The sequence below is a fragment of the Hippopotamus amphibius genome, chromosome 2 (genome assembly GCF_030028045.1).
Source record: "Hippopotamus amphibius kiboko isolate mHipAmp2 chromosome 2, mHipAmp2.hap2, whole genome shotgun sequence".
NCBI lineage: Eukaryota > Metazoa > Chordata > Mammalia > Artiodactyla > Hippopotamidae > Hippopotamus > Hippopotamus amphibius.
In genome coordinates this window covers 129809148-129881236 of record NC_080187.1, presented here as the reverse complement: position 1 = coordinate 129881236, position 72089 = coordinate 129809148, and the positions used below count along the sequence as shown (strand labels likewise).

Below are 72089 nucleotides of genomic sequence, written 5' to 3'. Positions count from 1 at the left end.
GTCTGTTAAAGAGTAGGGCACTTGTACTTTGATTGTCCCTTCACCATTTGCCACTTCCCTAAGAGGGCATAATTATTCTGGGAGATAAGAAGCCCCACTGCAGGTCACCCCTGCAGGACTAGTTGCTCTAATCTGGGGTGTCAGAGGGTGTAGAGGGACATAGGGAGGCAGAGTTTGGAGTTGGTCAGAGGGATCGGGACAAGTGAGTGTCTATGCAGAAGTGGGGATACTGCTGGGAGTCAGAAGAGCTGGGTTTCCCTCCTGAGAGATGAAAATACTGAGAAGAGGATCATCTAAAATTTCAGAAGAGTTTTCTGATTCCCCAGGCTTTAAATCATGAGGGCCACACAGGGAGGGATTTTGGTAAAGAAATATGAAAGCTTGAATATAGGGAACCTCAGCCCTTCTTCCTATTTTGCAACAGTAAAGATCCAATTGTGAAATAGTATCATAATTTAGAGACCCATTTTCAGGACATTTTTCACCCTTTCCCAACTCATATAAAGGTCAGGCACTGCTACAGCAAAACTTAAGTTTTTTTCTTTCTTAGCACTTCTGTCTTAAAATATTTCCAGTTCTTAAGTATACACTCCAGAGGTGTTTCTTCTGGCTTGGAAGGGGATTCTCCCATGTCGAGTAACCTGTAACTATGAACAAGAGACTCCCAGAAGGGAATCCAGGGTCCCAAAAACACTTACTAGGAGGCTCAAATCCCTCAAAAGGATTTGGGGCATCCCCCTACTACCCTTCAAACCTGGTGGGACTTTCTAGCTGTGTCCCCACCAAATCCTGACCAAACGTCTGTGGTCCCCATGGAAGCCTTGAGCAAGACACCCAACCCAGCACAGCCAGAGAAGGGCTTTTGAGGCAGTGTAGACCAGTCACCAGGATTCTTCTTAGGACTTTTCTTAGGAGGGAGGGATCTATAGAGTCTATACCCTATGATAAGTTTTCCCATGCTGGGGTGTATTCCTCGAGACTGAGCATCTATACAATTTGTAATCTGGGCCTGTGGGTAATGGCCAGCCTGATAGGCTGTCCGTAGCAGTGTGTAGGCTGCCAAGGCCTGGCATGAAGGCGTTGTGATAGATGTAAAGACGAACCCTTGGAGACATTGGAGTTGGGTACTATGGGAGATGGCACGGTGTTCAGGGCTCGAGGGCCAGGAGGTGGAGAAAACCTCATAGTAAATGTCTTGGCATTGAGTAATGTGACAGACTAGACAGCAGAAACATCCAAAATCCTTGGCCCTATTGGTGTCACAGCTAAGATAGAATTGGGAATCGTCTGATGATTTTGTCTGAAACAGGCAGCACTGGGTTTGGCAGGGGTGGGGACGTAGTTTAAGAATGATATCTAGGAAGCCCTTTCCTAAAAGGGCTTGGAGATATGAAGTGAAAAAGAGCCTTGTTGTGCAAGCAAAGTGGAAGAAAAAGGCATACTGGAGGGTTTGATATGGGACAGAGAGTGCAAGAGAGCCAGCAAGCAAAAGAGCCAGTGCAAGAGAGGGAGAGTGAGTGAGGGAGAGAGGGAGTGCACTCAAGAGAGGGAGAGCGAATGCAAGAAAGACCCCTTGGGCTCCTGTGAGGTTAGAAATCATATTTCCACCATGTCCCAAAGGATAGCATCAGCTGTCACCCAAGCATTCTTTGAATCTGTATGGCCTGGGAATTTCCCCTGCCACCCTCAATTTTTCTTGGGGGGAGCCATAATGCTGTGAACCAACAGAGTTTATGCCTTTCTGGTCTTGAAAAGGAAAGTCAGGCAGAGAGGGAAAATGAGAGAGAGAACAAAGCAAATGAGAATTAGTGCTTTTTGCAAGTGTGAGAAATGGAGAGAGAGAGAGAGAGAGAGCATGAGAGAATTTCGAGGACTTCTAGCTGGCTTGGCTAGAAATGGAGGGTAGAGCAAAAGATGCCATGGGATCTGCAGCCAACAGTTTGGGCAAGACTTGCAGTTTACCTTCACTTCCTGGGTTTCAGCACCAAGCTGATTTCTGATGCAGCAGCAGTAAGCTGCAGCTTGTAGAAGGCAGCAGCAAGAAGTAGCTAACTGTGGGCCAGTGGTTAGGGCCTGGGTCCCTAGTTCTTGCCTGCCTTATCAAGAATGAATTCAGGCAAGGAGGCAGAAAGTAAAGAGAAAAGGAAAAATGTTTATTGGAAAAGCAAAGTACATGCGGAATGATGCAAGGGCGAGCTCAGGGAGAGTTCCCAGAATCATGCTTTTGGGGAGTTTAAATTCTTTATAAAGGGGTGGTCTTCCGGGTCTTTGTCTCTTTCTTGGCCAATCATACTGTTTTGCCCCCAGGGTTCATTTGCCTTTGGAACCTCCATTGGGTGCACAGCCACCCCTCAATTAAGATGGACCTTAGCAAGACTTATTATAGTCTGGCATCCCCTGCCTTTTTGACCCCATGTAGGCTTTTACCCATGCATAGTGTCTCCCTTGTCCCAAAGGTGGAGAGTATATGGCCTCTAGATCTCTTAACAGGGCTAGCCCCTCTCTGTCCCTGCCAAGAAAAGGGTCCAAATGTCCAGATATTTACCCTATTTCTGTTGCTATTTCTTATATCAAGGTGCAAACCTCAAAACACAGACAGGAGTCTGGCCATAAATATGTAATCCGGAGCCCCGTTGTCTCTTGCCTTAGGAAATGTAAACAGGGAACTGGTAATGGATGTCTGGGCTGTAGCTCATTTTCTTCTCACCCCAGAGGTGTGAAAAGTCCAGTTGTGAATGCCTAGCCAGGGGCCCATCTATCTCCTACCTCAAACACACTTGAGATCGGCTGTGTAGTCAGAGTGAAGGCCTAAGCAGGACTCTCTAGCCTGCATACCCAGAGTTCCATCTCCTTTGAAACTTACTCAGCACCCAGTTCTAGCAAGGCTTTTCTATCCATGCTTGTCAGTCCTACTGAGGGACACAGAGCTATAGGGAAAACACTTTGAGATATCCTTCCCCTGTGGATCTCCAGCCTGACCTCTCTCCATGTCAAGCAGAAACTCAAAATTGCATCCAGCCTGAAGGAAAAGGACAGCTTTTCCCTGAGCACTACTAGATCACAGCAAGTCTCTAGGTTCCCTCTGCCTACTAGAGCCTTCTCTCGCATAGGCCATGTGTGGCATTCAGATCTTCCGGGGAGCAAAATTCATTCATGGGAGGGTACAGTGTGAGCATGTGTGTGTTTTCACACATTAGAAGCTGCAAAAACAGATGTTGGCTGTCCACTTTGAAAGCAGGGCCTGATGAAGAAAGCCTTCATTTCCACCTTGGGAAGTAGGAGTTGTGGTCTCCAAGCTGCATGCAAATCACATTAGCTGCCTGTCTTTCCTTGTCTGCCAGCAAGTGACACTGAGAACATGTGAGTCTAATCAAAAGAAACAGGGTGCTTGCCATTTCTTGCTAGGACCTCATCCCACAACAACCTTGAACTTGAAGTTGAATGGAAATTGACCGAGAGCCTCCAAATGAGCTGCACTGTCTCCATCCAGAAAGGCCTGCATCAGGTTCTATGAAACCTTGGTTCATGTAGCGGTTCAGGGACGGGAGAGTGCCATCCATAGCAAATGGGGGCTCAGTTTGGCACCGATTAGAGTTTGGAATACTGTGTGTGGAAAGTTTCCCCTGTATGCGGAAACTCTCTCTAGAGCTCATGGCCCAAGTAATCACCTTTGTATGCAAAGCCATGTTAAAGGCACACCTCCAATGCTTGCAGAGCTAGAATTCCCCAACTTTCATACTGCCTCAGCAACACAGTCCTAGAGAGTCTCTAACTGCTAGGCTGGGTGGCCCAAGTGAGGAAAATGAAGCTGCAATGAGAAAAACAGTGTGCTGAACATACCCCCTGGGATTCCTACATGACGTCTCTCGGGCTCAGGCAGAACCTTCAATGGGCCTCCAGAGTTAAATACACTGACAGGATTTCTCTGACCACTGCTAGTCCCTGGGAAATCCCAGTGTCACCTAGGCCTCCCTAGGGCATGCTCTGCTTAGGCCATACACAGCATGCAGAGCCCCTACAGAGAAAAGTTCATTACAGAAGGTCTCAGTGGGTGGCATGTATGTCTTTCACTGCTCAGAAGCTGAGGTACAGAGACTGTGTGACCACATTCACATTGGGGCCTGATGACAAAAGAGTCATGCCCCCGTTTACAAGTGGGATTCTGGCGGACTGTAAGCTGCAGGCCAAACACCCCTGCTGCTTGACATTTCTTCACTGCCAGCAAGGCACTTTGTGGAAAGGGGAGTCTATTCCAAGGAAACAAGGTGCTTTCCATCCCTTGCAAGGAGCTCACCCTACAACATTCTTGATTTAAAGACAAGGGAAATTTGACCAATGGCCTCCAAAGAATTTTCAGCTTTCCCACCCACAAAGAAGAGCAGTACATTCCCTGACACATGTGATCATGTACAGATTCATGCTCAAAAGCCTTGCAGGAAGAATGGATACTAGGGTCCACAACACTTTCCATGGGGGAACACAGTGTGCCAAAAGTCTCTCCTGCAGTTTCAGTGAACCCTGCAATAAACAGGCATATTGGATCAACTGTGTTATGAGACCAATGGCATAAGCAGGACTCTCTATTTTGCTAGAAGTAGAGCCAAAATTCACCAGCTTTGAAACTACCTCAGGAAGTGAGTTCTAGCCAGGCTCCTCATTCCATGCTTGTAAACCCAGTTTCAGGAGGTGGAGCTACACAGAAAGCACTATGTGCTTTGGCTTCCCCCATGGATCGCTTTCCTGACCTCACTCTACCTCATGTTGATACTCAAATTTGCATCCAGAATGAAGAGAAAGGACAGAATTGTCTTGAGCAATGCTCCCCTATGGCAGACCCAAGATCTTCTAGGCCTATGAGGGTGTTCTCTCACTAAGGCCATATATGGCATTCAGACACTCTGGGGAGAAAAAATCATTCATGGAAGTGCCCAGTGTGTGGCAAGTGTTTCTGTTGGTAGCTGAGAAGCTGCATAAACAAAGGTTGGCTGTCCACTTTGAAAGTGGGCCCTGATAGGATAAGAAGTCACTTCCTCATTGGGAAGTGAGATAGCTGTGGCCTCCAAGCTTCATGGAAGTCACACTTGCTACCCGTCTTATCTTCACTGCTGACAAGAGAACATGTGAGTCTACTCAAAAGAAACAGGGTGCTTGCCCTTCCTGGCCTGGATGGCATCCCACAGCACTGTTTAATTTGAGGTGAAAGAAAAATGACTCATAGTCTCTAGGTGAGCTGCAGGTTCTCCATGGAGAAAGGGCTGCCGCCCAAATGGTCTCTTAAGGCTCATGATGCAGGGAGATTGCACGTAGAGAAAGCATAACAAAGTTAAGGACCTTGGGAGGCCTGGGGATCCTGGTACTTGCCAAGGCCTAGCAGTGAAAAGGGAAAGTGTGTTGCTGTTCTCCAGGTAGATGATCAAATCCAGCTTCTCTTAGAGAAAGGGAACTCTCCAGTGGGAGCTCCCAGGCAGAGGGCTCAGCACAGTGCTTACACATCACTGCTCAGGTGTTCTCACTGAGAGCAGAAGGCCTCACTGAAATAGAAAGAAGTGCCTAGGTTTGTGTTCCTGAGACTGCTGGAAAGCTGGGGACATCAACCTCTCTAACAAGGAGAGCAGGGGGAAGCCATTCCCTCAGCACAGAAACAAGCTGATCCAGAGAACCCCGTGGCTGTAGGCTTGTTTCTCAAATGCCCCACACGAAGCTTTTGGCAGACATCTGTCTTCTGTGAAGAAAGGTGCACACAGGAGCTTGCATTGCCTCCTGAAGGTACAGAAGTGAGAAAGCCCACCATTCTATCAGTTATCAGGCAAGTGCTGCCTGTTTTGTGGGAAGGGAAAAGGGCATATTCCCTGGAGGCTGGGGGTCAGGCTTCATGTCCCCTCCAAGGAAAGAGGCTTGAGGGATGAGTACCTTCCAAGGAATTGCAAGCCCCCTGTTTCATTTGGGAAAACCCTCTGCTCCTCCCAGGGGCTTTAAACCTGGAATGTCAAATCAGGGAGCACAGGTGATTGGAGGGCACCTGTGAGACTGGATGCCTTGTGCCCACCAAAGGGAATTTGACTGCCTTCCCTGGCAGGCACCAATGTCTGGGTTAACACACAGCATCTGTCACTGCAGATTCTGAGCTGTGACAAGACACAAAGCCCAAAACCAAAGTCTGTGCATGAAGACACTTTCCTCAGCACAGAGACTTCAGGCTGAGAGGTCATAGAAAGTTAAGGTCTTGGGAGGGCTGAGGGATCCTCTGTTTTGCTGAGGCCTAGCATTGCAAAGGAAACATCTGTTGCACTTCCACAGGTAGCTGATCACATGCAGCTTCAGTTAGAGTTAGGCAGCCTTTGCATAGGTGATCCCAAGCTGAGGGCTCAGCAGAGTTCTTATGCAGAGCAGCTCAGGTGTTCTCACTTTGAGCAGGAGGCATGCTTGAAGTGGAAAGTAGGGCCTCAGTCTGTGTTCCTGAGGCTGTTGGAAAGCCAGGAACATCAACCTCTCTAACAAGGAGAGCAGGGCAGAGGCTTTCCCTCAGCACACAAACAAAATGATCCAGAGGCCCGTGGCTGGAGCTCTGTGCCTCAGCATTCCAAAAAAACTCATTTGGCACACAGCAGTCCTGCATGGAATATGGTGCACACAAGAGCTGACACAACCTTGGAGGGAGCACAGAATCATGAAAGCAATCCATGGAGAATAATGACCAGGCACCTGAGGCATGCCTCGATGGAGGCAGAAATGGAACCTTACCTGGTCAGGTTTCATTTCCCACTTAGTGAAGGGGCTTGGGGGTTGAGTTCCCAGCAATAATGCCAAGCCCCATGTTTCTTGGGGGAAACATCTCTTTTCCTGCCAGGAGCTTGTCAGCAGTGAAGAGAAGGCAGGGAGCAACAGTGTTTAGAGAGCCTCTTGGAGGTGGCAAGGATCAAGCTGTCCAAAGCGGACATTGCCCTTCCCTTCTCACACCAAATACCAAAGGAAGCCACAGCACTTGTCCCTGCAGTATCTCAACTGGGACAGAATACACAGTCCCAAGCCTCAGCTTTTACAGCAAGAAAATATACTAGGCAGGGAGATGGCAGGCCTTGCGGGGCATAACTGTGTTAAGGCCCTAGGTAGGCCTAGGTTTCTCTGGGTTTGTGGAAGCCTAGCTGTGCAGAGGGAAAGTGTGGTCTGCTTTTCCAGGCAGTTTATACAAGTTAGCTTCTGCTGGAGGTAAATGGACCTCTGGAAGAAGCACCCAGGGTGAATGTGAAGCACAGGGATTTCTCTGTGCAGCTCAGCGCTTCCCACATAGGGCAGGCCTGACTGGCCCAGAAAGGAGGGCCTAGAGCTGTGTTACCAAGGATGTTTATAATGCAGACAAATAAGCACTCTAGCCAGGAAGCAGGGCAGAGCCCTGAACTTTGCACACACGCCAGCTGTGGCCAAAGGACACTGTGGCTGAAAGTAGCTAAGATCCCCCAGCAGAAGCTCTTGTCAAACAGTGGTTCTCCATAGGTCACTACCTGAGAGATACAGGGTGCTTGCCATTCCTTGCTAGGACCTCATCTCACAACACACTTGAACTTGACAGAGAATGGTAGTTGATCCATAGCCTCCAGATGAGCTGCAGTCTCTCCATTTAGAAAGGCCTGCAGCAGGGTCTATGAAACCTTGGTCCAAGCAATGCTTCCACGGGAGAGTTTCATCCATAGGAAATGTGTGTCAGGGGTCACTCTGCATTTCATGGGGGAACACTGTTTGTGGAAAATCTTCCCTGTGTGAGAAAAGTCTCTTTAGTGCCTGGGGTCCATGGAATCCCCTTTGTATACAAAGCCATGTTAAAGACATGCTTGCCATGCTTGCAGATCTACAATTCCCAACTTTCATAATGCCTCAGGAACACCATTCTAGGGAGTCCCAGACTGCCAGGCTGGAGGACCTGAGTGAGGAATGTGGAGCTGCAAGGAGAAAAACACTGTGCTCACTATCCTGGGAAGTCCTACCTGGTGTGTCTCTGCCTCAGGTAGAAACTTGAATGTGCCTCCAGCCTGAACTAAATGGAAAGGATTTCCATGACCACTGCTAGTCCCTGGGAAGTCCCTGTGTCACCTAGGATTCTCTAAAGCCTGCCTCACTTAGACCATACACAGCATGCAGACCATCTACTGAGCAAAGTTCATTCAAGAATGTCCCAGTGTGTGGCATGTGTGTCTCTTTTCCTGCCCAGAAGCTGCAGGGACACAGGCTGTGTGTCCCCACTCACATTGAAGCCAGATGACCAAAGAATCATGACCCCATTTTAAAGGAGAATTGCTGCGGCTTTTAAGCTGCATGCCAAACTCCCTTGTACTTGACTTTTGTTCCCTGCTGGCAAGCCACTTTTGGAAAAGTGAGCCTATTTCATGGAAACAAGGTGTTTGCCATGCTTTGCAAGGAGCTCATTGGAAAACACTCTTGATCTGGGGGAAACATGAAACGTGAGCACTGGCCTCCAAGGAAGCGGCAGCTATTCCATCCAGAAAGGCCTGCAGCACGTTCCTTGAAACTGTAATCCATGTACTGCTTAAGTGCTTAAGCCTTGCAGGAAGAAATGCATGCTGGGGTCTGGACCATTTTGCATGGGAGAACACTGTGTGCCAAAAGTCTCTCCTGCAGCTTCAGAGCACCCTCCAACCTAAAGGCACTTCGCATCGACTGTGTTGCCAAACTGAAGGCCACAGCAGGACACTCTATCTTGCTAGCTTGTGTAGCAAGAATTCCCCCTGCTTTGAAACTTCCTCAGGAAGCCAGTTCAAGACAGGCATTTCCTTCTATGCTTGTAAACCTGTCTTAGGGGCCTAGAGCTATATGGAAACCACTCTGTGCTTTGCCTTCCCCCATGGATCTCCTTCCTGACCTCACTCTACCTCAAGCTGAAATTCAAATAGGCATCCAAAATGAAGAGAATGCACAGCATTTACCTGAGCCCTGCTAGTCCCTGGCAAGGTCTTCTAGGCCTACTGGGGCCTTCTCTTGCTAAGGCCATACATGGCATTCAGACACTCTGGGGATAAAAATTCTTTCATGAAAGTGCCCAGTGTGTGTATCTGTTGGTGGCTCGGAAGCTGCAGAAACAGAGGCTGGCTGTCCACTTTGAAAGTGGGCCTTGATATGATAAAAAGTCATTCCCTCATTGAGAAGCAAGATAGCTGTGACCTTCCAGCTTCATGGAAATCACACTTGCTACCAGTCTTCTCTTCACTGCTGACAACTGTTCCAGAGAACATGTGACTCTACTCCATAGAAACCAGGTGCTTGCCCTTCCTGGCCTGGATGGCATCCAACAGCACTCTGTAATTTGAGGTGACAAAAAATGACTCAGTCTCTAGGTGAGCGGCAGGTTCTCCATCCAGAAAGGGCTGCAGACCAAATGGGATCTTATGACTCCCTATGCAGAGAGATTGCAGGCCGAGAAGGCATAACAAAGTTAAGGACCTTGGAAAGCCTAGGGGATCCTGATACTTGCTGAGGCCTAACAGTGAAAAGGGAAAGTGTGTTGCAGTTCTCTAGGTAGGTGGTCAAATCCAGCTTCTCTTAGAGGAAGGGAGCTCTCCAGTAGGAGCTCCCAGGCAGAGGGCTCAGCACAGAGCTTACACATCACTGTTCAGGTGTTCTCACTGAGAGCAGGAGTCCTCACTGAAATGGAAAGATGGGCCTAGGTCAGTGTTCTTGAGGCTGCTGGAAAGTTGGGGACATCAACCTCTCTAACAAGGAGAGCAGGGGGAAGGCTTTTCCTCGGTACACAGCACAGAGGACCCTGTGGCTGAAGCCTTGTTTCTCAAAAGCCCCACACAAGAAGCTTTTGGCAGGCAGCTGTCCTCTGTGAAGAAAGGAGCACACAGGAGCTCACATAGCCTCCTGAAGGCACAGAAGGGAGAAAGTCCACCATTCCGTCAGTTATCAGGCAAGTGCTGCCTGTCTTGCTGGAAGGGAAAAGGACATATCCCCTGGAGGCTAGTGGTAGGTTTCATGTCCCCTCCAAGGAAAGAGGCTTGAAAGATGAGTACCTTCCAAGGAATTGCAAGCCCCCTGTTTCATTTGGGAAAACCCTCTGCTCCTCCCAGGGGCTTTCCAGCTGGGAAGTCAAATCAGGAAGCAAAAGTACTCAGAGGGCACCTGTGACTGGAAGCCTTGTGCCCACCAAAGGGAATTTGACTGCCTTCCCTGGCAGGCACCAATGTCTGGGTTAACACACAGCATCTGTCCCTGCAGTTTCTGAGCTGTGACAAGACATGAAGGCCACACCCACAATCTGTGCATGAAGACACCTTCCTCAGCACAGAGACTTCAGGCTGAGAGGTCATAGAAAGTTAAGGCCCTTGGAAGGGCTGAGGGATCCTCTGTCTTGCCGAGGCCCAGCAGTGCAAAGGGAGCATCTGTTGCACTTCCACAGGGAGGTGATTAGAAGCGACTTCAATAAGAGGTAGGTAGCCCTCTCATAGGAGTTACCAGGCTGAGGGCTCAGCAGAGTGCTTATGCAGAGCAGCTCAGGTGTTCTCACTTTGAGCAGGAGGCTTGCTGGAAGTGGAAAGTAGGGCCTAGGTGTGTGTTCCTGAGTCTGTTGGAAAGCTGGGGACATCAACCTCTCTAACAAGGAAAGCAGGACAGAGGCTTTCCCTCAGCACACAAACAAGCTGTCCAGAGGCCCCAGTGGCTAGCCCTTGTGGCTTAGCATTCCCAGAAAACGCCTTTGGCACACAGTGGTCCTGCATGGAATATGGTGCACACAGGAGCTGACACAGCCTCAGAAGGAGCACAGAATCATGAAAGCAATCCATGGAGAGTAATGACCAGGCACTTGAGGCATGCCTTGATGGAGGCAGAAATGGAACCTTACCTGGAGGCTTGTGGTCAGATTTCATTTCCCATTTATTGAAGTGGCTTGAGGGATGAGTTCCTACCGAGAATGCCAAGCCCAATTTTTTGGGGAGAAACATCTCTTTTCTGCCAGAAGCTTGTCAGCAGTGAAGAAAAGGTGGGGAGCAACAGTGTTTGGAGGGCCACTTGGAGGCAACAAGCCTCACACTGTCCAAAGGGGACATTGTCTTTTCTTTCTTGCACCAAATGCCAAGGTAAGCCACAGCACCTGTCTCAACTATGACAGGATACACAGTCCAAAGCCTCAGCCTTCACAGCAAGAAAATATCCTCAGCAGGGAAATGGCAGGCCTTGCAGTGCATAACTTAGCTAAGGCCCTAGGTAGGCCTAGGTTACTCTGGGCCTTGCAGAGGCCTAGCTGTGCAGAGGGAAAGTGTGGCCTGCTTTTCCAGGCAGTTTTTACAAGTTGGCTTCTGCTGGAGGTACATGGACTTCTGGCAGAGGCTCCCAGGGTGAATGTGAAGCACAGGGATTTCTCCTTGCAGCTTAGCACTTCCCACATAGGGCAGGCCTGAGTGGCCCAGAAAGAAGGACCTAGAGCTGTGTTGCTGAGGCTGTTTGTACAGCAGACAACTCAGCACTTTAGCCTGGAGAGCATGGCAGAGCCCTGAATTCTGCACACAGCAGCTGTGGCCAAAGGTCACTGTGGTTGAAGGTTGCGAAGAACCCACAGAAGAAGCTTTGGTCACACAGTGGTCCTTCATAAATCACTACCTGAGAGATGCAGGGTGCTTGTCATTCCTTGTTAGGACCTCCTCCCACAACACTCTGGAACTGGAGGGTGAATGAAAATTGACTCATGGCCTCCAGATGAGCTGCAGTCTCTCCTTCCAGAAAGGCCTGCAGCAGTTTCCATGAAACCTTGGTCCAAGTAGTGCTTCCATCAGAGCATGCCATCCATTGCAGAAGTGTGCTAGGTGTCACACCACTTTCCATGACCTATCATTGAGTGCGACATGTCTCCCCTGTGTGTAGAATGTCTCCCTCTAGTGCCCAGGGCCATGGATCAAGTGTGTATGCTGAGCAATTTTATAGGCTGGCCTCCTTTATTGGAAAGCTAGTACTTCCTGACTTTCAAACTCCCTCAGAAACACCTTTTTAGGGAATCTCTGACTGCCAGGTTTAACAGCCCAAAGGAGGAACACGGAGCTGCACTGAGAAAAACACTGTGCTTATGTTTCACCTTGGGAACCCTAACTCAACACCGTAATCTTCACCTGACACCCTAGCCCTAAGCCTACACCATAACACCTACCCCAATACCCTACCCTGACACCCTACCACAGCACCCTGACCCTAACCTGACACCCTAACTCTAACTCCCTAACCCTAACCTGACACCACAATCTTATCCCTAATCATAACACCCAAACCCTGAACCTAACCCTACCCAGACACCCTAAAATGACACCCTACTCCAACACCCTATACTGACTCCCTAACCCTAAACTGACACCCTAAAACCCTAACCCGACACCATAACCCTAACCTGTCTCTGCAACCCAACATCTTAATACTAGACCTAACCCTTACCCAACACTATAACCCTAACCCTAACCTGACACCCTATCCAGACACCCTAAGCCAACACCCTAACTCCCCATCCTAACACGACACCCTCACCCTAACCAGACACCCTATCCTGACACTGCAACCCAACACCCTAACCCCTTATCCCTATTCAGGCCCTGAAACAGGCCCTGACACTGGTCCTAGCACAAGCCCTCTGTCTGGACTGAATGCAGGCTCTCCTGCTGTGCCTAACGCAGGCCCTGATGCTGAACCTAAGTTAGGCCCTAATCATCTCCCTAACTCAGGCCCTAACACACTCCCTAACACAGCCCCGACACTGAACCTAATTCAGACCATAAACTGATCCTAACACAGATCCTGAAGTTGTCCTGATCTCAGGCCCTGACACTGTCCCTAACTCCGGCCCTGATGCTGACGCTAACTCACACCCTGTCACTGGTCCTAACTCAGGCCTTGACATGATTCCTACCTCAGGCCCTGAAGTTGTCCCTATATCAGGCCCTGATGCTCTGCCTAACTCAGGCCCTGACACTGTCTCTAATTCAGGCCATGACACTGCCCCTAACTCAGGATCTGACCCTGACCCTAAACCCTCATCTTAACCATAACCCCTAACCACTAACCCAAACCCCTACCCCCGACCATAAATTCTGACCCTGACCTTAGACACTGACCCTGATCCTCACCCTAAACCCTAAACCCTAAGCCTTAGCTCTATAGCCCTAAGCCCAAAGTCCAAACCTTGCCCCAACACCAAACCTTGCCCCAACCCCAGCCATATGCCCTGTGCCCTATCCCTTAAGGAGAAATAACACAGTGCCTTTCTGAGGGACACAGTCAGGGCTAAAAGAGGGACACTCTCAGGGCCTTAGTGAAGGATACCATAGTGCCTTAGGTAGGAGCAGCGTCAGGGCCTTAGTGTGGTCCAGTATCATGACTTAAGCTAAAGAAAGCATCAGAGCCTTAGAGAGGACCAGCATAAGGGCCTACGTGAAGTGACAGCCTCAGGGCCTGTGTTACAGCATCAGGTCCGCAGTGAGGGACAGTGTAAGGGCCTAAGTAAGTGACACCACCAGGATTTGAGTGAGTGACAGCATCACAGCCTAACTAACTGAGTTACAACGTCAGGGCCTCAGTGAGGATAAGTGTCAGGGCCTTAGTGAGGGCCTTAGACTCAACGTCAAGGTCTTAGGTAGGACCAGCCTTAGGCCTTAGTGACAAGAAGTATCAAAGTAGCATCAGGGCCTCAGGGTGGAGCAGCAACAGGGCCTTAGTTAGGAGCAGCCATAGTTAGCATCAGTGACAGGCTAGGGCTAGGACCAGGACCATCATAGGGCCTTATGTAGGAGCAGCATCAGGGCCTTAGTGAGGAGAGGCATCAGGGCCTTAGATATGACCCGACTTCTTTAGGCCTAGCATCAGGACTAGAGTCAGGACCAGGGCATTGGTAGAGGCAGTGTCAGAGCCCTAGTGAGGGGAGGCTCAGGGTCTTAGTGAGGGAGAGCTTCAGAGCCTTAGGACCAGGGTCAGTGCCTAAGGGAGGGACAGCATCAGGGCCTGAGGGATGACCAATGTCAGGGCCTCAGGGAGGGATGGCTTAAGGGCCTCAAGGCCAGCATCAAGGTCATAGTTAGGGACAGTATCAGGGCCTTAGTCAGCCACAGCATCAGGGCCTTTGCCAGACACAGTAACCGAGGCTCAGGGAACCACTGTGACGGGGTCTTACTTAGCCACAGACTTGGGGCCATTGTTAACCACAGGGTGAAGTCCATGTACCACAATGACTGAGCCTGTGCTCTACAGCCCATGATCCACAACTACTGAGCCCAGGCACCTAGAGCCTATGCTCCACAACAGGAGAACTCACTGCAATGAGAAGCCCATGCACCACAACAAAGAATAGCTCCCCTGCTGAACACAACTAGAGAAAAAAGCCCACATGTAGCAACCAAGACCCAAAAAGGCAGCCTAATTAAATAATTAAAGAGAAAAAGAAAAAGAAAAACCACATTGCAATATGCAGTCACATTCACTACATGATTATAATGGAAAACCGATAGAAATATTAGCAAAAATGTAGAGAAATTGGAACATTTAGGCTTTGCTTGTGGAAATAGAAAATGGTGCAGACTATATGTCCCATAGTTTGTCATTTTCTCAAAAAGAGGAAGATATAATTACTGTTGACTTCAAAAACTCCATTCCTAGATATACACCTCAATGCGCAAAAAACAGGTGCTTGAAGAACAGGTACACAAATCCTGATAGCAACAGGATTCACCATAGCCCCAAAAGGTAGAAACCATTCAAATGCCCATCAGTGGATGAATGGATATGCAAAATAGGAGAGATTTACAAACTGCAAAGCATTCTGCTATCTAAAAAATAAAGTGAAGTGGTGCAGCCCCTGTGCAAAACACTATAGCAGGTTCTCAAAAACTTTAACATGGACGGAAGATAGGAGATGGAGATTCCACTTCAAGGCATATACCCAAAAGGTTTGAAAATAGGGACTGAAGCACATATATGTACACTCCTATTCACACAAGCACTATTCATACTGCTCAAATGAAAGGAATCCAAGTGTCCATGGATGGATGATTCCATAAACACATGGTAGTATGTACACAATGGAATAGGATTCCACCTTGAAAACGAAGGTAGTTCTGACACATGCTAAAATGTGCATGATCCTTCACATCGTTATGCTAACAGTAACAAACAAGACACAAAGGGAGAAACCCTCCCAGTACCATCGAGCAACATGGACTCGGGCAGCCTCAGCAGACTTGAAATGGGGATGCCCCTGGTCGGGATCAACCTACCATGGGCACAGGCCTCCTGGCTGGCTTGCTATAATTGGTAACAAAATGCCAGACTGTGTGCCCAATGCACAGTGAGGCCAAGCAAAACCAAAACATTGGACTTTGGAGCAGAGAAATCTTTGCTTAAAAGACATGCAGGGAAATGGGTGGCTTAAGCCAGAAAACCCCCAACCTTGAAAGCTTTCAGCAAAGCCCTCTTAGAGGTAAGGTGAAGGAGCGGTGTGGCTTTTTGTTGCAAATTTCTCTGTGTCAGATCCTTTGTTCTTGAGGAGAGGATGTAGTCAGGTCTCGATGTTCCTATCAATCTCCAGCAAACAAATGTCACTCTCTGTGTGACAAGGAAGGGCAAGGTCCCAAGGCTCAAGTCTCATCCTCTGAGGTCCAGACCCATCTAAGAGAAAGGGGTCCCTGTGAGGGGTGGTGCTTCTCTTGCCATGGAGGGTTTGTCCAGGACCTGTTCTGGGACCCCTGCCAGTGCCCAGGACTCACCAAGGAGGCAGCTCTCAGTTGGTGGTTCCCTCAGGGCCTTGTGCCAGACTATGCCAAGCTGTCATCACTGAGGAAGCTGGGCGCCCATGATACAACAGGTCTTCATGCTCCTCAGGCCCCCGAAACAGTGGTGATCAGGTCCCAAAGACTGTGAGCCATCCCCTAAAGTCACAATGGCAGGGGAGGGGTAGAGGTTCAACACTACCTCAGGGCCTGGTATGGGAGAGTGTGCAGTTTGGTCCGAGGCCCTGGAGCCCTGCAGGACACAACCCCAGCCTGTTCTCTGGGCCCCACATCACAACAGCTGCCCCAAGGCCGTGTGAGCAGAAGAACCCTGGGGAGAAGGCTGGCATCTGCCTCATACCTCACACTCCAGGTCTGATGGTCAAACTAAACTGACTGCTGACTAGAAAAATGGCCCCCACTAACGGTTGCTGAGAGATAGTTGCTTGCTTGGGGGACGGGCCCACTGCAATGCCCACCAATGGCTGAGCAGGATGGTCTCAGTGGCATTAGTAGTCTCCCGGTAACCATTGCCTGGTCACAGGGCACTGGGTACCAGTGCACAGCAAGGGCTGCCTGCAAAGGGCTGTACTCAGCTGGCTCTGGTACAATTCCCCCCTTTTCTTTGTTACTCTTCAATCCTGAGGAGAACATATGGGTATGATTTGGATAGAGTGGTTAATCATAAACTCAGCAGAGGAACTCAGTTTTAGGGGACTTGCTTTCAACCTCCATTCCTGGTTCATCTTTTCCCAAGTCTTTCAGGGTATGGGGTGATGACCACTCTAGCTACGTCCTGCTGGAGAAAAGCATAGTCCTACAATGCATTCTGAGTAAGACACAATGACAAGTTCCAAGTCCTTGATCCAAGTCTCAGATAAACTTGTGTAAGGAATTCAGGAGAATAAGCCTGAAAAGCAGTGTGAGGGTGGCACTCTGGGGGAGACATTTTGGCAGGTAAAGCAGGCATGCAGAAGTAGAATTTAACAAATGTTGTAAGTTGTTAGGAAGTTGATGGGAAGGGCTTCCCTTATCTGGAGAACACAGATCAAAATCAGTATTATTCTAAATCAAATCCATAAACTTTATCACCATATGCACCTGTTTACTCAATGTGTCAAAAAATCATTGGTATGAATCTTCTTGAAGATGAAGCACTTTTGCAAAGCCTCAGCTTAACTATCTGTTAGAAACTTAAACAGGGAAGGTTAAAGATAAAGTCACAAGGTGGTGAGAAGGAAGCTTAATCAAGTTGCTCTCATGTAACCATCATTATGGCTGATAGATTATCCCAAGACATACCTGCATTTCAAAAACTTTGTATCCTTTCTAGAATATCTATCCGTGTAACATGTATCCATAGTGTGTAATTTGAGAAGCTTATCCCCCATTTCAGAATGTTTTCTCTGTAATTCAACATACCACATATAAGACTTAAATATTCCTCCTTGAGTTGCCTTAAGGGCCCCCTAACAAATCCCAAAGTTAACAAAAAGTTTCAAAACACCTGGTCCAATAAGATCATCAGTCACTGTAAGAGAATTCTTGTTTCTTATCCAAAGTGAGAAGAGATCTTAAAAGCAAATAGACATCCCTTAAAGACAAGACAGTTCACATACAATGTTATTGAAAGCAGCATTCTAAGTAAACATGTTCACTTAGCAGAGAGGAACCAAATCCAGCCTTGAAAAAACTTATTTTTAATAACAGTATCCATTTCCCTAAGTTTACTTTCCTTTCAGCCCAACCATGCATAAAATTTTTTTTCTACACTTATCCCACCTTCCTTCTATATACTGAAATGTTTTACTTTTAATTATGTTTTTATTTTTAATTACATATTTCAATTACAATCCTCAACACTTTAACACCTTCATTTTAATGAAAACCAAAAGCAAGCAATTGTGAGCTGGATGTCATACCAGCATTTCTGATTGAAAACGTATGCTTTCGTTACCTTCTCCTAAGTAGGCAAAGGTAGGGAATCTCAGATTTGCCCAGCATCCAATGTTCCAATACTCTATCACCTTTGAAATGACCCAGATAGTCAACAAATTCTTGCCATTTAACTTGGTTAAGTTTCAAGGTACCAAAATCTAAAGAGGTAATTTAGATAGACTTAAAGTTTCATCATTTCAGCTTATTGTCTTTGCTGTCAAATTTGCAACAGATGTAATGTCTTTTTTGATCTCCAATAAACCTAGGTAAAGCAGAAAGGTTATAGTTCAGAAACCAACAAGCTTAAGGCAGCTTCAATACCAGATATCAATTCAGTACTAGCTATTTGCCAGATCATGAGGACCTGAAATACATTTAGGCCAATTTTCTCAAGAGTAGGAAGTATTTAATTGATAAGTGCTTCTGTTTCAGTTAAATGGAGCTCATTTACAGTCAACTCATCACTTTATATCAATTTCCTTATACCTGAAAAAGGTCCAGATCTTGAGAATGCACCTGAAAGGGGTGCATTTGGGAAACACATTTGCGTTTCCCATAGCCGGAACACTTTCACACAAAACAAATGGCCTCTTTTGAGGCCAATACTGGCCAGCAAAATACCAATGACAAGGACTGAGTGGGGACTAAATTTAAAAAGCTAAAATGGCAAAAGGAATTAAAATTTGGGAACGCCTCCCTAGAAAAACAGCGAGTGTCGGGATTTGTGCTTCATTTATACCAAAGTTGGAAAAGTAAGATTTAAGCCCAGGCCAGTTTTTACTTTATGGATATTAGGTAAACATGCACATAGGTTCCATAGTGGATTTAAGCACTTTGCTGGTGGAAAGAAGCCTGGTGTTACAGTTTTCATGGACTTTCAAAAGCTGTTCACATTTGTAAAAATGCACTGCTCTTACACACTCATCCTCTGAGTCAAAATTAAAATTTCAGTATATTTGACAAAACCTAGTACACAGAGCTACAGAATTTTTTGCACATCTAATTCCTCTACTTATTCAGAAGCTTCTTAGAACCTTGAAATAGATCCCCTGCCTGAGGGCCAGTCCTCTCCTGTTTTTCAAATGAGGACCTTTTCTGACCACCTTGACCTCTTCCCTCATTTAACATGTCTTCCCAGAAAGTACATACATTATTCTGCTTTGGTCATTGTGCCTAATTTGGGTTGTTTCTGTTCCTTCTTTTTTTGTTGTTTTTTCATGTTAAAATGATGCAGAATGTATCAAAGTTGTGGGATGATGTGGTCGAAGTGATTTAATTCTTCCTTTTAAAACAATTGTTTTTCATTTTGGCAACATACCAAACCAAAAGAGAATAACCAATTTACTTAAAAAAAAAATAGACAGTTAAGACAAAGGATACTAAGCCAAGGAAAGGTGATACAAGTAATGCATTTAGAGGTCTACGTCCAGACCAACGCTCAGAGCTGCCTCTATTTTCAGTCTCTGTTCTCACCCCTGCTCTCCCTCTCCCTTCCCTCAAAGATTAAGCCCACCTGCTTCCCTGAAGTCTTACATCAACCACTCCTCCCCCTACCCAGGGCAGAGAAACCCATCTACTTTACGGTCACCCTCTGTTTCCATCCCATATGCTATTTTCTCCTGATTTTTATTTTTATGAGGCAAACAATCCATACTCATGAAAATAATTATAAAATGAAAAGTTGCGAGTGGTTTAGCAACTTCTTCACAGCCAGCTCTGTGATTTTCATGAGGATTTAAGGCCCAGTTTAGTTTCACATGTACAGTTTTTGGGCTGTCCCTTTCATGGTTCAATTTTAAGCAGTGTCTCCCGTCATAGATTAGGGGGTAAAGATTTAGAAGGAACTAACATGTGACCTCTCAGTGAATCAGTTGACAAGACTTAGGAAGTCTTTTTAATTTACATTATTAACCTCACATTTTGAAGTTGTCTAAATTGGCTGAAAATAAGTTTTCTTGGTACCTTTTTGGTTTATCCTTGCAAACGTTTGTCGTATTTTCTCGTGGTCATTTCCAGTGATGGGCCTGTGTGTGTGTTGTGTGTAATTGTGCACATGTACAAGCTTAAATAATGTGCCGACAGCACTGTTTCCAAGTTGGTTTTCATTAGGCCGTTTCCTCCTGGGCTAGGGCTGTGCTAATCCTGACACGCTGCCAGGAGAAAACCTCGTGGATTCCACACGGAACCGTGATAACAGCATCCGTGACCTGCCGTCTCAAGCACAGAATGGGAACCCCAGAGCTAGGAAATGTAGTGGTATATTTTAATGAACTGCTACCCCTGCTAAAGAGGCTTCTTTCACTTTTGTGCTCTACAGAAAGACCAAGCAGGGTAGGAGGGACAAAGCTTTGACTAACTGCTTCCTAACACCGAAGGTGGCCAACAGGACAGAGACCGTCACAGATCTAGGCAGGTGTGAGGGACAGTGGCGGAGAAGTGCCCGCTCCCCCTGTGTGCCCTTTCTTGCCTCCAAAGGCCAATCAAGTGATCCTGGGAAAGAAATACGCCCGGGTTGAGGAGGGTGTTTCTGAAAGAAAAAGCTATTAAGACATTAAAGCAGGGTGAAGCGTTGGCAGGATGAAAGTAACTAAGTAACCTGACTCAGACCCCTCAAAAGCTTCTAGCAGCTTGATGACAATTATAGGATTTATTTCAGCCAGGATAATGTCTGCGGTACATCATTTGAAGACAATATTACTTCATGTTGCTACAAATTGTATGTATAGTGTGTATGTGTTGTGGGTGTGTATATAAATAATATATGATATATATGAGAGATTTAGTGACTTTTGATACGGGTTTGGTGCAGGTGAATGTATTGCTGAGCCAAATGAGGCACACATCGAGTGAGTAGTTTGAGTCCAGGGCATTCAATACTTTTGCTGATTTCTGTATACGTATAGTGCCTGTCCCACATGGTATTGTTGGTGTCATGTCAAATCCAGAACTCACAAAGCAGAGCCAGCAATGTTTTATTTGTAGACAATCAACTTAAACCTATAAATTATTACTGGCAGACGATTATAATTCTGAATCCCTAACACTAACAAAAGGAAACCCAGAGCATCTTGATAAGAAGTTTTTTGTTTTTGTTTTGTTCCTGGAAGTCAATAGAACAAGTTGTATGGTTATATTAGTTTCAAGATACTTAATTTGGTGACCTTATTATTTCAGAAAAAAATTTGTATGTATTCTATTTGTGGGAAGCTAAAATAATGGTTTGAGATTTTTACCAAATATGGAGAGTAGTTATTTATGAAAAACAAAGAAATGTCTATTTTTGTTTCTTTGTTCCAAATTAATGTAGATAAATGTTAATGTACATTAAAGCAATGGTAAAGCAAATAAAAAGATGCTGTACAAGTATTTTTCTCCTCATGCTTTTATGGAGAGACGCACTGCTTTCTCAAGAGTATCTAAAGGAGATACGTGGATTCTAACTTCATGATCAGACTCCTCAGATTTACTTAAAATATAAGCAGCAATGTTTTTATTGATAATAAAGTCAAGCAAGTTCCAATCACCAGAAGCAGAACTAATGAAAACATGTTTTACTTGAATATACTTCATAGGTCCTCCTGCTGATCCTGTGATTGATTCACTTGAAGAAATGAAGGGAAATACACATAAGAACAGACGTTGCCTGAGATGGTGTTCTATTTTATCAACCCTCCATCTATACTCTATACTGAAGCAATTTGGGTAAAATTAGTGCTGTTCTGTGTGTCTGGTTGGCAGTCAGGAACTCCCCAGACTTTATCATTCAGCAGTTAGATCCACAACATGGTATTATATACAAATCAAGGAGCCTAGATAAGAGGATATATAGCTCTCCCTCTATATTTGTGGGGAATTGGTTCCAGGAGTCTCCCTCTCCCCACCCCCCACCCAATACCAAAATCCATGGATGCTCAAGTCCCTTATATAAAATGGTATATAAGTGCACTATGTGCGTATAACCTATGCACAATCCTCCCATCTTCCCCCGCATCCTCCCGTATACTTTAAATCATGTCTAGATCACTTATAACACCTAATACAAATCCTAAGTAAGTACTTGTAAATATAATGCAAACGGTTGGTGGTGTGTAGCAAATTCAAGTTTTGCTTTTTGGAACTTTCAAAAATTTTTTTCCCTAAATAATTTCAATCCACGTTTGGTCGAATCCGCTGATGCAGAACCTGAGAATACACAGGGCCTAATCAACAGTAAGTTAATTTAGAGTTGGCACTTCCCTGACAAACTGGACAGATGCTTAGTAAACCAGAAATAATTACTTTAGTGTCAAAGTGAGTACTGTGAGCATTATTAGATTGGTACCTATTAGGACATTTGAGAGAATGGAAAATACAGCAGTTGAGCTGGATCCTGGTGGAAGATCCACTGGGCCTTATCCATACAGGTCTCTGTAGTTGGCACATCTTCCCAATGCTTTCTCATTGCTCGTTTCCCCCCAGTGGAAAAGGGGGGGCACTGTTGGACTTAGGAGGTTGGAGAAATAGATAATGCTTCTTTTAGTGATTTAGGTACAGAGCTCTTTCATTTGTCATGCCCAACAGAATGAGAGGTGGCAGAATGGTTCTGTGCATAGAATCGAGAGCTATACTGACTAGGGATTCAAATCCCAGCCCCATCGTTTATGGGCTGTGTGATCCTTGACAAATTACTTAACTTCTTAGTACTTCATTTGTGTACTTCATCTTAATACTTTCTCATCTGTGAAAGGGGGATAATGATAGGACTTATATTTTAGGGTTGAGAGGACCTAAAGATTAAATCAGGCTAAGGTAAGTAAAACAAGGAGGAAGCACCCATTCAGGAATAGAATGGAAAGAGAACTGAAAGACTAGTTTTCAAATTTATATCTGCATAAGAATCATCTGGGGTTCCTATTAGAAAGGTAGATTCCCAGCCTTCGGCTCCAGAAATTAATTCCAAGAAGTGGGCCTTTTTGTTTTGTTTGCTTGTTTCAGTAAACTTTGAGAATTATTTTAGGTTTACAGAAACGTTGCAAAGATAGATCCATTTTATCCTAATATTAACATGTTATCATAGCACATTTGTTAAACTAAGAAGTCAACATTAATACCTTACTGTTAACTCCGGGCTTCATTTGGATTTCACCAGATTTCCACTAATGTTCTTTATCTGTTCCAGGATTCCACATTGCATTTAGAGAAGCTTCATTTCTTACAGGCACTTTCAGCCCATGAGAGGCAGGTGGTCTGGGGGCCACATCTTGCGAAACACTAGGACACGTAAAGGACTGAGGAAGGTCAAATTGCCCCATCCTCATGTTGGGAAGATGAATGCAGTTTTGAAGCAGAAGGGAATAAACTGGGGGTGGGGGGGTGGATATAGAAGTTTGATTTTAAGAGTTGGGATGGAATCTCCTCCATTAGATGAGAGGGGTTACCTTAAGAAGTGAGGCATTGGACTTCCCTGGTGGTCCACTGGTTTCCACGCTTCCACTGCAGGGGACACGGGTTCAATCTCTGCTCAGGGAACTAAGATCCCACATGCTGCATGGCACAGCCAAAAGAAAAAAGAAAGAAAGGTGTCTGTTCCTAATGCTTGGAAGGGGGGGTTGCTGCCTAGCCTGAGACACATCTAGGGTTGTGGGCAGGTCAGGGGAGTGCAGCAAATTGGGAACAACTATTGATACTTCGGGGGAACACAGGAGGGCCCAAGTCATTGATTAAAGGGGATTCTTATTATTATATTTCCTGGAACCTGGTGATGTTTTGGAAATGGGTCATGGTCGTAACCGACATCAAGCATTGCCACATTGGACACTAGCAGAAAGGCAAAAGGTGAAGCTGATGTGACCTTGTTGGGAGAGGGCAGTGGGAGGTGGACAAAACACGGAAGCTCTGCCTTTGAACGAGTCAGTTCCCACAGTGAGGAGATACAGGGCCCACCATCTGGGGAGCTAGAAGTAAAGGTTAGTAGAATTGAGAATGGTAAGATGAAGGAATAGTTGTTTTAAGAAAAAGCTAGCAGAATAATTTGAGGTCTTGAAGTAGATAATCAACACATTCTTGAGGACCTTAGGTTCTGAGGCTGTCATTGAATTTGTCTAAACACATTCAACTTACTTAGCTCCCTTCACAGCAGTTACAACAATCACCTAACTTGTTCCTGTTTTTAAAGAACAGGAACTGCTTTTCATTTAACTCTGGATTCCTCTTAATTTCTATAGTTTCACTTTTCCTAGTTCTTTCTGCACCCTAGAGATCCTAAACCGTAAACTGGTATACTTAAAATCTGTTTCACATTAAATAGACTAGTGGAAATTGCCTCAGAAACCAAACAGACTGCACCTGCGTACAAGGGACCAGGCTTCGCTGAAGCACTTCTAGATCTTTTGTATTCTTGCTGGCACAGAGTCAGGCTGGACAGGTTGGTAAGTGGCAAACAGTTAAGATTTTAGGTGATCTACTCTAACTTGAGAGTTGCTGGGTATAATCTACAGATTCTGCATAGAAACCGGCACTTACCTGGGAGAGCCTCTGCCAGCTGTCGAGTGCTTTACCAAGTAGCTCTCTACTCAGGAATGTGGCTTCTGGGTGAGGGAACAGTGTAGTCATTTTACATGTGCTTAGAGAGAAGGCTTGGATGATGAAAGATTTTAGCTAACCTACATGCTGTAGGGAAACATTTCCCAAAACACCACATAACCTGAATACAGAGCGAATTGTTTTCCAGTAAATACTGGCTTCAGCATTTTTTCCCCAAAATCAAGGAATGGTATATTTTATAGAACGGGAAAACTAAACTGAGAAATGAAACAAACTGTTCTAAAACTAGGAATTAGAGCTGTTGGATTTCAATAATGAGCATACAGGGTACACGAGGAGTAAATGTGAAAGAACTGTGTCATGATGGAATCTGATACAGGATGGAAAAATTCCTTAGCCATAAACACTGGGCCCTAATAAGCAGTTGTCTTAGGGTGAACCATGTGAATTTAACGTACAAAAATGGCAATTTCATTTGGTTCAAACATACATTTCAAACCTTTGTCTTTTCCTTGTAAAGAATAAAGTTCAGCTCACAGTATACCAGAGTTAAAGTTGCACTGATGTCAGTATTCCAACAGAAAAACAAAAACAAAACAAAATTTGAGTTGAGGGAGTCAGATATTCTTTTATTATAGTCTTACTACTTTAGGGAACAAACCCTCCCTAGGTATAAAATCATGAAAAAACTGCCGTAGTTGCCACCCAACTAGTAACTAGTTTCCATGCCCCACCATATTTGTCAGAGAACCTACTTTCAGTGATGTTTAAATTTTTACCTTAAGTTGACTCAATTTCCCATTTATCAAAATGGCTGTATTGCCTCAGAATTAAAGCTGAAAGAGAAGAGCAATATTCTAGCAACTTATTCTTGAAGCTACAGTTGTGTCCAATGTTCCTACCCACTTTTTTTTAACCTTCGACCACTCAAGATATGTCAGCATTTCTGTTTAGCAACTGGCATATTACGTGATGCGAACTATCAGTGATTTGTGATAGATTTTTTTTCCCTTCTGTACTGAATCAGACCATTTCTCCCAATCAACAACTGATCCACAGGGCAAGAATAAGGATGCAGATGCAGAGAATGGACTGGAAGACATGGGGTTGGGGGGGTGGGGGGGCGAAAGGGAAGCTGGGACAAAGTGAGAGAGTAGCATAGACATATATACACTACCAACTGTAAAACAGGTAAATAGTGGGAAGCTGCTGTGTAACAAAGGGAGATCAGATCAACTCGATGATGGGTGATGCCTTAGAGGACCAGGACAGGGAGAGCAGGAGGGAGTTGCCGGAGGGACGAGATATATGTATAAATACAGCTTATTCACTTTGGTGTACCTCAAAAGCTGGTACAAGATTGTAAAGCAATTATATTCCAATAAAGGGCTTAAAGAAAACAACTTATCAAGAACAAAGTTAAAGAATTGACCTTAGGAGTGAATTCAGGTGGATGAAAACACAGCAATACTATCATGACTAATGGAATATTGCTCAAGCGCAGTGGCTAGAGCCTTAAAGAACCTTACAGAGAGCTGGTATATTTCTAACGGAAAGGTAAGTGGAAATAGCATTTTAAAGTAATATTATGTGGCTTATTTAAAAGTCACCCTCTTTACAGCAACCACAATTCTACTACTTCCTGTTCTTCCATCTTCTTTTCTGTTCCATTGCTTGAAATCCTCAAATAACTCACGTTCTGATTCTACAGTATTCCTGTAATTCTTTTCTCTCTGTATTCTACCTACTTTTACTTCTACCTGCTTCTCCCTCTTGGCACAAAAACAATTGAAAATGCCATCTAATGCACTCTGCCACTGAGCACTGTAGCCAGTGATTTTCAGTGTTCTACATTACCTTCAGGTTGAAAACAGCATAAGCCAAAGAAATAAATGACTACATCTGAACTAAAGGCAAGGATCAAAACAACTTACGAATGGTTAGTTTGAAAGTGCTTTAGAGCCAACTATCAGAGCTGACTGAAAACATCTGAGTTAGGCAGAGTCGTAATGTTATGTGAATAGTGAGAAGTGTTACAAGCACAGTAGCCAATATATTTTAATTAAAATAGAGTTTATTAGCTTTTCTTTTAATATAAACACGAGGAAGAAAAACCACATAAGTTGTAGTATTGTTTTCAAAATAAAACTGCAATCAATACTTGAGTTTCCAAGCTCCAAACTCCATAAACAATATTTTTTGAGGTGGTAGATTGTAATATTTTATATACCATTATTTATCATTTAGGTCTCTGTCCTTTAAAAATGATGGAACCTGAAGCACTCAATATAATGCGAAGCCTTGCTATAAACAAAGAAAGTATTCCTGGCCCAGAAATGCTTTGTTTACAGGCAAAATTCCTAGGGCTGTATTTGAGAAGATAGGCAGAAAAAGATTTCACATAGTTGAGAACACTAATCTTTTTCTTTCTTTTTTTTTTTTTTTTTTTAATATTTCAAGTTTAGGTGACATCACTACCAATCTCCTAAAAGATTGATTACTGGACCTCCCTGCCTTTTAAAGCCTGAGGTAAGGGTTCCTAAGGTTTGTATGTTTCCTCTTAAAAATAGTAGAACTTGAAGTGAGACACCTACAGCCAGGTTATTAACACACAGGATAGAAAAGCTGTTTCACAGCACTTACTTTCCTATCACTACTATTAGGGTCCAATTCCTTTCAATTTATTACATGTGTATTAACACTGTTGTTCATAATTCCTTTACCAAATCTAGAAGAAGAAAAAAAAATTTTAGGTGATCAAGCAGGTTAACAGCCTAGCCTTGCAAAGGATTATTTTAAAAAGAGGAGGGGCAGGTCTGTGAAGATATAAAGTATCCCCTGAAGTCTTAGTGCAATTTTAAGCTTTGATACTTGTAGAGGTATAAATGCTACAGACTTACAAAACATCATTTGAAAGTTTAATTGAATTTCTTCTAAACTCATTTAAGTTTTGTAAATTTTAAATACTAAGCTCTTAATTTTAATTTTTTGTTTCAGCCCATTGTTTGCTATCTTCAAGAGGGGCTGAAACAAAAAATTAAAATTAAAAGCTTAATGTTTAAAATTTACAAAACTAAATGAGTTCAGAAGAAATCCAAGTAAACTTTTAAATGATGTGTTGCCAGTCTGTAGCATTTATACTTCTGCAACAGTGTTCTGCAGTGTCAAGCACACTTATATTAAAGCTTAAAATTGCACTAAGACTTTTGGGACACCTTCTATCTTATTACCTGCTTGCTAATTACTGGACCGCCATGCTGGCTGGAATTAGGAAAATATCCTTTAATACAAGTATTTAACAAAGAGGAAAATCATCAGAAAATGAGAAGCACCATTACAGTCAAAAAGAAATGCAGCATAGACTCAACAGAAGTAGATGATAACATACTTTCTCTGCTTATGATCCCAAACACACTGATAACGCTAATAAGTGGTGCTTGCAAAGAATTTGAATGACAAGTGTTATTCAGCAGCTTTTTGGTTTAAATCGATTGCCAATAATGACTAGCAGCTTCAATGATGTAGTAGGGAGGAAGAATCCTTCAAACCCAACAATGCTACAACAGTCTGTTCCTAAGTGGCTTTATGAGTTGTTAGGAGGCCCATGTTTTAATGGTAATACTGCATTGATTCTAAAGGAATATGCAGCAACATGGGGGAGTGGGGCAAGAAAAGCAGGGAAAACGTAAATGTTATATAGTTAGTGTCTTTAAAGTTTAAAAATTTAAACTGCTAATTAAAAAACCTCACATCGTTCAGAGCTATTGGCCTACAGAGTAAGCAAACAACTGTGTGTGGGTTGGGAGCTTTTAGCTTTGGAGTGGTTTTTGTAACTCTGTTTACATTGAAAAGGACAGAAGAGTGTGTTGCATTGACAAGGTCCCGTTCTTTCCTATGAGCATATATAATCCTCGCTGTCCATGAGTCTCTTGAATTCAATGTCTTTCTTTTAGGTGAAAATAGTAACTTTGCTGGTTTCTGAAAAGGAGAGGTGATATTTCTCCAGTCCTTGTTGCAAGGGGTTTCTGACGTTAAAACCCCTCACTTCTTCCTTAAGAGAGGATGGCGTTGGAGTGCTGAACACCGATGAAATGATCAGCACCGAAAGACCTTCTAACAGCAGTTCTGCACAAGTCTTTGTATTTGTCGTCACACAATCTGGAAATGGCCTAGGAAAGTCACACAGAACACAGGTACGATTAGGGGAAAAAAAAGTTCCAACCTTTAAAAAAAAAAGGCATCACTGATAAGCCACACATGGACATTCTTTTAGATAGTTCATAGTTACTGCTACTTCGGAGAGATGATATCTACACTAACGGCCAATTCCCTAAGGTTATATCCTTTAAGGGCTATGATTAGATTGCTGGGGTAAAGGGGAACTGAAGAGTTATTGAAAAATTGGGTTCCCAAAGATAGGCTCCTAATAGCAGTATCATCTGTTACCTACACACCTGATCCTTAAACATAATGAACATACACTTGGGCTGAATCAGTGTTTACTCAGTTATTCAACTTCTATTCAATCTTCATCAGTAATTACATACTCTGAGAAAATTTTAATGAGGTAGGTGTGTGCTGAAGGCAGGAGAGGTCTCATGATTGAAGCACTGATAGGTGCTATTTCACTTGCATGTAAATGATGGTAGAAAAACATCTTACTCTAAAGTAGCACCGAGGTACCACAGAGAGTTTCAATTTTAAATGTGTTCATTTCAGTTGTGAATTTTGCTGTATGCCCACCAAAAATCATAAGCCATAAATTACTTTGTCCCATGTACATTACCATTTCTATTAAAAACTTAAGTACTTTCTACATCCAGTATCTGAACCCACATTATACATTCCAAGTATAGGTCTCTCAGGTTAGCCACTGATGCTTTGTCTAATAAACTCATGGGACTGAACTGTGATACACACACACACACAAACTGCAAGCTGAGTAAAAGACAGTTAAGAGTGCTAAGTAGATTATGTATATACCTATGATTAGGGATAAAACTGTAAGAAATTTTTCATGTATGGTTATATGTAAGTGTAGAGGTTCAGGTGGAAAACCACTAAGAACAGATTAAATCTAATTGAAAATATGCTGAATTATGGTTAAAGAAGAGAGAATATCTCTGTTTTTTTTTTCTAAATAATGTGAGATCCCTGTATAAACCATAGGAAATATGATGCCAGGGTTAATAAGGTCTTCAAACTGTTAAATTTAACAGCTTTCCATTTTCCGAATCACTGCTCAATACAATTTGGCCACAGACGCTGGCTCTGGTGGCTGACAGAAAACCCCAGTGAGCGCTCCTCACCTCTAGGTTCTGCGCCCGCTCTTTGCTGAGAGGAACGAACAGAAAGCTCAGGTTGTCGTCATCCGCTAAGGAGCGCGGGTCAAAGTAGTATTTGACATAAACACTGGCAGGAACATTAATATTAAACTGAAGCAGCTCCAGAAAGTGCCTTTCCATCTCAGTCCTGGGGGAGGAGAAGACAAAACCAACACAGGACAATTTTAGTCAACTGGGCTATTTTCAAAAATACCATTCTGAGCTACGAGGATGGCTCTAAATACTGTTTTGAAACAAATAATGGCTACCCAGCTGGATTAATACACTAATGTTCAAACAAAGTACAGCTATCTGTGGTCCTTTCTGCATCCCAGCACTTTGAGTTTGGGACAAGGGGGAAGAGGTTACGGTCCTTTTATGCTCTCGTGCTGCTGACTCGGGGGCTTATTCTTCGGAGTTCCATGAGTGCAGCTGTACGATTCACGCTCCACGCTCACTCACAAGGCCCCGCTACAGTGATCAGATGAAAGGAAGGATGTATGCTGTTTATTAGCTCTGAAGAACCTGCAGACATTTTCACCGGGCCGGTAATAGGAAGGGGCTTGTTGAAGTAGCTACGCGCCAACAAAAGGAGTGGGCACATCACCACGGCAACAATTAGATCCATGGAGAGCCGCTGCTATTATCTCTGAGGGGGGGAAACTCTTGAGGCAACAAGGATTCATCGCAAATAAATAAATAAATAAATAAACAAGCTACATTCCATGAGAAAGGGAATCCCTTCCCCCTGCTCCAGTGCATGGGGCTGTGTCAAAGGCCCTAATGCAAGTTTCTGTTCACCTTAACCTTCCTAGGGTGAGAAGCTGTCACTATGACAGGACAGGATGTACTTTCTCAGCTTTAGAAGGCAGTAAGCTTAAAGATAGCTGTCTTGGCTGGACTAAACCCACTTTATGATATGACCTCTGACAGAGCAGCCCCGGATGCTCAGCCCCGCAGCCCCCTGCCTGGACAGAACGCGCACATGCCCGCAGAGGGCGAATTCAGTGAAGTGGGAAAGCAGAGTGCTGGCAGCAAGCCTTTGCTACAGAACCATATATAGCCATTTGCTTGCCAAATGTTTAAGTAAATAAACATAAAATTAGAGTAAATCTTACCATTTTCACAGCAATCACTAAATGTAGAGAGCTAATTATATAAGAATGGTAAACACAAATATGAGAGTGGCTTATTTTACAATATATTTGGTCTCTGGGTTTTAAACTGTTAACATCTTATCTATTGGATAAGTCAATCAATGCTTGATGTTCTCCTGTATGGAGAGCAGAGTATGGGCAGAAATGAGGTTTCTCATTTGTTGAACTTTAAACCTAACTGAACCTACTTCCAAAATAATCTCCTGTTCTTATGTCCATAAGTCTATAGAAATGTAAATCAGATAATGTTTCGATAATCAGCTAATCAGGACTTCATTTACTACAGGAATAAATGTGCTTCACTATCCCTTCTATATTTTCTCCACGAATACATTTTAATTGTCTGGAAATACAGTACTTCATAGGCTTAACATGTCTATTAATAGAGCCTTAATCGCTGAAGAAAAGCATTATGCCTACAGAATATGCACCTTGTGTTTTTTGTTGTTTTTTAAATGGCTAGATGGCTGAAGAGCAGACCATTTAAAGGCACAGAAAATTTTCTGAACAGCAGCTGCTCACTTTAACGTAGTCTTTTGAAGGGAAATATACTTTAATAAGACACATAAATGTTAGAAAGTTTTAAAGAAAAGCTGTTAGACACCAATTTTTCAATTTAGACTCAAAGTGAGACCATTACAAACAGTAGTCAACAGCAGAGGGATGAAACAAATGTGTATTCAACACTTTGTGGTAATGCTTTCCAATTTCCAAAGATCATCAACAAAAGCAGCCTATTATACACATAACTCCGGGTGATTCTCCATTCTACACAGAGAAGCGCTGCTTAAAATGTTTCTTCCTGCAGCTAGACACTGCCACCAAGGCTCCTGGGCTCACATCTATGAACACCCACACATTGTCCTGCATGTTCTCTGATGTTATAACTGGAACCTGAGCGCCGGTCAGCTTAGTGGCAGGTTCTCAGAAAATTTCAGCTGCCATCATGGCAGGGTTGGTGTTTATGATTACAAATTTTCCTTCCTTCAAGGGACCAGTTTAAAGACTGATGATACCGATGGTCAAAGTCACTTTAGTTTTTGCAACTTCCAAAAGTACTTCTATTCATTTCAAAGCCATTATCCGCCATCACACGGTTTACTACGATGGCTACCAGCAACATCCCCATGACTACTTAGTTTACATTATCACCAACGTGGACATTTTCACCAAAAGCCACTTTGACAGCTACCATCCCAACAAGCACTGGTCCCTTCACTTCGTCACAAGTTTCCTCGCTTCTGTTTTAAATATGCACTTTGGTAATTCTGAATTATCTAGAGTAAGGTACAAAGGTACAAAAGCAAACTCTGGCCACTGCCTGCCATGATCTTGATCGGCCTTTTCTGTTCAATATAATCCAGACGTGTCCTTTCACATTTTGCTACATGCCACCCACAAAGACATTTTCACTGTCAGGTGAGCACTTCAAGAGTCTGCTAGAAATACCTCTCTGGCTCATCCTGCCTCCCACCCTTGGGGCCCTTCACCGCAGATAGGTTGGAAGCCTGGTGTTTCATGCCCATGTCAGCATGCCATCTGTGAGGAGCACCTGCCTAGTTAACTCAAGGTCCCACAAAGTGCTGCTGTGGTTGCTGAGTGCCCTGGGTGAGGCCTGGGTGATGCTTCCTGGTCTGAGAGATCAGAGTTTCCTAACTCAGCAGACCTATTTCTAAACATGGGCAATACTCCTAAATAGGGGAGGAGACAGGAACACAGGGATCTGAAACCTTTATATGTGGCTATCTGTACATGATGGTTTCTATAACAACAAAACCTCAGATAAAAAGGAGGAAAAAGACCAGCAAAAGCAAATATACAATGTGTGACTCAGGCTGAAGTTATAACCTCACAGTAGTCTAGAGCCCTGAGACCTTAATGGTGGCCACTTACTTCAGAGGCCAGACGTGTGCCCCTTAAAAATGGTCTGAACCTGGTAGACAACTTTAAGAAAGCCGTGAAGTTATTTACTATACCATGTTTTTCTGTAGTGAGCTTGTAAAATGTCTGGAAAAAACCACTGGAAAAATAATTTCAATTTATCAAGCAGAATATTACAGCAATAACACATCAAGACCTACCAATTAATGATGGGAAATAAATACGAATTGTTATACTACAGCTAGACAGGAAGAAGTCTGTAGTTTTATGCCTATTTCAGCTCTTTGCACAATATAACCTTTCTTAAAATGTAACATTTCTTAAAATGTAAACTTTATGGGAGCAAATGAGGTATTGGAAAATAGAAAGTTCACCATAACCTTACAAACTCACATGTCCTCAACTGTAATGTCCTTGAAGACCTGGCAGTCGTCCACATTCCATACAGCCGGATGGTCCCAAACCTTGGAGGTAAGAAGAGTGGCTCCCAAAACAATTCTTTTCCAGTTAGTGGGGCAAAGGTCGATCTCAGCATAAGTTAAAAGCCTTTCTAAGTAAACCTGCAAAAAGTAGAGCACTGATCTTTGATTTTAGTTCAGTTGAAGTGCTGTGAGAAGAATTGTTAGGAATGACAGATTTCATCTGTTTCTGACATGCCTTTTATTCTTTGGTTCTACAGACTTTGCTTGGCCAGCCAAGGCCAGAAGCCAAGTCATAGCTGTAGGTCAGGTATTTCTGTTGGTCTGATATTTCTACTCTGCCCATGTGAATTTCCAACCCAATTTTGGTCATAGGAATGAATGGACAAAGGGCATTCGAAAGACAGGCATTGTGTTATTACCTTCCCACTTGTAAAGGGCAGCACATACAGCCCAGCATGGATTTCAACCACTCAGTAAATGCCTGAGTGCCTGCATGTGCAATGTACCTACCATACTTGGTGGTGGTTACATGGCACTTTTACATAACGCTTGAGTATGTAAAACTCTGGTAAGACTGAGCACGTCTTTATCTCCTCTTCAGAGTAACGAGTCCTTTTACGGCATGAACTTGAAGATAAAAACTGGTGGTCAAGAGAGCCTCCCAGTGGCTGCTGTGTGGCACAGCAGGACAGGCAGTACAGAGGGGCTTTATAACTGTTGAGCATTCCCATATTCAATACCTTTTTAAGGAACGCACATGCATACAAAGGATAGTCTTTTTCATATCCCCTATTTTTCACATCTCCATTATCATTTAATAATTGACTTTTGTCTTACATAATCTGCAGCTTATTCAATTCATTTGGTTTTAAGGTGGAAAGAGCTGCCCGTGTTTGCATCCCTGAGGCCCCTCTAAACCTGCCAGGCAGTGTGTGAGTGAATGTCACGATTTCTTTTACATGTATCAAATGTCTATTCTACAAAGAAATGGACAAAGTTAACAGCTGAGTAAAGATGAGAGAGGGAAGCTGTGACTTGTGGTTACCTCTGCAGAAGAGTGTATATGCCATTTGACAAAAAGAAAAATTCCCATTTTAAAGAGTATGTTTAACTATCTGAAGGTTATCAGATTGACAGCTCAGATTTGCCGTTGCTCTCCAAACTCAACTGTGTTTTCAAACATGGATATTGAGATTATATGTGTATGTTCTGAGTGAAATTCTGCTCGCATTCCCCAGAGAACTCAGCACTCTCCAGTACTCTAAGAATGAATCTCCCTAACAAGGTTCAATTCTCTACGGGACTAATTAGAGGCACTTAAAACGACATTGGCAACCTCTCCACTTCCTCTCACCTGTACTGGCAAACCTGGTATGTGCCGACACTCATTTATACCACTTGCCCTCCTGTCTCAGTGGGAGTGAGATTTCTTTCTTTTCACTAAAGCCAACTCTTCTATGAATGAAGTGGATCCCATCTCACTTCTGCAGAATACTGTTCCCACAACTAACCTCTTTTTGAACAATTTCTCCCTCTCTGTCAGAGATTTCCTCCACTGTGAACACTTACCTGTTCCCAGCCTATGCCCCACGACCCCTAGCATCTGTCCTCAGGAAACGCCCTGACGCTGGCTCCTCACTGCCTCCTCTCCTTAGCCCACTGTCGTCCGTCCCCTGCCGCCGTGGCTCTACTGAAACTACTCTTGCCACGGTCACTGGTGTCTTCACAGGGCTCTTCATCCCAATGCTCCCCAGCCCAGGCCTTCCCTCACAACTGAAAGACACTGCCACACGCCTAGCTGCTGGGACCAAAAACCTCCATTTGAGTTCTCTTGCTCCAATCTGTTTGAGATTCTTGTTGTCTCTACCTTCCCTGGTAACCAGACCACTTTTCTCTTCTACTGGGTTGGCCAAGAAGTTCGTCTGGGTTTTTCCCTACGATGTTATGGAAAAACCCAAATCAACTTTTTGGCCAACCCAACATTTGTCACTTCTGACTTGTGTTACTGCTGCTGCCTCCGGACTTCTCTGCCTCCACTCTGACTCTCAACAGACTATAGTCTCTTCTCCCCAGAGCAGGCAGGAGAGCCTCTTCAATTAAGTATACTTCATGTGCCTGCTCAAGATCTGCCAGAGTTTTCCCATCAAACAAATAACTTCTTGGCGTGGCCTGTACGTTACAAGGCCCTGTGCAGTATGGCACTGTCCTGCGACCTCATCACCTATGCTCTTTCCCTCATTCCCCACTCTGATCACAACGGCCACCTTGCTGTTCCTTGAACACACGGGACACGTTCCTGTCTCAGAGCCTTGCCCTTGTCCCCTCTGCCTGTAACGCCAGCACTCCTGCTCTTCCTCGGTTAGGCCAGGGCCCAGGTTCAAACGTTACCTCTTTAAAGAGGCTCTTCCTGATCTTTCCAGTAAGCCCCTCCAATCACTTTATTCCTTTACCTTGCTTTCTCTTCCTGATTTTTACAACTACTTGAAATATTCATTTTTAAAAATACTCATTAAAAAAGATACTTATACTTTGCTGTATACCTGAAATGAACACTACATTGTAAATCAACTATACTCTAATAAAAATTAAAACAAAAACACCAACAATTAAACTCAAAAAACCTGAGCAGGACTTCCCTGGTGACACAGTGGTTAAGATCCACCTGCCAATGCAGGGGACATGGGTTTGATCCCTAGTCTGGGAGGATCCCACATGCTGCAGGGCAGCTAAGCCCGTGAGCCACAACTACTAAGCCTGAGCTCTAGAGCCCACAAGCCACAACTATGGAGCCCACATGCTGCAACCACTGAAACCCGTGCACCTAGAGCCCATGCTCCTGCAACAGGAGAAGCCACTGCAATGAGAAGCCTGCACACCACAACAAAGAGGAGCCCCCCGGCTCACCGCAATGAGAGAAAGCCCGCACACAGCAACAAAGACCCAACGCAGCCAAAAAAATAAATACAATTTAAAAATTAAAAACAAACACAGAAACTTATGTCTTCCACACTTGCTCCATAAAGGCAAGACTTTTATTCAACCTGTTCTCTCCTCCATCCCCAGCACTTAGAATAGGGACAGAGTAGGTATTAGGGGGTATTTATGACATGAGCAACTCCCTGGCAGCAACTAGCACTTGGACCACACTCTCCTTCCCGAACCTCTCCTGGCATCTCTTATGATTCCCTCCTGGGTCTCCTACCACTCTAGCCACTCCTTTGGGGACTTGCCCTTAAGTGCTATCCGTCCCTACAGATCTTCTACCCACTTTTTATTTTACATCCTTTCTCTGCATTTGAACAGCTATACATAATGCCCTCCCTCTAGCTCAGATTCATGCTCCAGTCCCATACACTCAAATGATTACTAGACATCGCCACTCTGCTGTCTCACAGGTACATCACACTCAACATGTCTACAAAGAAATGCCCCTCTTCCAGCCCCAGATGCTCTCCTCCCTGCATTTCCTGGCTCTCCACATGCAAGCGCCACTGCTGCCTCTCTCAAGCATGCGCTAAGCACTCCAAGTGGCCTGGAGCTCCAAGGAAAGGCCTGTGTCTGATCCAGTGTCCACTGAGGGGTCTCTTTTCAAAAGGACAAGCCTCCTCTGCTAGATTCTGCCTGGACAGAAGCGGGCAGCGGCCTAACTATTCCTTCCCTCCGGACCATGCCGCTGACTTTCCCGTACAGGTGTGCTATAGGGAGGAGTAAGTAAAACGATCCCAACTACCTCTCACTTGAATATGATTTATTATTCAAATGATCAGCTCTTACCGTAGGAATTCAGTATGGATGACACAAAGGTCCTCACGCAACTGCAGTTTAGCAGGCTAACTAGAGTAAAGCCTTTCCAAGTACTGCTGGCACCCTAATCCTGGGCAACTCCACATGCAGGCACAGGAGGACAGCGGGGATGGTTAACATCATCATCCAAGAACAGAGAACTGAGGGCAGCAGTTCTCAGTCAGCTATACATCAAACTGTCTAGGTAATACAGCCTGGGACTCAGCTTAGAACTACACGGAGTCCGTTTCTGCCTGGGGACCAGATGAGTCATCGCCCCCATCCTACCACCACTGCACGCCTTGTCTGTGTGTACGTGTGTGCACTGTGTGTGCATGTGTGCCCTGAGGTGTGCAAGGAGAAACCAGAACTCTCTCCTGCTGCCTTTAATAGCAATTGTTTTGTGATAAGAAGAGCAATGGCAACATTTTAAATCATAATGACTGTTAAGCTCAAATGTGTATATTTTACTTTCTTTTCATAGGTTTCTCTTAGTAAAGTTCTGAGGATCATTTCAGGAACCTACTTTCATTTTAAAAACAGGACCACACCTTGTGCACAAGACAGAAATTTCTACAGATGCTTTATGAAAGAAAACGTATCTTACCAAAGTTACTATTGCACCCTCAGCAGTAGTTGTGCAGCACTAAACAGAACACAAACAAATCTGTAAATGAATTTAAGTTCAGGATCATGCTTAAAGTATTCCTCTGGAAGCTTTTCTTGCTAAAAGAAGAAAAAATGCAATATAAGCATCCACTGAAGAAAAATACTTAAAAGTCCCCTTAAGGTAGCAGTCTTCACATTTGGGCCCATGTGCCCCTTAAAGTAATTTTGGTTGGGTGACATGTCTTGGAGTCTTTTAAATATAAACAATGGGATCCTAAAACACTACAGTGATTTAATACTCACCACCACCCACTAAAGAAAAACACAGGTGCAACCTCAGAAAATTTACATATTTCCACCTTTCTCCCCACAGAATTCTAACCAGATGTCAACTCTTTTTAGGTTGAAAAGTCTTGCTGATCACCATGTGTCATCATACTTTTCTGCCATCAACTTTGAAAAAAACACTTCCAGGGTCCTGTAACCATAAGGCTCTAAGAATGCTCTGTCCCATACAGTAGTCACCAGCCACATGTGGCCACAGAGCACCTGAAGATGTGAATCTTAAAACTTTGTCATTTTAATTGGTTTAAAATTTAAGCAGTTTTCTAATTTTCTTCTTAGAGGTCTTACCACATTTGTTAGGTTTATTTACAAATATTTGCATTCTTTGATGTCATGGAAAATCATCCTTCAAAAAGATACATCTTCTGTTACTTGGGTATGTGTACTTACTTGCTCACTAATCATACAAAGCACAACTCAGTTCTTATCCGTCACACCCCTTATACAACATGCCTTTGGTAAAATGACTAGACACAACATGGGGTGGGGAAGAAGACTTCAGAGGAAGATGATTTAGACCTTGAGCTGGAGGGAGTAATTTCCTTCTAGTAACTAATTTCAAAGCAAATCAGCATGAAATAAACAACTATAAGAGAAAAATACTTCAATAAAACTGACACGGTGAGTGGATGTGAGCTCTCATCAAAAATATTCAGGGATCTATTTGCATCTCTATAAAATAAGAATATGCATTTAAAAAGTTAATTCAGGAGTTACTATCTTAGTAACATATCTGCTAGGAGTAGAGAGAGGAGTAGAGGAAGCTTAACCTTTGACAAAGCAAACAGTTTTTTACAAATTCTTGTCCTGGATTCTGCCCTTAGAAAGGTTTCCTGACCTATTTTTATTCAGCACATCAAACTCTGAAATCTTTTCTACAACCACCAGCCAGAGTTGCCTTCACAAGCACTAACCCTCCCTAACAGGCAATGCTAGCAAACCAATATATTTCCATTCCTCTAACCTCACACGGAAATATATCCATACAAGAACGTTTTATAAAGCAGTGGTGGTGGGCAACAAAGTCTTCTCACTTCAATGAATGTGAATGAGATTCAGTTTTTCCCCATTTCTTTCTCTTTATTTCTTTATATTATATTCTTACTGTGTATTTCTTCTTGTCTCTCTTAAACAGTTTGAGTTAAAAATGCAATTGTCTTTTTATTTTAAAAGAGACCAGGCTTTTTATTTAAAATTTCACCACACTAATACACAGTGCTCATAATTTACACAGCAGTTCTCCAAATGTGGTCTGCAGGGCTCTGGGATTCTCCCCTATCCCCTCTTCAGGAGGCCCAAGATGTGAAAACTCTTTTTATAAGAATACTAAGACATTACCTGCCTTTACATTGTTTGACATTTGCTGTGACTACATAAAAGCAAAAGTGGGTAAAACTGCTGGTTTCTGAGCAGTGGTACCAAACTCAATTAGAAGTCATTCAATTATTCACAGCTACTTGCAGTTAAAAACAAATCTGCTTTACTTAAGAACATCCCTGATAAAACAATAAAAATCAATACTGTTCTTAAGCCTTGATCTTTCTTTTTAATATTCTGAGTAAGTGGAAAGTATGCATTAAGCACTTGTACATACTGAAATATGGTTGTGTTAAGGAAAAGAATTTGTGACTTAGTGCTAAGTCACTTTTTTCATAGAACACCATCTTTATTTGAACCATTTTTTTCATAGAACACCATCTTTATTTGAATGTACAACTGACAGTCATTCTTCCAAAAATGAACAAAGTGAGCCTGTTACTTCAAGGAAAATAACGCTAACGTATTTGTTGCTAATGATAAAATTCAAGCCATCAAGCTAAAAATATCAGGATTTTTGGAAAACTTGTAACTCCTATTGTGAGCTTGATCTACTGTGAGCTTGACAACTTCTCAATATTTAAAGACCTTTCTGGTAAGACTGGTAAGGTGATACTAACAAAAGTGAGTTTTTAACACTGTCTAAAGAAATGTGAACCAATACTTTCCAAATGACCGATGTATAATAATATAAAATCATGTACAGGTAAAGAGATCCACTCAGTATGCATGACAGTTCCATGGGTATTAATTTAACATAGTATTTACTACAAGTTCATTGATATGATTTAGAATTCCATTTTAACTAATTTAAGAAACTAGCACATGTGGACTTTTAGTACAGTATCAAAGAATATACCAAATTATCTGAAGGCTTTAAAAATACACCTTTTCCCAATTATACATCTGCATGAGGCTGGATCTTCTTCATATTGTTTCCTCAAAACAGATGACTGAAGACAGAGCAGATGTAAGAATCAGCTGTCTTCTATTAACAATGAGATACTTTTCTCTCAACTTTTTTGTTGTGGAAAACAGTTTAAGAAATGACCTATGTTAAACACTGGGGTTCCCAAGCAGGGGTGATTTCACCCCCAGCAGACTTCTGGCCATGGCTGCAGAGTTCTGGTTGTCCTAATGTGGAGGAAAGAAGAAGGCGCTCCTGGCATCTAGTGAGCAGAGGCCAGGTGTGCTGCTAAATACCCTACAATGCACAGGACGACCCCCCACAGCAAAGCATTACCTAGCTCCAAATTTCAATAGTGCTAAGGAAAACCCTGTTTTAACATACAATGGATTTAACGTTTTGATTCTCAATTTCAATTTCTAATATAGTTAATATCAATATAATCCACATAAGCAAATACTCTGAGATACCCAGTAACTTAAGAATTAAGTCTTGAGATAAAAATAAAAGACTCACTTCAATATTATAATAAAGGCATTCTACTAATAAAAGTTTACTCCAATAATGTCTATAGTTATCACCTAATACTAAACATGATACCTTGTAAATTAATTAGCTGGAATAACAAGATGGGTTTAAAAAGAGCTCACCTGTTCTTTATGTGGTAATATATTGCTAAGGTCACACTGCGGAGGCAAAAAAATATATTGTAATAATTGATTTTTATCATATTAGGCCTGAAGACATTTTGGAAAGGGGTTGGCGGGGAGGGAAGACCTTCCAGATGTCCAGTGGCCCTGACATCCTCTAATTCAGAGCAGTACTCCATGGGTGCTTTCCCTCTGGTTTTAGGTTCTTTGGCTTTTAGCGAAATTAGGAGACCCAAACTGCCAGATATGCTGTTAGAAGACGTGTTTTGGTTATTATAATATATAAATTATTACATATTTCCCCTGTATTTGTCCTTCTACCCACAGAAACTTTCGTCCTGTACAAGCTATATTTATCTATACACATGCTTAGATTCAAGTCATGCAGGAGGTGGTGTGTGCGTGTGTGGCTTTTTTGTTAGGCCCTGCGTCTCAGTTGACTGAGTTCACTATCCACCTACCCATCCATTTTCCATTATTTCCCTAAAAGTAAATAATAAAAGTGCTCTATACCAAATAAAATGATTTAAAATCACGTTTACCTAAGTATTAGAAATTTTAATAGCAAAATTTTACAGCCACAAAATGGAGGATAGGTCTGGCGACCCTGGAATAAGCAGTGCTAATAATGCAGCATACTACAACACAGTATACGACCACTGACAGGTATTTCCAAATTACTTAAAACAAAGTATTAATGAACAGACAGATACAAGTCCTCAGATACTCTTTAAGCTCCTATATTTCTAAGTTATTCACAGATGTTGTGCATGAGGCGACAAAGGGGTTCTCTGGTTAAGTTATATGTTTCCCTTTGTTCTCAGTGTCTAAAATGAAACTCAAAATAATTGAGGGAAGGCAAATCTGAATTGTATAAGTAGGTCTATAGAATCTTAGCACTTGTATAAAGGCCTGTAACACTGTGGGCATCAAAGATGGATACTTCTCTAGTGCTGCGAAATTTCATCTTCCAATTGATTTTAAAATCACAGAATTAGAAGTTATATGATGAAAGGACCACTGACCCTTAGATGACATTTAATTAAACAGCTCATTTTACAGATAAGGGAACCAAGGCTTAAAACTGGCCTACCCAAGGTCCCACCAATTATCAGAAGCAGTTCTCTTTCTCCTACCCTCAAACCAGACAGTGGCTCCCAAGCTCGGCTGCACACTGGGAGCACCTGAGAAGTTTTAAAAACTGCCTGGCTTTTGCTTCAAAATGTTCTGATTTCACTGGCATCGGGTATGACTTGTGCATCAGGATTGTTTTTAAAGATCCCCAGGTGACTGCAATGTGCAGCACCGTTTAGGATGAATGAGGTAGGGTTAAGATCAGAATCACTTGGGATGCTTTCGTCCATAGAATCATGCCTCACAACATTCCCCCTCTTGTCAAAAAGTGCGTGTGAGAGAGAGAGACAGACACACAGACACTGTGTCTTGGGGGCCGGGCGGAGGTGGAATTCATGTGTTTAGAGACATATATCTTGAAAAAGTTGCATAAGTGATTCTAATAGGGCTCACTTACCCCACTGAGAACAACTACCCCATTGAAAACTAATCTCATGATAAAACATTTTTCAAAATCATTCCGAAAAGCCAATTGGCCCTATTAATTAGCTCAGTAAACCTTTATTTCACCAATAATGAATATGCTGAATGATCATTTTTAAAACTTAATGAGAGCTAATTAAAATTTACTGTACTTCCAAAAATTAGACTAGATTGGAAAAAAAAAGCATGAAACCTACTTGTCTGAGCAAGGTTAATCTTTAAAACTACGTTTGAAGTATGTACTAGAACATCAGGCTCTTTTGAATTCAAAAGAAGCTGTTTTTTTTTTTTCTTTTGGGCACACGGGCTTAGTTGCTCTGCGGCATGTGGGATCTTCCTGGAGCAGGGATTGAACTCATGTCCTCTACATTGGCAGGCGGATTCCCAACCACTGCGCCACCTAGGAAGCTCAAAAGAAGCTGTGACTCTAGCCAAAGTAGTGATTTTTTTACCCACAGATTTAGTGTCTTGGCTAAATAAAAACATTCAGTGCCAAAACTCAGGACTTTAGAGACAGACAGGGCTCCGCTTTTGCTGAAACATGATTTGACCACAACTATTATCATAAGTAAGACAGGAAAGTTGCATTACTGTGATTGTGAACTTGCTGTTTTTAACTAGAAGTTACTGATAATTTACATAGCTAAAAAAAGCCTGGCACATTAGAAACAAATTACTTATCTTTTTAAGATGGAAAATAAAATTAAGGAGATTAATATTTTCAAATAGCATTTCCCAAACTGTGCTCTGCAACGTCAACGTTCATATCCTAAGGAGACATTAACGTTCTGGGGACAACACCGAGGGAGTCAGAAAGCTCTGCACCCTGTTTGGTTTTTCCTTCTCTCTCTTAAAGAAATTCGAAAGGTTCATCATTAGGGGGTTTTGAAAGTGCATCTCCAACTGTGGACCATGAGGTGCTCCCAGAAATTAAGGAACAGTTTTCATCATCATGACACTGTTCACGTCTTAAGTATACACCTGACCACAGCCATGTTTCCAAAACTTCATCTCTTTTATTGTTCTTCTGCCGTGACTGTTACGGTGTGTTGGAGATGTATTTATAGATATATAAACAAAAATCAAATGTATCTCAAGTTAAAACCTCAGTCGAACAAACTGCATTTACAAAGAAATTAAGCTTGAGAGTGTGTTCCTTAAGACTGGTTTGATATATTTTCCCCCACTTTCGGGGTCAGGAAGGAGAAGTGAAATTTCATACAGAAATAGTGCAGGAAAAAAAATGCACAGTGGGATAAATCTGACAAAATCCAATGAAATTTAAATGCAGATTCACTATGGTGCCAGTAGGGGACAAGCTGTTCCTTCTTCTAAGAGTAGCTTCCAAAGTAGTATACACTGTTTTAGGACTACAATTCATAAAGAAATAATTTTTTCTAGAACTAACCAACACAAAGGCCCTCTCCTTCTCATTATGTTCAACAAGGTCTTAACAACAGAAATGGGGGGGCAGAGTCAAGACGGTGGCGTGGGAAGATGCAGAGATCGTGTCTCCCCACAAATAGAACAGTTACTGGAGGCCAGCGGGGGACCTGAGGCCCAAGCAGACCGCAGGAACCTGGCAGCAACCGGGTAGGACCTGGGGGAAGTCAGGGGGGTGGGGAAGAGGAACCCTGACCGGATCAGCACCCCTGGGGGGTGGCTGGGGGAGGGGAGAGGTTCCTGCCTGGAGGGACTGCTGGGGGCTGGGGAGATCGGGGAAACCACAGTTGGGTTTCTCCCACCCAGGAGGCCGGGGGGCCTGCTGAGCTCCCCAGCTTGGGGGCCTGCTGGGCTCCCCAGTGTGGTCCTCCACACTCCAAGGCCCCCTCCAGGCTGCCTGACTCCTGGGGGGTGTGGAAGGAGGGAGGAGGGGCGAGGAGGTGGAGAGGCAGACAGGAGGGGGTGGGAGCTTTGAGACTGGGGGACAGGGGAGGATGGAGGGTGTTTTGCCTGCTCTCTTGGCCAGGGAGGCCGACTGGGCTCCTGGACCTGGTCCCTCATTCTCCGGGCCCCCTCCAGCTGCTTAGAACCTAGGAGAGTGGGGGGCGGAGAAGAGGAAGAGAGGCAGACAGGGACCCTACCAGACTGGGAAATCTGGGGAAGTGCGGCAAGCATTACCCTAGCCCAGTTGGCCCTGGGAAGTCTGTTGGGCATCAGAGTCTGGTCTCTTGCCTTTCAGTGCCCCTTGCAGCTGTAAGGGTTCTAGGGGAATAGGAGAGAGGGAGTGAGAAATAAGAGAACCCAAGGGGGAGGGGCCCTCCAAGACTGGAGGACTAGGGGAGGTACTTGCATCTCTCCCACCAACTTGGGCCCAGGGAGCCTGCTGGGTACCTTGACCTGGTCCTTTGCTCCCAGGATCAGAGGCATTTCCAGGCCCCTCTACCTCATTGGACCTAAGCCCCACTCCCCACCACCCCCAGGGCCTTCTCTAAGGGTAGGCTCGGCACATAACCTAACATTCCCCACCCCTTGCCCTTGTCTAAGCCCCGTCCCCACAGCCAAGGCCTTTTCTGGCTTTTTTTTTTTCCTTCTCACCCCCTCACTTAGGATATTGCAGTTGTTTTATGATCCAGTTGTTGCCCCATCATTTTTTTAAAATTTTTTCTAACACATCTGTTAGTTTCCTACTATTGTATTTTTTAGCTTGCTATTGTTCTCCTGTTCTCCTACCCCCTTTTTTTTTTTTTTTTTCATTTTCCCTGCTACACACAGCTTGTGGGATCTTGATACACAAGCCCAGTGTCAGGCCTGCGCTCCTGAGGTGGGAGTTCTGAGTCCAAAACATTGGACTAACAGGGAAACCCACTTCCCAGGAAATATCCTTTACCGTGAAGTCTCCCAGAGGTTCTCAACTTAACAGCAAGACCCAGCAGGAACACAATTCCACCCATCCAAAGTGGGGGGAAAATGAGATGACAAAAAAATATGCCACAGATGAAGGAACAAGATAAAAATACACAAGAACAAATAAATGAAAAGGAAATAGGAAAATTGCCTGAAAAAGAATTCAGAGTGATGATAGTAAAGATGGCCCAAAATCTCGATAACAAAATAGAGAAAATACAAGAAACAGTTAAAAAGGAATCAGAAGAACTAAAGAACAAACAAGCAGTACTAGATAACAAAATAACAGAAATTAAAAATACTCTAGATGGTATAAACAGCAGAATGACTGAGGCAGAAGAATGAATAAGTGAATTAGAAGACAGAATGGGGGAAATAACTGCCACAGAGCAGGAAAAAGAAAAAAGAATAAAAAGAATGGAAGACAGTCTCAGAGACCTTGGTGACATTAAGCGCACCAACATTCAAATCATAGGCATCTCAGAAGAAGAAGAAAAAAAGAAAGCGTTTGAGACAATATTTGAAGAGGTTATAGTGGAAAACTTCCCCAACATGGGAAAGGAAATAATTAATCAAGTCCAAAAAGCACAGAGAGTCCCATACAGAATAAACCCAAGGAGAAATACACCAAAGCACGTATTAATCAAACTAACAAAAATTAAACACAAAGAAAAAATATTAAAAGCAGCAAGAGAAAAGCAACAAATAACATATAAGGGAAAACCCATAAGGATAACAGCTGATCTTTCTACGGAAACTCTGCAGGCCAGAAGGGAGTGGCAGAATATATTGCACGTCCTGAGAGAGAAAAACCTACAGTCAAGAATACTTTACCCAGCAAGAATCTCATTCAGATTCATGGGAGAAATCAAAAGCTTTACACATAAGCAAAAGTTAAAAGAATTTAGCACCACCAAACCAGCCTTACAACAAGTGCTAAAGAAACTTTTCTAAACAGGAAACAAAAGAGAATGAAAGGACCTACAAAAACAAACCCAAAACAATTAAGAAAATGGTAATTGGAACATACATGTCAATAATCACCTTAAATGTAAATGGATTAAATGCTCCAACCAAAAGACACAGACTGGTTGAATGGATACAAAAACAAGACCCTTCTATATGCTGTCTACAAGAAACCCACTTCAGACCAAGGGACACATATAGACTGAAAGTAAGGGGATGGAAAAAGATACTCCATGCAAATGGAAGCAAAAAGAAAGCTGGAGTAGCAATACTCATATCAGACAAATTAAGACTTTAAAGTAAAGACTATTACAAGAGACAAGGAAGAACACTACATAATGATCAAGGGATCAATCCAAGAACATATAACAATTGTAAATATCTATGCACCCAACATAGGAGCACCTCAATACAGAAGGCAAATGCTAACAGCCATAAAAGGGGAAATCGACAGTAACACAATAAGAGTAGGAGACTTGAACACCCCACTTACATCAATGGGAAGATCATCCAAACAGAAAATAAATAAGGACACACAAGCTTTAAATGACACATTAGACCATCTCAACTTAATTGATATTTATAGGACATTCCATCCAAAAATGACAGAATACACTTTCTTCTCAAGTGCACACGGAACATTCTCCAGGATAGATCACATCTTGGGTCACAAATCAAGCCTTGGTAAATTCAAAAAAACTGAAATCGTATCAAGCATTTTCTCTGACCACAATGCCATGAGACCAGATATCAATTACAGGAAAAAAACTGCAAACAATACAACCACATGGAGACTAAACAATATGCTATTAAACAACCAAGAAATCACTAAAGAAATCAAAGGGGAAATCAAAAAATACCTAGAAACAAATGACAATGAAAACACAATGACCCAAAACTTATGGGATGCACCAAAAGCAGTCCTAAGAGGGAAGTTTATAGCAATACAGTCCTCCCTCAAGAAACAAGAAAAATATTGAATAAACAAGCTAACCTTACACCTAAAACAACTAGAGAAAGAAGAACAAAGAAACCCCAAAGTGAGCAGAAGGAAAGAAATCATAAAGATCAGAGCAGAAATAAATGAAAAAGAAATGAAGGAAACAATAGCAAAGATCAATGAAACTAAAAGCTGGTTCTTTGAGAAGATAAACGAAACTGGTAAACCATTAGCCAAACTTATCAGGAAAAAAAAGGGAGAAGATGCAAATCAACAGAATTAGAAATGAAAAAGGAGAAGTAACAACAGACACTGCAGAAATACAAAAGATCATGAGAGACTACTACAAACAACTATATGCCAATAAATTGGATAACCTGGAAGAAATGGATACATTCTTAGAAAAGTACAATCTTCCAAAACTGAACCAGGAAGAAAGAGAACATATGAACAGACCAATCACAAGTACAGAAATTGAGACTGCGATTAAAAATCTTCCAACAAACAAAAGCCCAGGGCCAGATGGCTTCACAGGTGAATTCTACCAAACATTTCGAGAAGCGCTAACACCCATGCTTCTCAAACTCTTCCAAATTATAGCAGAAGGAGGAACACTCCCAAACTCATTCTACGAGGCCACCATCACCCTGATACCAAAACCAGACAAAGATATCACAAAAAAAGAACATTACAGGCCAATATCACTGATGAATATAGATGCAAAAATCCTCAACAAAATACTAGCTAACAGAATCCAACAGCACATTAAAAAGATCATACACCATGATCATGTGGGGTTTATCCCTGGAATGCAAGGATTCTTCAATATACTCAAATCAATCAATGTGATACACCATATTAACAAATGGAAAGATAAAAACCATATGATAATCTCAATAGACGCAGAAAAAGCTTTTGACAAAATTCAACATCCATTTATGATAAAAACCCTCCAGAAAATGGGCATAGAAGGAAATTACCTCAACATAATAAAAGCCATATATGACAAACCAACAGCCAACATCATCCTAAATGGTGATAAACTGAAAGCATTCCCTCTAAGGACAGGAACAAGACAGGGATGTCCACTCTCACCATTATTATTCAACATAGTTTTGGAAGTGTTAGCCACAGCAATCAGGGAAGAAAATGAAATAAAAGAAATCCAGATTGGAGAAGAAGAAGTACAATTGTCACTCTTCGCAGATGATATAATATTATACATAGAAAACCCTAAAGACTCTACCAGAAAACTCCTAGCACGAATCGATGAATTTAGCAAAGTAGCAGGATACAACATTAATGCACAGAAATCTCTTGCATTCCTATACACTAACAATGAAAGAACAGAAAGAGAAATTAAGGAAACTCTTCCATTTACCATTGCAACAAAAAGAATAAAATACCTAGGAATAAGCCTGCCTAAGGAGGCAAAAGACCTGTATGCAGAAAACTAGAAGACACTGATGAAAGAAATCAGATGATACAAACAGATGGAGGGACATACCATGTTCTTGGATTGGAATAATCAACATTGTGAAAATGACTATCTTACCCAAAGCAATTTACAGATTCAATGCAATCCCTATCAAATTACCAATGGCATTTTTCACAGAACTAGAACAAGAAATCTTACGATTTGTATGGAAACACAAAAGACCCAGAATAGCCTAAGCAATGTTGAGAAGGAAAGATGGAGTTGGTGGAATTAGGCTTCCTGACTTCAAACTATACTATAAGGTCATAGTGATCAAGACAGTATGGTACTGGCACGAAAACAGAAAGGTAGATCAATGGAACAGAATAGAGAACTCAGAGATAAACCCAAGCACATATGGGCACCTTATCTTTGACAAAGGAGGTAAGAAAATACAATGGAAAAAAGACAGCCTCTTCAATAAGTGGTGCTGGGAAAATTGGACAGCTACATGTAAAAGAATGAAATTAGAACACTTCCTAACACCATACACAAAAATGAATTCAAAATGGATGAAAGGCCTAAATGTAAGGCCAGACAGCATAAAACTCCTAGAGGAAAACATAGGCAGAACACTCTATGACATCCATCAAAGCAAGATCCTTTTTTGACCCACCTCTTAGAATAATGGAAATAAAATCAAGAATCAACAAATGGGACCTAATGAAACTTAAAAGCTTTTGCACAGTGAAAGAAACCATAAACAAGACAAGAAGACAACCCTCAGAATGGGAGAAAATACTTGCCAATGAAGCAACGAACAAAGGATTAATCTCCAAAATATACAAGCTGCTCATGCAGCTTAATACCAAAAAAGCAAATAACCCAATCCACAAATGGGCAAAAGACGTAAATAGACATTTCTCCAAAGAAGACATACAGAAGGCCAACAAACACATGAAAAGATGTTCAGCATCACTAATTATTAGAGAAATGCAAGGCGAAAGCCACAATGAGGTATCACCTCACACCGATCAGAATGGCCATCATCAAAAAATCTAGAGACAATAAATATTGGAGAGGATGTGGAGAAAACAGAACTCTCCTGCACTGTTGGTGGGAATGTAAGCTGGTACAGCCACTATGGAAAAGTTTGGAGGTTCCTTAAAAAACTAAAAATAGAACTACCATATGACCCAGTAATCCCACTACTGGGCATATACCCAGAGAAAACCATGATCCAAAGAGAAACAAGTAGCATAATGTTCATTGCAGCTCTATTTACAATGGCCAGGACATGGAAACAACCTAGATGCCCATCAACAGATGAATGGATAAAGAAGATGTGGCACATATATACTATGGAATATTACTCAGCCACAAAAAGGAATGAAATGGAACTATATGTCATGAGGTGGATAGACCTAGAGTCTGTCATACAGAGTGAAGTAAGCCAGAAAGAGAAAAACAAATACTGTATGCTAACACATATATATGGAATCTGAAGAAATGGTACTGATGAACCCAGTGACAGGCAAGAGTGGAGACACAGAAGCAGAGAATGGACTTGAGGACACGGGGCTGGGGTGAGGGGCGAAGGGGAAGCTGGGATGAGGTGACAGAGTAGCATAGACATATTTACACTACCAGCTGTAAAATAGACAGCTTCTGGGAAGTTGCTGTATAACAAAAGATCAACTTGATGATGGGAGATCCCTTGGAAGGCTGGGACAGGGAGGGTGGGGGGGAGTCGCGGGAGGGAGGGGATATGGGGATGTATGTATAGATGCAGCTGATTCACTTTGGTGTACCTCAAAGACTGGTACAAGAGTGTAAAGCAAATATATCCCAATAAGGAGTTTAAAGAAAAAAAAAAAACCAGAAATGCATCAAATAAAGATTTATATTTTTCCTGGGATTTCTTATTTGCTATTTGGCTTTCCCTTCTATCATGCACTCTAAGATTAAAATGGAATCTGAAAATCCATATTTAGGTCCCTGAAATCAATATCTAGTTGACACCAGTTACTTAACCTGATTACTGAAAAGGCAATTCAAATGAATGAAATTGCGTATGGCTCGGGTGCTTTTAGCAATGAGGGGGTCTCTGTCACTCAGCCCTTGGCAATCTAGTTGTACTCACCATTTTATTGTGGTTATAAGATTAGGCTGGCTGACTGTGCTGTCATCTAGAAATATTGTTGAGCATGAGCTATACTTTTTAGTAAGCTGCCCTGGAGATACCTGAAGGGTAAGGCAAGTAGAAGAAAATGTCACAGTAAGTTAAACCTATAAAAGTCTGTTTTTTCCTTGCTTAAAATGTCAAACGATAAAGCATTAAGATTTTTCTTACACTCCATGAACTGTGTGAGTGTGATATCCTGTGAAGCTCTATGGGAAACCTCTATACTCTAACTTCCACAGATGAGATTTGAGGAACGGTTTATAAAATGCTGCCCTTGATATAGTACCTACAATCAAACCTGGCAAGCACCTATTATAAATTACCTTTATAATAATATAAAAATTTACAATAAGATTTCCGTGTTTTTTCCTTAAGCAAAGAAATGCAGCTGAGATTTTCTATTTCTATTCATTTACTACAATAAAATGTAATGCTTTATTTAATATCAATGCAAGAGCATTTCACTGCAGTAAATGAAAGCCAATAATGAGCCAGTGTGATGAAACAAACGTTTTTGAATCAGAGGCTGGGCATGCCAGGGGTGCTCTATCTCTAACAAGCTTGGGGCCGTAAGTCTCTCTGGGCCTCAATTTCCTTATCTGGAGGACAAAAAGGTACTGTTTGAAGATTCTCTCACATCCAAAAAACAGATAAAACAACTCTGAGAGTTTAACTTCTCACTTCATGTTTAAGTAAGACTGCCACTACATTACTCAATTGAGAACCTCAGAGAATACTTTCCATTCATTTCAAAAGTTCATCAATTCTTTTCTACATATTTGACACTCCTCATGACACTTTCCTGCAATGCCTTTTTTTCCCTCCTTGTCCCAGCAAGCTTGACCCCATCTACCTCCAGCATGTATCTGCCAGCAGCCACACCACAAAACTTCTCCCATTCTGTACACTCAACAGATCTAATTTACCCACTGTTACATGGTCTGAACTGCTTGCATGGTATCACCCTCATAAGTAAGCAAGCTTCTCCAGGTTAGGGAAGATTCTTCTCCTACCTCCAGCTGCTGAGCACAGAATGTGGGACAAATTAGGATTCAACAAGTGCTTGAGAAATTATTTAAGATCACTTATAGCTAGAAGGTAAATCTTACTAAAGGTACAAATTCATGAGAATTTATCTGCAGTGGTATTGAATAGGTGACAAAGAACTTTTTGAGACCCTCTAGAGAATAAACTATCTTTCAAACACTTTAGAAGTATCCATTTATTTGTGAAGAGCCCAAGAATACAGCAATAGTCAAAATACTAAAATAAACTATGTTAGGACAATTCTCTTTCTTAAAGTAAGGCCAGTAACCAAATCCCAGTCACTGTCAGCAGTTGAAAGTAATAGTAGCATTCTTTAATATCACAGAATACAAACAATTGCAATGTTTGGTTTTGTTTTTGGTTTCTGTTTGTTTACTCACTCAGATAAGCCTTCCTGCCTGCTATTATTATAAAATAGTTTTCACCATGCTGTCTTGCTCTCCTATCAGTGTCCTCCACAAATACATGAAAGGTGAGGAAGGGAGAAAATCTAGTTGATGCTTTTTAAAATACAGAGCATTTAAATAAAAATTGCCAGCAGCCAATAATCAGAAATATACAAATGGTATATAAAACACCGTTTTGCTTGTTTCAGATGTTTTATGGCAAAGCCACTTATTCCTTATTAACAAAAAGTTCTAGATGGAATATATTTGAAAAGTATCACTATTTGGAGGACTAATTTATCCTTCAAACGAGAAATGTTTAAAACTAAAACTCTGATATGGTCCTTAAGCTATTTGGTTAATGTGTAATTTTAGAACCTCAAAAAACAGATACAGCATGAAAAATGAAAATTCATTCATTCAAATACTTTTATTCTAAATGAAGCAGGTTATCTTTTAAGGTCACTGCTATTAGGGTATAATATGACATACACTCACATAGTAAAAGTCAATTCTGACCAAAAATCTGTATATGAGGAGAATAAAAATAGTAAGGAAATGCTATTTCCTTACTAGAGACTAGTTGGTAGAGCTTTGAGTGACAGTTACCCTGTTTTCCTCTATTAAAATTTTTTTTCTATTGTGGTCTTACAGCCCTATGGGGGCTCCTTTAATGTATCAGCAGCTTACAGTCTACTGGCTCGATCCTACCAAAGAAACACTTCCGCAGGCCTACTCTCAAAACTATTCAAACTTTTTAGCATTGAGTATTCACTAAAGGATGGCAGAATTAAAGCCTCTGTGCAAAGCCTGGATATGTTACCTGCCAGCAGGTTACTTTCCTCTCATCTTGCTTGAAAATTTAAGATAACTGTCCTTTATGATTAAAGCCTTACCACTGCTGGCTCAAAACTTCAATAAACTACACGGACACACATAAGGATATGAAATTCAATTCCAAAAAAAAAAAAAAATCAGCTACTGACAGTTTAATGTTCATAGGTATTATTTCAACTGGTTGCTGAAGAACAGTATTTATCTTCATTCAGGACAGAATAGATGCAGTTTTACAATCTTTACAAGGGGAAAGGGCTGCTTAGTAGACTTCAGGTTTAATGGCAAAGACTAAAAAGTAATCCTGCCTAGAAGGCTAGTGACAACCCCCAAAACTGCTGAAATCCTGCCCCACCCAGAGACTCTTCTCACTGTGCCTAACGCCTCTGACTTCAACCCAGTAAGAAAATAAAGCTGAAGGTCACTTCTGTCCTCCCCCTTTTCACAAGTTTTGGATATGTTTATTAAGAATCAATGACTTTAACTTAAAAATCTGTAATACTTCATACATAATATTCCATCTATGTTGCACATTAATGAACAATATGGTATGGTGAGGGGGTTGAATTAAATTCTTAATAAAGGCCTTAGCAGAAAAGTATACTATTTTAATTAAGGTATAATCAAACATATTGTCTGAATTAATATCATTATATTGAATTAAAACTGTAAACGTAGAACCTATATTCAAAGTATAAATCTAAGTGTGAGTGGACTGACCACAAATCTATTTGCTCTTCTCCTTCTTTCAGAGCTATCATCTCATTAGAATTAAAGGCATTTTTAAAAAATGCTATAAAGTCTATACATAAGACAGGATAAAGACAGCAGATGATTTTTAACATTTGAAAGATGAAAAGGCTAGATAAAGCAGTGGTAACTGACATGGCAGGAGAGAGGAAGCACAACCTTGGTACCTACAGAAAATGACTGGGACAGGAATAGAAAGTCAATTTGCCTTACAGAATCCAAAGCAGGCTCAGAATTCAGAGGCGTGGTCCCCAAAATCCTTACAGTGAAGCCCATCAGTTAACAAGTTCTCTAAGTGATGCTTCCAATTAGGTCTTAACAGACAGTTAGGGCCCACCACACGTTTGAGGGAAGGCCGCAACAAGAGATCAAAACAGGGAGAAGGAATTGATGAGAGTGATAAAATTCAGAGGTAAGTGAAAACTTTAAAAAATTATCTTAAACATCCACAGAAAGATGAGAAATTGCATCAGTGAAAAAAAAAAAGAATGACAGGATGTAAGAACTCTATAAAAATAAGGTAGACAAAACAATATATTTGATAGAAGGATTAGAGTATAGTTAAGGAACTCTCCAGTAAGTGGGACAAAAAGACAAAATGCAAAACAGAAGAGGAAAAACATTAGAGATCTGTACAGGAATACTGCTCTAGGACTTGCAACATCTGAATAATAGGAATCCAGGGGAAAAAAAAAACAGAAAATATCAAAGAAACACACAAAAAAAGGTCTATACCAAACCATATTATGAAATTTCAAAATCCCAGGGAGAGAAGGTACTAAAAGGTTCCAGAGAAGGAAGGGATGGGGGAAAATGACTAAAATCGGTAATGTACAATGTGTCATATATCAACAGACTTAAGAGCAACACTGTCAATGAGAAGAAGAGAGGGAAATGTCTTTAGAACTGTAAAAATTAGTTTCAAGCTAGAATTCTATACTTTATCAAATAGGAGTTTCAGAGAGGCTAGATCTCTATAAAATTTCTGCTCTTGTGCCCTTTCCCCAGGAAAATGTGTCCAGTAAACAAGGGAGCGTAACAAGACAGAGGGAAACAGAGAATCTAGGACATACGGCACCCAACACAAGAGAGCAGTTATGTGAGATCCCAGACGACTTCTCACAGATATCCCAGGAAAACAGACACAGAGCCGGCCTAGGGGAAGACTAGTCTATATGGGAGCAGGAAGACAAAAGGTTGGGGAAGAGCGTCTCCAAGAAAAACATGGAACAGATGTGGCTTAGCAGATGGAAAATACTTTTGATAGGCATGTGACAAATGCTACAATGTTTGGGGAAAAAAAGAGCTGTTAGAAAACAGGCAAGTGAATATAGTCAGGAAATTAATTCCACAGAAAAAATGAAGAAGGTGAAAGCAGGGAGAGCGGCCAGGGAGCTGTATGAGATCACATTGGCTAGGAAAAGGGGCACTGGAGTATCCTGGAGAAGTGCTGAAGTGCTCAAATGTCACTAATACTTAAGAAAAAGAATGGTGTACAAGGAGGAGGCACAGTCATAGAACTATATGGTTCAGCAATAAATAATATTTACAGTCTTAGTAATGTAAACATTGATTCTGATTTCATAAAAACTGATACATGTTGAAGGAACAGAGGGAGGGAAATAAGGTCATGGTGGAGTGAGGAAGCTAAGCTTTCACCTGCTATGACAAGAAGTTAATGGACAGTGCTAAAAATTAACTTACCTATTACACGTTTATTACTTTGGTTAAAAAGATAAAGGCAAAAGAATTTAAGGCAGATCTTTATACCACAACCATATTACTGAAATTTAACTTGAATGTCAGAATCCTTAAAAAATGGGCACTACTAAGTCAAAGACTTTCCTGAATACATTGGATAATTAGGAAAAGAGAGCTAGAAAATCTACAAAAAAGAGGTCCATGCTAACAGTACTGGATCCATCATATTTTTTAGGATTCATGGCAGACATATTTTTAATTCAAACCATTAATTTCTTAACTTTTCAACTGTTTACTTACATGGTTTAAATGGCTGCTCTTCCTCTTTTCTCGCACTAAGAATAAAAAAAATTAACTGATGAATTCTGATACAAATGCCACAGAAATATAAAAGTAGTCACTATCTGATGGATTACCAATAACATAATGAGATAAAATTCCATTTTATTTTTTAAAATAATTTCCAACAGAATATATAATTTAAATCACCCAGCAAGATGAGTGCTATAAATACAATCTAAAAACTTAGTTTTACTTTTTGACCTAATAGATATTCTGTATTAGGGACAAACGAAAGACTCCCCATTTACAAAGGAAAAGAACAAAGCAAATTAGACCAGGTGAGAAATTTAGCTAATGAAAAAATTTACCCTGCTGCACAGCTGGACCACTATTCAGTAGTATATTCTAATTCTACATTTACACACAGCTTACTTTAATTACCAGCATCTAACAGATGATAACTCTAAGAACCAGTTGGCCAGGCACTCATCTCTAAATGCGTATCCGTGGAAGCATCCTGAATCACTTACTGGTAACCTACTGAAATACCTTACTGAAAAAATACATGGGTCTTTACACAACTGGAAAGCAACCTATCTTAAATTTAAATTTTAAAATGAGTGTGCTAACCTAACTGAACATTATCTACAGCACACAAAACTGTTTTGCTCCAACAAAGGCCAGAAGAATAAAAGGTCGAAGAGGATCTTAGGCCACACTCTTTCCCACACTACCCCCTTTAACTCAGGATGGACATTACAGGCACAAATTCTTTAAGACTGAAGAGAGAGATGGGCATGGGGCAACTTTTCTTTTACTGTCTCCACAGTCTCTCTACATGTGAGCAGCTCATGGCTCTGGAAGAAACTGAGAAATATAGCAATCCTAACCAGAAATGATTGTCTCAAGACAAAGTACACACACTGGAAAAATGCCAAGTTAAAAAGCCTAGGAGCTTCCAAGCTGGTGAACATGTGGTGCCCTCGGAGATGGCATGAAAGCTCTGTGCCCTTGTCCCTGTGCCTGTCCCTCTGCATCTCTTCCACGTGGCTGTTCCTGAGTTATATCCTTTCATAAAAACCAGCGATCTAATGGGGAAAAAAAGAAAACTCCATTTTTTATTGTGCTGCATCACTTCAAATATTATGGAAGGTTCACTTGTATTTCTGCTCTGGTCATCAACTGAAAAAGTTGGTCATGGGTGGCTTTTTAGCAAATAAACTAGGATTTAACATAACATTACGGAAGGCAAGCAGGAGTGCAAAAAATTCTACAGTTCTGATTCTCCTCTTAAAACAAGCAGGACACAGGAAATTTACAGGAGTTTCACATGCTGAGGATAATCTTCTGTGAAACCCCATAAGGCATGTTGCTCTGATTACCCTGGCACAGCACTACATTAGGATGAGAAAGTTTTGAATAGCTTAAAAGTTCTGAGTAGCATAAATCCGGATGTGAGATACGCTCATCTGGTTGAGCACTCTGTAAAACAGGACCAAAATCACAAGACTCAATTCCCATGTATAACAACTGATGTTTTTGATTTGATCAAATGAAAACCTAACTCTGACCTAAACCCTATCATTCATCTTTAACACATGTGCTCTTTGGAGCAAGGGGGAAAGAACAAAGTATCATGGAGCAACAGACCACATCTAAATCATGTGGCCAGTTGACTGTGTTGATAAAGAAGTGGCAAAATGTATCAACAGATGGTTTAAGTGTTCTCCTCACTGAAACAGTGACAACTGAAGGACACTGAATCACCATATATTAAAATAAGATGAGTGAATACATGAAAAAAATGAAACATTTAAACCATTGTTAAGAGTTTTTCTAAATCCTTCCCATAATACAAAACAAAAACAGTTTTCAATCTTTTTCTCAGGGGTAAAAAAGCATTGTCTTACCATCCGTTTGAGATTTGCTCCGGAAAATTGTGCTTGCCCTTGGGTGGGCAGAAGGGTTTGATTTCAAAGTGAAGTCTGTGTAGGAAGAGAAAAAGGTGTGATAATTTAGTTGAGTAGAAAAATACATGATTTTTAAAATAGCTACACACTGATTTCAATCACTTTTAATAGTCTTGAGAAGAGCTTTTAGTAATGATAGAAAGGCAGTTTTAGTTAAAGGCAGCAATATAAAAATTCTATTGGGAAACAGCAAAATTGTAGACACTCTCCACACAGGTGGAATAAAACCATGGCTGTGACTTAAGCTTTTCTTAACTTGCACCTAAATAATCGATGCTACTTTTAGATGAATCATATATGTGACTCCCCTCCTACTTATCAATTAAAAATTCAGTCGCCTTCCTTTATGCTGATATTACTAGCACATTCCAGGAACAGTCTCAAGAAGCAAGCTATGCTGTGGCCAACTATTGTCAGATACCAGCTCAATATATCAAATATGCCAAAAAATAGCACGTTGCTGTTGGCAAATGTTCTTCAGACAATCAAATGGCTAATTCTAACACCATTCAACAAACGAACTCATTTAGTTGGCTGTGGTTTACATGGGGGCTATTCATCATGGCAGATTGAAGAGGACTACATAAAAGTTCAATGTTCTAACCTACAGGAACACTTCCATGATAGTGATTTTTAACTTTGCCCTCTATTTCCAAAGCCAAACTCTCACTTCTTCATTCCATGCTGCATGATTAATTTGGGGCTTCAATAAGAGTACTTTCTGGAGCAGATCATAAGGCTACTTGGAAAAAATTTTAGCCATACCTATGTAAAAAGGTGGGTCTGCCTGCAGTCCACCTTGCACCAAGGCGGGATAGTCTTCTTCTATTTAGGCAGAAATACAAAACAAGCGCAAGTCACCACATAGGATAGTAAGGTTGTTGTTTCACACAAACAAATAAACAAATATAAAAGCCCTATGACACTTTCTCAGCAAAGTCCATCTCCAACCACTTAACCAATCTTTTAAGAAATTGGACCAAGATTCAGAGAAAGAGTAATGGTTAAGGCAATATTTCCCAAACCACATAATAATTGTTTTATTTTTTAAAGAGGGGTTTGGTGGTCAAAGTGAAATACACTACATCCCTGACTCTCAGAGAATCAAAAGAATACACACTGATATATTAAAAACTAATCAGTCTAGTAGTGAATTCTGTCTAACCCCAGTACTTCACAAATTTGTTTACCTAGAATCCCATTTTCCCCAAAAAGAGAATTTGGCATGAACAGTAATTTGGGACTTCCCAGTTTAGCAGGAATCTGAGCCATCCATTTTAATGTTACTGCCAGCATTAGAAATTTACATAGCTAAACCAACTGCTTTGTTCTTCAGGAAAATTCCTTCACTGAATTTGAAGTTTATTAAGCTGCTTTTGGAGAAAATAATTCATTCAACATTTTTATGTAAAAGACCCATAAAATTATTTTAACGTTTTTTCCCCTACATATTTGAAATATGAGACAATGAGAAAATAAATTTCAGTTGTACACAAAGTGACAGGCAGAGACTTTCACAGCTGCCTCTAACCTAAGGCTTCTGAAAGGATTTGTGACTACTTACCTGTACCAAAAAGAAAGTAAATAGACTACACTTGAATCTAAAACATGAGCAGAAATGTTTGCAAAGTAGCCAAATTATTTTATCAGTGTCTATGGCATGGTAAGTAAAACTTAACAATTTTCAATGGTAGTCCAGGAAAAGTAAGGGCCAGAATCAAACAGAAGCAAATTTTAACAACACCCCACCCCCCACCCCCCAAGGTGTGCTACTATGGATCTAAATACAAAAATCAAGAAGGCTGGGATAAAAGAAATGACAACATGCAGAAAAAAGCAAACTTAGCCCAAGTGACCAGAGAAAAGCTGGCACTCCCCCTAATCTATCCTAGGGGGTTCAAACATGGGCACATGACCAAGGACTGGCAGATCACAGCTGTCTTGGGACTTCCCAAGAAAACAGAGAAAGGCAGAGCTGTGCTCCAGGATCCTCAGCGAGCCTGGAGCTGCCAGACACTCCTCTTGCTATCACGAGGGGAAAGCCTTTTCAGGAGACATCAAGAGAGGAAAGCAGAACTGCCACAGGCTCTAAGGAGATCATTTTCACTCCTGGTCAAGCAGTGCTTAGCTTACTCTGTGAACTCTGGTTCTACAAGTCAATACGTTTTTAAAAATGTAAGCTGTTCTGCGATCGATTTTCTTTAACTTGCAATTGAAGGAGACCTAGTTCATCAGCAGTACAGATGATCACAATAAATGTGGGGAAAGCTAAAAGTCACTTGCTCGTTCCTTTAACAAATATCATGAACAAAAATCTGAGCCAAAACGATGCTCTGTTTAAAAATTAACCCATAAATTCACAACCATTACTTTTAGTTGCTTTTCTTACACATTAAAAAAAAAGCTCTAATTAGTGTACAATATAGGTCTTCCTGTTCTAACAACTGCTCTCCACCCCACGGTTGCATATTTACTGTTTAATGTAAGCCATTAGACAGTAAACTCATACTTACACTATTTCTGCACTCTCATTAACTGTCTTCCCAAGAACCTAAGGAGACTATGATGAAACTGACTACTCTTCACTATCACAGCGTAAGACTGCCAACATAGTAAGCAAAGCATTACCACCCACCATCTGCTCATCCCCACCCCCCAACCACCACCACACACACCCACACACACACAAATTTAGAGAGATTTCAGGAAATTACTGTGCATTTTATATGTGAATTCTTCCTAAAATTATTTCTTTAGACACCTCTAAGAATATTTTAATCCAGAAGAAATATTCCTGAGCTAATGATTAGGGGTTATGATTTAAATTGCATTTTAAGACTCATCACTCTTGCATTATCAATTTAAATTGCAACTTATTTGACAGCATGATAGGTCGATGTAGAAAAAGTATGATTAAAAAAAATTAAACTCCGGTCTTAATGTAAACATTCCTCAGAGGAAACCTGTAAAACACCACTGACATTGAATACTGCTTTTCCTCCAATCTAAGATTCCATCCATTTTAAGATCCATCTCAATTGCAGATATTAAAAATGTGAAAATATAGGCAACTTAAAACAAATGAAATGCATTACTGAAGGCTAAAAATGTTAAAATTATGCTATCAAACTATCAATAAATAAGTTTTACTTGTCAAAATATTAGAGGGAGAGGGAAGTGACCAAGAAATCATCTGACAGAAGCACCATATTTCAGAAAAAGACTAATTTCAACATATTGATTTCAATATATTCCAATTAAACAGTTTCTGGGCCAACTGCTGGGCACCAGTTTACTTAAAGATTTACTGTATTTACTGAACTGCCCTAGCACCCCCATACTGTACAGTGTATTAGTTTTATGGCTCATAATACAAACATTACAATTCTTACAGTTACCATGTAAACTGATGATTTCATCCCTTTGAGTCCACACTGTCCACCCCAGTCAGGGAGTTCCTGCCCGCCAGCCCTGAGCTGGGCTGCCTCACCCGAGGGCACACAACAGGCTCCTGCACCTGCCAGTCTACTGCTCGCCCAAGCCTTGCTCCTGCTTTTCCAGCTTCTGACAGTCCTGGCTTCCAAACTTCCCAACTCTGGTTTCCAACTGCTTCTGTACCTGCCTCGACCTTGGTTCTCACTCTTGCCTTATTTTAATCCTCAATCAGTGTGTTAGTGATCATGACTGAGAGGTGACATATAGGTAAATATACCTGGCTTTGTATATTTCCAAAGGGCATTTTACTCAGTTTCTTGGACTTTTAAGAACCTTTCTGGGTTGTAAGTTACTTTCATTTCATTTCACATTATGCAATGTAACTGTTTTAACTCTAAAGTTTTATTACTTTAACACACTAAAACAAACAAAAAAAGGGGGGTGAGAAAAAAGGCAGTATTCCAAAGAAGCTCACATAATGTCATCAAATAAATTCTGCTCCTATATGCTGTACATTTGGAATTTACAGTCCTGATCTATCAAGACTCATTTTTATCACCTTGGACAACTCAATGTATACCTCAGAGAAGAATTCCTACACTCCCTAACTCAGAACATGGTAAGAACATTTCAAATGAAATGCAAGAGCAATCCATATACTACACGAAGCACAATACATGACAAAACAAAGCTTTCACAAATTAACTCAAAAGCAAAAAGCGAACATTTAGCATTCCACAGGAAAGTGTACGTCCACTCATCATGCCCACCCAAATACCGTCTTAAGGAAACAGTGCTTTGGCTACCCACTAAAGGAAAAGGGGATAACAGTCACACATCCAGCAGGAATCACTCCTTGGGTTTTTTTGTTCTTAAATAAGCAAATACATATTACTTCTCCTGCTGCTGTCATGGAGATTACTGTATATGCTTTCCTTGCTTTTCTCACATAACATCTCCTGGAGATCAAGTCATAGCAGGAGAGCCCCCTAATTCTTCACTGTGTGGATGCACCAGTTTATTTTACCAGTCCCTTACTGGACATCTGAATTATCTCCAATATTGTGCTATCGAAGAAATGCAACCAAAGTTTGTGAATATGTGGTTTCATGTTTGCGGGATATAGCTTCATTATCAATTCCTTTAGTGGGATCTCTGGATTCAGTGAGATTGTGTCAACGTCCCCTTCATGAGGTCGAACCATTTCACACTTCCACTAGCCATACATGAATGTAACTTTCTTCAGTCTCACCAAAGAAGGCAGTGCCAAGTTTTTACATTTTCTCCCAACAGGAGAGAAACTATAGTAATTGTATTTTGCATTTCTCTTATGTGTGAGGATATGTTTAAAGGCCATATGTATTTCTTTTTCTGTGACTTGTGCCATTCACACCATTGTTAACCGACTTTTAGATTCACTCAATTTCTTCAACTCAGCCTATTTTAGGCCTTTATTAGTATCAAGTTTTTGTTCAAGCCACTGTTGGCTCTCTCACCTGAATAGGCAGTAGCACCAGCCTAAGTGGTCTCCTTGCTTCCTTCCACTCTTGCCTGCATTACCATCTATCTTCACACAGACGCTGGTCTGATCTCCCTCCACCCTCCTCAACCTCCCTCCCTTTTTTTAGGAATTAACATCATTCCCCTGCGTATAATCCTTCAATGGTTTCCCATTACAATTAGAATAAAATCCATCTTTTTCCTCAAGGCCCACTAGGCATACAAGGTCTTAATCCCCCACATTCCTCCCACATTCTTTCACTTAGCTGCAGCCACTCGTGTTTTTCGGTCCTTTGCATGCACCAATCATATTGCCTTCTGAGGAGCTGCACAGAAGCCCCTTCTCCCGCATCCTCACATGGCTCCCTCTCTCTTAGGACTGCTCACAGGTCACGTAAGGAGAGCAGCTGTCTTTAACCACCCCATGTAAAACGGCCCTCCCCCCCAGTCCATGACCCTCATTTTCTTTCTTCTCAGGGTCTCACTACCTGACATTATGCTTGTGTTGTCAGCCCCTAGGCACCGCTAGAAAGGAAGGGCCTGAGTTAGAATACGGGTTTTGTCTTGTATAACCACTGTTTGCCCTGCCTCTGGAATGGTGCCGATACTCATCTGCTTCAGTGTACCCAAAACCACTGACGTTTCCCAATTTTCCCACATCATCTAAGATTTCTTCTAATGCAAAATGTCTTTTGATGTGTCTGTCACCTAAGACCAGCATTAATTTTAGATCTCTTAGAGTAGTAGTTGAGTTACTCAGAATCAAAGACATGAGAGAGGTTACCAAGAACCACAAAAACCTAAAAGAGGAAATCTAATGTTTAGCGAAAAATCAATGGTAACTTTAATTTGGGAGAAGCACACATAACGAATTTAATTAAGTCATAAGACAAGGTGTATCATCAGAATTCTATAGGGACGTATCAATACAACGCGTCAGTTTTTCTCTGTGTCCCCAGAATAAAGCATTACAATGGGATGATAAAAGATGCTCAACCATAAAGGGTGGATAAATGAATGATGCCCCAATCATTCAATGGCACAGTAAACAGCTGGTAAAAGGCAGGCAGTAGAGCTACTTGCAATTGCATGCAAATGCATCCTGGAGCTCTCTCTAGATGTCAGCACACCTCTAGGAGCTTCACATCATTACTTTCCTTTATAACAAAAAGTTACAAAGTGGCACATAAAGAACAATCTCATTTTTGTAAAATAAACACAATGTTATGTGTATATGCATACAAAAGGTTCAGGAAGAATCAACACCAAAATATTAATAAAAATTCTGGATATTCTAGTATGAGTGAATGACTTTTCCTTATTTTCTAAATCTTTTACATCAAATGTTTATTAATACTGTCAACAAAAAAAGTAAAAAATAAAGTGTTTAAAATAGCTACTGGAAAGAGGAAAGATCTGTTGCTCAGAGGTTTTTCCACATCATATTGCCAATTCCTTCCCTACCCACTCCTCTGGAGGATGGGAGGAAGGGATCATTTGAGACAGCACATTTCACCAGAGAACTAGCAAAGCTCCTAAGGTCAGAACATAAAGTCTCTATGAAAAGTTGATGAATAATAATAAATCAGATAATAGGGCCATAGCATCTTATTTTCTATTACTGACACTACCATCAGTTATATTAGATACACTGTTAAAGACAAAGCAGTAAAAAAATTCTTTTGAGTCTATCTGAAAGCTATACTAGGTTCTTAGGAGTTATTGCTTTGAAATGGCTTGAACAAATCATGTTCTTCTCAAATGTTTCTGAAAAACAAGAGCATCATTTATGTATGATTCTGTCTTAAGTAACCAAGTAATTCTTCATTGCAGAAAAGCCAAAAAGTTTTATATCGAAGTAGGTATTTCTCAGTTTCCAGGGAAACTGATATAAACTTGTCTGAAATAAAGACATTAAGAGCAAACTTTCAATGTGCCTGTATTTTATATTTGGTGTTCTGACCTTATTTCTATGGAAACAATAATAGGCAAATGCTGAAACTGAGGTTTCTCTTATCACTGTATTATGCCAAAATAGACAAATTGAAATGAAATGTTAACAATCATGTGAAACATAAAAAGGTAAATTCTGTGCTCATGAACTCTCCTTTTCCAGTTCCTGGTCTAGCACTCTTTCCATACCTTAGTCGCATGCTAAATGCTTAGTACCTTCCTTACCTGCCTGCTTACCAGCTTCTTCTAATGCCCCTCTGTCCAGGGCATTCTCAGCTTCCACTGGAGGTCACCAGAACAAACGCTTTAAAATATATCAATGTGTTTACCTGACTGGTAAATGTAGGCTATTTCATGACTTTACTTTTAGTCATATCCATTGTAATGAATGTACAGACATAGAATGGAGAGGTAAATGTTGCTTCTGAGCTGTGTACAATAAACTTGAAAGGAAAGAATCAAAACTGGAGAAAGCTGAGATAGGCCTACCTTATGGATAAATTATAAAATATAAGGTGCACTCTAAACAGTTTTTTAAGCACCCCAAGAACTGAACTTGGTGTATCTATCACCTCCCAAGTCTGTCTCTTCTGTTGAGTAGCTGTGTTACACAGTTGTTTCATGTCTCTAGGTCTTGGCTTCTTCATCGGCAACACAGGGAAAATATACACCGGCCTTATTTGTAGATGGAAGGGCCAAGTGAAATACACATGAAAATATGTTGTAAATCTTAAAAGAATTTAATTTTGGCCTCTCGTCCCACGCTAGTTTTTTAAAATCACTTAGAGGCTTACCTTACAGTAACAAGCAGAGCAGTTTTCACAAGGACTTACATGATTTGTGTTTAAAGCTACAATTAATTCACATCATTTGTTCATTATTTCACAATATCTGACTATTCAGAAAAGGGAGTACCTTCCACTTACAAAGCCATGTCCATCATATGGATGAATCCACAGGCTTCATTATTCTAACTTGTAAAGAAATTATGTAGAGACAACTAAAATTTAAATACAAGCGCTATGAGACATTTCCTTTATGAAATAACCTCTGGCATTTAAATGAAACAAAGGGGCCAGTGGGGCTTTAACATCTTTATGATACAATGTTTTATACTTCAAAGAACACAGTCTATTAAAGAGCCACTGTGTTACTCAGAATTTTTTTTTTAACCTACAGCCACCCCTTTCCAAAATTCTGGAGGCAAAAATCAAACTTTTCCTCTCTCCTCTCTCTCCTCTCCTCCCTGACAACCCGCCCACCCCCCAGCCATTTAGTCTTCAGAACTTTTACCTGAAATGGTTCAAGTTGAATAGGATTCTACTGGGGGGGGGGGGGTGCCATGGAAACACTTTCCTGCAGGAAAAGGCATCTTAACTCCCAAACCTTTATATTACGAATTACAATCGAGTTTGTTTTCTCTCCTTTGAAACTTTTGACCAACAGTCTCAGGAACCACTCCACCCCTCCCTTAGAACAGGCAACGTGTCAATGAAGTCAGTTAATTAAGGCTGTGGGGCTGAAGACATAGTTGTGTCAAAGTGGGAATTTTAAAGTAATCAGAACTCCCGTGGGGGTCTCCTTTGGGTAAAAAAAAAAAAACCTATTCTCTGCAGTCGTGGAAATAACATTTCACACCGTTCCCAGTTATTTTAAGCCCCCCCTCCCCATTTTCTTTCCTATGGAGTTCAAGAAGGACTGCAGATGGGAGGGTCTCAGGCCCGGCTGGGAAATGGGAATGGGGGAAAGAGTTGGGCGTTCGGGTAGCGAAAAGGGAAGGAGACTGGCCGGACGCGGCGGGGAAAGAATACGTGGTGGGGACGCCAGACAGAGCCAGCCCTCGTCCCCGGTGCCCAGCCCTGGGAGAGCCGACTCGGGGCACGAAGAAGCCCTAGGCGGCGGCTCCGTCCCGGAGGACCCTGCGAGCGGCGGGCGCCAGAGGGAAGCCCGAGAGGCGACAGCGCCGGCCCCGCGAGGAGCCAGGCGCGCCCTCCGCTTCTTACCTTCGGGCATCTCCCGGTCACTGCTGTGCTGCAGGTGGTGGCCTTCGCCGGCTCCCAAGTCCAACGTTCCACGGCAGCTGGCGCCAGCGCTACAGCCACCGCGACCCCGGCCGTCGCCTCGTAGACCTCAGACTCATCGTCCGGCTCTGCCGACCCCTTGCGCCGGCCCAACTTGGGGCTGGCATTGGGGCACACGCAACAGCTCAGCGTGTTCCCCATGGGGCCCCCCCGCTCCTCACCTCCGCCGCCACGGCTCATCTCCTGACTCCGCCACGCTCAGCAGCCGCCCCCTGCCCCAACTAATGGCGAGGCGGGCACCGGCAGCGCCGCGCATGTAGATGCGGCCTCACCCGCCGCTCGCCTGCCTGCCCCGGCCCCGGCCGGGGCTCAGGCCCTGGCCAGGGCTCTGGCCCCGGCTGCACCCCCGCCACCGCCTCCCCGGAGCCAACTAGTCTGTGAGGGCAGCGACCAGACCGGCTTATTTAAAAGGGGTGGGGACTGGACAGGCGCTGAGACGCGCAGCCACTGAGCGGAGAGAGCGCCGCCGGAGCTCCTCCTCCTTCCACCGCCCCTTCTGGACTGAAAGCCACTCGCACGGCCGGCCCTTGGCAACCGGAATGTGTCCTTCAGTCACCTGGTTACGGTGGACCAATCACAACTAGAATTCGCTCCAAGCGCCCGCAGAGCACACGTAGGTGACTCACAATGCCCCGCCCCCGCCCCGCGGCTGCTCCGCCCCCTGAGCAGTGCGCTGGGGACTCCCGTGTCCATTCACCGCGCGCTGCTCGGAGCTTCCTGGTCCTGCGGGAAGCGCCGAGGGAGTTTGTTAATGGAAGCTGTCCTGAGTCTGTGGGCTCTACAAAAAGCCCCATTTGTAAACATGCCGGTTCCCTTAGCAACTCGGTTTCTGCAGGTCTGACAGCTGCCTCATTTGATGTATTGCTCCAGGAACTTACTTACACTCTAATTGTTGACTGTTGTTTGTAACTAAATGCCCCTCCCCTCTTGCCTTCCAAAGAGTGTTAGTTTCCGCCTGCAGTTTAACCATAGCAACCCCTGGGGCCCTGGTCCTACTCTCAATAAAGACCTGTGGCTGTGTCTTGAATGAGACTCGAGGACACGTCACCCCTCCACTTCCTCATTGGTAAATTAGGGGCTGAACTCCTCCCTCCCACCTCTGAAACGCTGGGATTCAGCAGCTCGCTTTTTCTCGCCTGTTTCCCTCTTCCACGGCAGCAGTTTCCCGGTTTCCCTACTTTCGCCAACAGCAACACATAAATCACGATTTTCTCATATTGACTTGAGAGTCACAAAGTGGACTTGATTTGATGAAGATGAAAACGATCGTTAACATTTGGCAAACACTGCGCACCTGACCCAGTTCCAATTGGGGTTCTCGTTCAACCCTCGAGAACAAAATTCTCAGAAACCCTCATTTTACAGATTTTACAGAAACGAAGTAACGTTCCCAAGGTCACAAGATTGCTCAGGGGTGTGGCCAGGATTTGATCCCTGATTGTGTGGATCCCTAAAGGCACCTTATTGTGATCATCAGAAAATAAAAGAAGTCAAATTTGGTTGGAAGTGGCATAGTGTATCAGAATTTTCTTTTTTTAAGGAGGAACAATTTTTTGATGTGGATTTCAAAATACTTTCCCTTCATTCAACATGGATGAGTCCCTCCTATGTGCCAGGCACTGTGTGCCTGAAATAATCCTGCCTTCAATGAACTCAGGCAGGTGAGAAGAAAGGGTTAGAAAGTCCAGTTGTCTGAGGACACAGTGCTGCAAAGTACTTGAGCCTGAAATTCAAACCTAGATCTGTCTAACCCCAAGTAGATGCTGGAGTAAAGAGCTTGAATTTTTCCCCAGAAACATGAGAGGCATTGAATGTTGGTGAAGTTATGGAGCCACTATCAGGTGGTTTGTGGTGAGGTCACTCTGGACAATAAGGAGAATTGACGGATGCAACAAGACCCATTAAGAGACTTCATATTCATCTGAGACTGGAGCGAGGGTTCAAACTGAAGGCAGTGGCAGAGGCTGGAGTGGAGGGAAAGGATTTGAGGTCATTTGGGAGGTAGAATAGAAGTGCTTGGTGACTAGATATGGAACGAGAAGGGGAAAAGAGAGGCAAAAATGGCTGCTGGGGTTCTGGCTTAGGGAACCAGGTAGAGCACAGTGATTTTTTTCCTAGATAGAGAGTGCAGGAAGAGGAAGAGGTTTGGGGAGGAAGATCTTCTTGGGTTCTGTTAACTGGAACATGGAAATGGAGCTCTCTGGTTGAAAGTTGGATGTAAACCTCTTTAGGCTAAGTCCATTTTGTCATATTCCAACCTACGTTTTCAGAAATAACATGTATTAAATGAATTTTAAAATGTGATTGGGGAAATTCCCTAATAGTGACAGCTAAGACTATCATATTTTTCATGGAGCAACTTGGAGTCTATGGTTTTAGCAAAATGAAGCATCCTATGTAAAATAAAACTGGTAAATGAAAACATTTAAAATTGTATTGTCTGAGTATACACAAAGTAATTGAAGCTGTGGGTATAGAAGTGATTGCCTTGAGAAGATGTGTGTAATAAGGAAAGGAAGGGAGGAAGGGAGGAAAAGAGGGAGGGAAGAAGGAAAGAAAGAAGGAAGGAAGGGAAGGAAGGAAAGAAGGAAGGGGTGTTAGAAAATAGGGAGATTTAAGTGGCATTTAGGTAAGCCTGCCAAAAGGAGCAGTGGAAATCAAGGGACCTGAGTATTCATCAGGAATGACTGACCAGGTGAGTCCCACGAGGGTAGGGATCACATCTGCTTCTCATTTCTGCAACAGAGCACCTAGCACAGTACCTAGCCAGTAGACACCCCATTCATAATTCCCTAAACAGAATCCACTGTTGTCCGGAGGGCAGGAGAGCTGCGAATACCATTGGCTGTAGCTACTGGGTGACTGGGGATGTGGGCAAGCTGGAAGGCAGGCAATGAGTAAAGAAATGAGAAAGTGGAGACAAGAAGCCTCTTCCCAAATATTTGGCTGAGAAGGGAGACGTGGTAGTCATTAGAAGGAGATGCACAGTTAATAATGCTTTTTTCTTTTTTTTTTTAAGATGGAAAAAAAAGTAAGTATATTTATATGTTAAAGGTTAAGAGCCAATGGAGAAAAAGGAGTTTGACATTAGAGGAGATGGGAGAACTGACAGAATGAGGTCCCCAAGAAGGCAGAAGTGGATGCACTCTGGGGTAGGCATAGATTAGCTTTGGACTGAGAAAAGCAGGGAATCTGGATCTGATGACCTTTATTTTTCTCTATTATAATAGGCTTCTATTTGGAGAGTTACTCTGGGTAAGAGAGGATAATGTGTAGAGAAGTTTACACATCAGAAAATCTCCATATACCTAACAAAAAAGCAAATAATATCTTCCCTCAAAGTTGGATAAATTGAAAAGAAATTTGAGCAAAAACCGAGAAGCTCAGGTATAAATAGGTATGTCACAAAAGTGGAGGGTGGGAACTATTTGTTCCTCCAATAGTTAAAAGAAATAACAACTTTGAGGGGAAGAGCTTAAAAAATTAAGAAGAAAATGACCTGGAATTGCAAAAAGTGTGAATATTTACAAACTCTTTAATCACATGAGACCAAAAAAAGACAGGAAGGAATATTCTCCTTTATTAAAAGGATACCAGGAGGAAAAAGTCACCTCAAAAATCAGAGAAGCAAGGATGAGTAATATTTAATTTAATTGTTTAAAAGATATAAGTAAGGTTTAGGGACAAAAATAAGCAATATATTGAAATGTGGGAAACCACAGTGGAATGGGAAAGGAGTCAATGAAGTTGAGTTTCAGTAAACAACATCTGTTAAATCCTTAGGACCCAGTGACTACATTCCAATGATAATAATAATATTGTCTGAAGTCCTACGAATGTCATTAGATACCATTTCGGATGATTCTTATACACTTGAGACAATGCCTAAGATTAAGCTTCAAACTAATGCCTGCGTTTAACAGACACATACAAAAATAGATATGCGTGACCTTGAAAATTAAAGAATTTTTAATTTTCTAAGTAGAAAAAATATCTGGAAGCATCATTATGAGAATGGATTTGAAAATAGTTTAAGAGAACACTGAAAGGTGGTAAGAAAAAACCCTATCCTTTCATGACAGTGGCATTTCTGGGAGAGCAAAAGGAAGCAAAGAGAAGTAATGCGGTTGAATTAAGCGGAGTCTGGTTCTGTGATAGAACCTGACACTTTACATATGCCTACTGACGCCTGAACATTCCCTGGGAGAATTTTATGGTTAGTGTTTTAAATGGATCTCGAGTAAACTCATTCATTCATTCATCTTACTCATCCAATATCTGTTCAATACCTGAGCCCTTCGCACAGGCCACACTTTTTAAGTGCAGGGAATGTTGCTTTGACCAAGAAAAACAAGGTCCCTGTTATCATGAAATGTACCTTCTAATAGGGGAGTCAACAGACAGTCTTATCCATCACATCTCAAACTCATGGCCCAGGGTGGTTATTGGTCTCCAGCTATTGTGACTTCATTCCAGATAGTAGGATGAAGGAGAATAAGGAGGATTTTTCAGAAGAGCCATACAGTACAGTGCTAACATATCATTGGCTTAAAGCTTAGTCTCATGGCCAAACAGCTGCAAGGGAGGCTCAGAAAATGTAATCATATAGCTGAGTAACTAAATGCAGAATGGAGAACTAGGTATTGAAACTGGATATTGAAAGCACTCTCTATAAGGAACGATCTGTAAGAAAAGATTAGAGAAGTTCCAACTTCAAGAATGATCATGAGGGACTTCCCTGGTGGCACAGTGGTTGAGAATCCACCTGCCAATGCAGGGGACATGGGTTCGAGCCCTGGCCCAGGAAGATCCCACATGCCATGGAGCAGCTAAGCGTGTGGGCCACAACTACTGGGCCTGTGATCTAGAGCCCGTGAGCCACAACTGTTGAGCCCATGTGCCACAACTACTGAAACTCACACACCCTAGAGCCCATGGGCCACAACTACTGAGCCTGCATGCTGCAACTACTGAAGCCCATGTACCTAGAGCCTGTGCTCCCAAACAAGAGAACCCACCACAATGAGAAGCCCATGCACTGCAATGAAGAGTAGCTCGCACTCACAGCAAGTAGAGAAAGCCTGTGCTCAGCCAAAAATTAAAAAAGAAGAAAAAGGGAATGATCATGATAAAATTTCATAGCCCTTTGCAAGCATATATGAAAAATTTACACAAGGAATTCTATAATGATCTTTTCTTAAGCTAAGAGAACAGAAAAAGTGAAGAGAGGCTTAAACTATAGAATAAAACTAGGTTAGATGCAAGAAAGAGTCTATGTTAGTCAAGTGAACAGGACTGTATATTATATTTGTGTTATGACTAATTGGATTCTATCTTGAGTATTATGACTAGTTGTTCTCATAAAGAGGAGTCTATGTGTAAGTAATATGCACATTTTTTCCGGACATAGAGTCTACACTTATCATCATATTCTCAACAGTGTATGTGAACGAAAGAGTTAAGAATTACTGTTATACCTGATTTGATGTGGAACAACTTGACTTTTCTCATTCCCAACTTCAGAACATTATAATCCGGATTTTTTGGTAAGTGGAGCATTCAGTGGTACTGGTAGTCATATTGTAGTAAACTACCCAGTGTAGTAAACTACTCCTTCTGAACTGTTCTCCCACCTTCTCT

At 42.1% G+C, this 72089-nt stretch overlaps 1 pseudogene; it reads right to left on the bottom strand.

The window, feature by feature from the left end:
- Window positions 1-27329: 27329 nt before the first annotated feature.
- LOC130845402 (cyclin-Y-like protein 1) lies at window positions 27330-66780 on the bottom strand (annotated as a pseudogene).
- Between the last annotated feature and the right edge of the window lie 5309 nt (window positions 66781-72089).